Here is a 52,263-nt window from a genome sequence, read left to right on the forward strand (position 1 = left end):
CCATCCAGGTTATCTCAGACCAATCAAAATGATTGTTTCATGTAAAGAAAATTTGTACTTAAATACACTGACATGTTTGGCGATCGGCTGCCTATATTTAAGTGCCCAAAATTGAAAACCTTATATGTCCCATTTTACCTGCCTTCAATACTCCTTTTTCATTGTTTAGGTTTTTCTGTGCCACGCCTCCCAAAACAGGGTGGGTATAACACTGACAAGTTAGATTTTCTGTTGATACATTTGAGGGTTTCTGCAGATGGCACTCCTTTCTTGGCTAGCTATCAAAACTCAATGTAATTTAAACATTTCCTCTTTTCATCTGCTGCCAGAAACGCAAGACACACCACATCTTACATTCATGGCTTTCATGTCTACAAAAAAAAAAAAAACATTCATAAAAAGGCTACGGCAATAAGCATTCAGAAAATTAGAAAACATGTTTTTCTGTCCCTCTTTTGCTTTCATCCTGTTCCTGTTTAACAAAAAAGGTTTCATTCTTTTTCCACTCAATGTCAAACCCCAGCTGTTGCACTTAACTTGTTTAACTTCATTTTCTGCAGTCATTCTTGTGCACAAGAGCATAATTAGTCAGAGTCCTCAAGTGCTTCTATTGCATCATTTCATCCCTGAACTGTTACAATTTTGTATTTTTATTTTTTTGCACAGTATGTGATGCTTGTGTTCTGTTGTTGTTTGTTTCTGTAAGTTCTGTGTTTTTAAGTTATTTAAGTTGTTCTTCAGAATTTGAGGTAGTTTCAGGGATAGTTTGCTGTTTTGGGAAATACATTTTCTGGCTCTCTTGCTGAAAGGTAGATGAGAATATTGATACCACTGTCATGATAGTTTGGTAAGTGTGAGTCCATCAGCTGGTTAGCATAGCTTAGCATTAAATCTTGAAACAGGGAAAACTGCTTGTCTGTCGCAGTCCAAAGGTAACAATATCAGCTCGCCACGACGTTGATGACAAGACTCCAGAAAGTCACTGTGGCTTGGCTAAAAATAGTCAAGAGTAGTTTGCATTAATTTACAGCTGACGGAGTGAAAGGCCTGTGTTTATACAATGCCACACCCATCTTTACAGGCATATCAGCTCTGGGGCTGAGTCAACAAACAACTCTCCTATCGAGGCTTTCCATTAGCAAATAATTGATAACTGAAAAATAAACACTTTACTGAAGCTTCAACAATTATCCAACATACAAGTGTTTGTTGTTATCAGTCTTATAACCTGATTGGCCAACATTATGACGACCTCAGGACGTCAGGTTCTTTGTTTGTCCCATGTGCTCGGTGGTTCGATGTCACCATGGGATTCTTTTGTGGGGTCACAAGGAGACAGTTAGTTAGGACAGGCACGAGGTAATGAAGAGGACATTGTTAAGGCTTGTCATGCAGCAGATAATTCTCTGCATTTTCCAGGCGGCCTTGGCATGGGACTGCCAATCCAAGGGAAACATGGAAATCCATCCATCCAGTCTGATGGAAACAGTCTGACATCACATCTTAAGTTCATCTTTGCTTGTGCTTACATTTGCCTAATTATATTCTTGGCATAAACCTGATTTGTAGTGTGTATAGTCTACTTACTGCAACCAAAATTAAAATAATTTAATACGGGACACATTTACTATGGGTGTGAGAGCTGCTGATGACTCAGTGGGTGTTGAAAAAACATCCACAAAAAGTAGGTGTCACGTCTTGTGGGAACCAGTGCTAACGTTAAAAATTTAACTAGGGCTGGGCGATATAGCCTAAAAATAAAATTTCAGATTTTTTTCAAATTTTGCATTCATTTTAATTAATAAAGGCAAACTGAAAAATGTAGAGGGATTCATGTCAGTATTATATATAGAGAGAGTGGCATCGGTTCGCGCCCCCCCCCCCCCCCACCAGTGCTAAAACTGTCCTGTCCATTAAAGGTGATAAAAGCCCCAAAATATAATCTTAAAAAAAAAAAAAAAATTACCAATTCTGAAATTATACAACCCGTCACTCATTATTAGTTTCATGTTGACAAATAATGTTATTCACTGTGTTCAAATTACTGGACCACAGGTCTGTTGCAGTTCTCCGCATTAATCTGTCAGTCAATTGGCAATGGGCAATATATATATATTGCTTTACTCTCCCTTCATTGGCTGGATTTTCTAAAGCCTAAAACCAGAGCCAAAGCGATGCAGTTTTGGTGAAATTTTTCCTTGTGGCACCAAAATTAAATTGCCTATAGCCAAGCTTTAAATTTAAAAAATAACCAAAAAAGGACACTACACCAAAGCTTATGTCCATAAAAGATTAAAAAGTGCCTGTGACTCTTGACTTTTCAGTGATTGGCATACATATTTCACAATTAATCTCCAAAGTTGCATGCAAAATTAACCCTTAAGGCTTTTTAAGAAAAAATCCATCAGTTACTATGATACTGCTTGACTCCTCCATGTGTTCTTATAGCAGACAACAGAAAAAAGGGCTATTATGATTCTTAAAGAAAGCCTGAAGACGCCCCGCTCGTGTTGCCGTGTGAGAATAGCAGGTTACCATGGACAAAAATTCCCGTTAGACCACAAATTACTCTCAGAGTGTTTGCACACATTCACGTTTACACAGTGTGTGTGTGCGCACTCATTCACATTCAGAGTTATCACGTAACATACATGGAGTGTGCAGGCAGGAGAGGAATGGCTGGAATCTGAATGTTGATGATGCCTCATTGTACCACCGATTACGATGAACTCTCACCCTTTTTCGCTCTCTGTTTTTTCTTCATCAGATTCCTTGGCAGAAGACAAGCATGCACACAAAGTCATACATCTCTTGCAATTTTTGTCTCTCTTCCACATGTTTTTATATGAGGAGTCTTTATTCTGAAAGGTCATACCTCAAAATTTCAAAAACATTTTAATGAGATCCTGGATTTTTAAGAGCAAAGCAGTCTTTTGCAGATTAGCATCATAAAACTAGACATCCCTGTCTTTTCATTTTGTCTGTCACCTGTGTGTCACCCTTCTTGTTGTTCATTTCAACACCACATCGCTGCACACAACAGTGATCACACGTACAAAACAGGCCGACAGCGAGCGCCTGTTTAAACAACAAAGCAATCCATCCAATCCTCCGGCGACTGACCCTGTGTATCACTGCTCTCATCCAAACACACTTTATACACAGGGACACACACACAGGAGTGGTGGGAACAGGTTTAACCTCTCTGCCAGGTGTCAGGTGTCCAGCACACAGGTATACACATACAAACAGAGGAGACCCACTCACACTGTACGTCACTGTAGACACGCATCAGTTACCTGCTATTGTTATAGACCTATAGATGGACACAATGTGGTATACACAACTCCACCCATAATAAGGTCTTTTAGTCAGTGCAATATCTCACCTGGGGCAGAAATAGATCATTCTGCTATTCATCACCTTTAAGAGAATTTGCAAATATAATGCATTTATCATTATAGAATCTCTGGTCATGTATTATTTTAAATATGTCCTGTTGTGGGAAGGTTTTTCTAAACAAAAACTGCATATACATTTTTTTGATAAAAACAAAAAACAATCATTCAATTAACAAACTTAGTTTCAGAACCAAGTCAGGGCCAGCCCACATTGTGAAAAATGGTCTTCGTTCATGCATTAGTCATTGAACTTTTACAGTTCCTCCTGCAGTGACATCCTGTGCAGTGCAGCAGTTCAGCAAGCATGTATAAATCTGACTGGTGCATAGTGGGGAAACTGTCTGTCACTTATAAATATATTTGTAATGTGCACATTTAAGGCAATTAAGACATCAAACTTATTCAGAGCTTCCAAAGTTTTAAAGCAATGCATTTTCACAAAAGTCTGTTGTGGCCCCTGTGTGACCATTAAAACTCAGAATCCCTCAGTCTCTCCTTCCCCTGCACTTCTACCACCTGGACACATGCCAGTCCCACACACACACACACACACACACACACACACACACACACACACACACATATGCTGTGAGAAACAGGAACAGGGGAGGTGGGGGGTTGCTTCCTGTCTGGCTGAAGATCTCTGTGTGTTTTCTTGTGTGTGTGTGTGTGTGTGTGTGTGTGTGTGTGTGTGTGTGTGTGTGTGTGTGTGTGTGTGTGTGTTTCCAAGCTCACTCTGCAGAGGCCCGCTACTGTAGGCAATCAGCAGGAGGCAGATTGAACCGTGCAGGAAAAAAAAAACACAAAACGACATGAGATAGAAGATAGTGGAGGATAAAAGCAATATTACTGGAGAGGAAAAAATATACAGAAAATTATACAGAGAGAAAGAAACGGCGATAGTGACTGAGGCTGAAAGATGTGACTGTGGAACAATGTTGGCGGTCAAACTGTTTTCTACACCAATCTCCTCATTCCTCCTGCCAGACGAGAGGAAGGGAGGGAGGAAAGAGGTGTAGAAAAGACAGCGTTCACACTGATGCAGATAAATGTGAAAACACACTTTACATTTTGGGAACTTTTTCTAAATGTTTTCCATTCACACTGCAAGGTTTAACATGCTGATTTTCTGCTGCTATCCAGACATTTTGGACAAAAAAAATGTGAAAAAGAGGCATCATCACAGCAGCATATGTTCTGTAGATGTCTAGATGTTTTCTGTAGATCATAAAAGATCACGTTTTGGTGGCACAGTCCCCTCTTGAAACACAGCAATGTCTTGTTAAAAACTGACGCTTGTCTCCGCAAAAAATGCAGCATTGGCGCCGCAAAAACTGCCACTTTTCTTGGCATTGTCATGGCTTTTACTGCAGTGATATCTCTGTAAAAAAACTATCACCATCATGGCTTGAAATGCAGCAATTACTCAGTGAAAAACAATTGTTTTTTGTGACCTAAAAAGCCCCTTGCCAAAAATAAAAATACAACAACCATATACAGTCCTGTAAGAATGTTTCAAAAACTGCAATTTTCCCTGCACATTACAACACCAGACACACCGTCAAATCTTATCTGGTGGTCAAAGCTACTGTCAAAGTGTGGCTTCTTGGCTAAAAACAGGCTGAAAAGAAGAAGACATGCTCTAAAAATGGTGTACATTACAGTGAAAACAGTCTGGGAAAAACAAAGAGAAAAAGCATTTAGGTGATACTTGTCTTATTTAACTAAATGAGGAAGCTGACATTCGTGTTTGTATCAACAGCCCGGGGGAGACGCCACACTGACAGGAGCAAACATGAAGAAGTAGAAAATTCAGCTGCTGCACACCTCTTACCAATTTTACTTCCACCTTTGCTTTTGCCTCCTCTCTTCAACCCCCAAACCTGGTCAAACGGGTGTGTGTGTACCAAGATCAGTGTGGTAAAGATAAAAGATCAACCACAAACACATGCTACTTTCCATTGCATTTGCATCCTCAGATTTTCATCCATTTGCCTAAGCAGCCAGCCACACGAGATGATGCTGGACAGAGAAAGAGCCACTGGAAGCACACTGGAATTCAACTGAAAATTTCAAATGGAAATAGAAATGAAATTGGGAGTGGACTGGAAGATTTAGGTCAGAAGCCTGGCAATATCAGGGTTTGTCCCTTGGAAACACACACGCATACAAAAGGGCCGAGCCACCCAAACCCTGCAAATCAACAAGGAAATGATCACTGGAACAAGTATTACACTGATAAGAAGGCCGCCATTAAGGGTCTGTAATTTACACGCTGTTAGCGTTTTATCAGCACTCTCTCTCTCAGCTGATGAACTAAATCAAATATTTTATGATGAAGATAAGATTTGTAACTGTATGTGTGTGTGTGTGTGTGTGTGTGTGTGTGTGTGTGTGAAAATTCTTTCCATACGTATCTATATATATATCAACATATTATCAGCATTTTTATTTACATAAAAAAACATAAATTCATCAATTTTATGGTAAGACAATAAATACATTTAAAAATGAATAAATAAATAAACAAGATAAAAATAGAGCAACAGAATATTGGTGAATCTAATGTTTATAATAAGAAAAACTGACAGTAAAATCATATTTACCATGCTTGCTAAAACAGTTATATACAGTATATGGAAGCCCTGAGAGGTAAGTGAGGTTTTTTTTTCTGGTGATATTTTATTTTTGTGTTTAGTCCCAAATTTTTTCACCTGGTTGCCAAAAATGTGTTGATAGATAGCACTGAAAATGCATTTGTAAACTAGATTATTGACACGACACGTGATTGTGTCCTTTGACCATTCAAAAGTGATTTCGGACAACTAAAATTAATATTGTTATTCCAGTTCCAGAGTTGCACAGCTTAATCCAAGTGCTCAAAGTCTGAACAGTCTCCACTTGATGGCTAAATAACTCCACATTTTACTGATTTGAAGTCTGTGAACACTGTGAAGTCACATCTGCCAAATGTCTACAGCTAAAAATGGAAAATTGAAAAATTACATTAAGAATAAATAGCCTCTCTTTTCTGTTTGTGATCATCTGTTTCTTGATGTCAGAGTTACTGCTCAATCACAAACAACATTTTTTTTCCTCTACATTGCAGAGGAAACACTTGTATCTAACACTGCATGACAGAAATAGACGGCTAGCTTTGCTAATCTTCCTTCCTTGACATAAACACTCTGACGGTCGAGGACACGCACAACTGGCTTCCCTTCCTTGGAACAAAGATGTTTTCATTGTCAGTACAACTGCCCCTCCAACTGTCAATTCACACACACACAAATACAAACACACAAACACACAAACACACACACACACACACCCAGACTGAGAGATAACGACGGTTATTTTGGGGTTATTCTGTTCAGGCAGCAAGTGAGGACAGCTGAAAGGAGAGCTAGGGACGACGCCCGCACTCCCATCAGCCAACACCCAAACTCACCTCTCTCCTGACCCTGGACCTCTCCAGACTGCGCGTGTGTTAGCAGAACACACGCTCTCATGCCTTCAGCTCTGTGATGGAGGCTGTTTAAAGTGTAAAGATTTTGGTAGGTTAAAGGTCAGGTGAGAATACTGTTACCACACAAACACACCACCATCTCACACTCACACACACCAACATCACGCTGTCCCCGACTTCAAAACATCGCACTCATCAACCTCGGCACATTCTGAGGTTGAGTTGAGTTTTTTTTGGGTAAAGGGAGGGGGCTGGGGGGCTGTTTGATGCGTTCGGTCCAGGGGAGCAGGGTGAGGTGCGGTCAGTGGTTGGAGTTGCTGGAGCTGGTGAGGTAGAAGTTGGGGGCTGGAGGTATGAAGATGGACGTGATGTCTGGGATTCCTTTGGCTGCAGCTCGACCAGAATAACTGCGAGAAATATCTAAAATTCCACTTGGACTGCATGTGTTTGCACATATGGTATTGCACAATATCTTGAGAGATACTGCATTTAGCTGTTAAACACAAACGATTTTCCATTTTATTGACAATGAACTTAAATCATTTATATTTTCAAAAAAGAACAAAAACAAATAAATTGATAAAACAAGATTACTGCCAAAGAGAGTGTCAGCTTCTCCTTGCATTAATATTTCTCTTACCTTTTACTATTGTCGTTGTTGTTTTACCATTACTCACTCTTGTTGAAGAAATAGTTTGACATTTGATTAGATATTCTTGTTCGCTTTCTTTTCCAGCAATAAGAAGATAGATACCACTCATGTATCAGTCTGACTCTCAACAAGAAAGCAAATTATTCCCAAAATATTGAACTTTTCCTTTAAAACTTCCCACAGGAAACTCTTCACACATCAGAGGAAGCCTGTTACTGTCCAATGTGTTGTCTACACCTTCCAACAGAGGGAGTTAGCATGCAGGGGATTAAGTGGTTTTTGCAATTACATTTTTTTTTCAATATTATTTGTTTTCTGTGCATTTTATCATCTGTGATCAAACTGAGAGGACACTATTGTGACACAACTTTTAGCTGATCGTAGCCTCGAGTGCCTAATATATGACTTTCATATCCAGAAATCTATCACTTCTCTGTCTGTGTGCATTTTCAGGACTTTGAGTCTCTAATCCCTTTTTTTGTTTTGAAAAATAAGCACAAAGCAAACGCTAAAGCTTGATGTGGATCGGTGACTAATACAGATTTGCATTATCACTCAGGCAGCGTCCACACACAAAATCCTGAACAAAGATGCACAAACACACATGTGCACAATGCGCTCCTTATGATGTGAGCAACTATTTTGCATAGTCTATGCTTACTGGGTTACTTTGCATTATCGTTGGGTGTGGACTGTGTAACAAACATTCCTGTTTCTATGGGGAAAAGGGAACCTTATTGTCAAGCACAAATGTCAAGATCTTTGTCGCTCTCTACAGACACACACATATTGTGCAATCACACACCGGACTGTAGGCCAATGAGGTGCAGTTAAAACAGCTAAAATAGTCTCCGAGGGGATGACCTGAAGTGACTGGAGCAGCTGAGAATTTCATGAGAGAGGGAGGAAAGAGGAGGATGGGATCAGAGGCAGAAGAAAGATGGAGAAGAAAACCCAAACCACACAGAAGTGGTTGTTAAAGGAACTGAACCTGTGACGGTTTGTCATGCTGCTTCTGGAGCCGTGTCTCTGACCACCAGACCACCCTGACTTTCAGTACACAGCAGGAGGCTGCTATAGACATCTCGGCCAAAAAAACTTCCTTTACATCAAAAAAAAAAATGCTGAGTTTGTGATTCCTGTCCAAAATGACAATACAACATTTTGACATCATGTTGGCATCATTTTTCTATTTCAATTATGATCTTACAACACTAAGATTGATGTTTGGTCAGATTAAGATACGGAAATAACTTGATTAGGGCCAAGAGAAAGACTGCGGTATGGATTAAATTAAACCATTGAAACCTGGATCGTCATCACTTTTCTTGAGCCGGAATCACAGGCCTTTCAAACGTTTTTAAACCTGTGAACCCTGAAAAAAATTGGTTTGACAGCCCTAAAAAACCCACATGTTTCATCCTGAAAAAAAGTTAACATTTGTTCAACTTTTACTGCAACGCAAATATGTCAAACTGCACATTCAAGTTACTTCACACACACCCACATAAGCTGAAACATTTTTCACATGTGCAGGACATCTGAGGGATGAAGCCTGTGGAACGTGATGAACAGAGATGCTGTATCAGTAAAACTAAATGAAATCCACTTTGTTTCTTTCAGTATTTATTTTTGTCTGGCGCAGCTCGTTGACAGCACCCTGTCCAGATGACACCCATCATTTTTCCATTAACGACTCACTTCCTCTTTCCTCTTCTGTTGTGTCACATATCTGCCCAGCCACACACTTTCTCCCAAACACACACACATACACAGACTTCCTCTGTTAATCCTAATAGAAAAAGTGTGAGTTATGTTAAGGCTAGTGTGTGTGTGTGTGTGTGTGTGTGTGTGTGTCTGTGGCATTGTTCCCAGTGTGATGACTGCTTGTGCAGCCAAGGCTTAACTTTTGTGCTGAGTAACTCTGTGGCCAAAATCTGACCTGAGTCTATTAGTGTGTGAGTGAGTGAGTGTGTGTGTGTGTGTGTGTGTGTGTGTGTGTGTGTGTGTGTGTGTGTGTGTGTGTGTGTGTAGACCACTTGCTGAATGGACAGAATGTGCCTGACTTCATGATGGACTATCTAGTCCATAGTGTGTGTGTGTGTGTGTGTGTGTGTGTGTGTGACAGCTTGACAGATGATGTCATTGCTCTAATGAACTGTGTGTACTTGCACAAAACTAGCAAAATGTTTGAAATGTCTGCATCAGTTAAGGTTGATAGTACGCAATGCTTTTGCAAATTGTGCACTTTTGCACACTTTCTGTCTGACAGCCCTGAAATGTATCAAATAGAAACACTTCATATGTTTTTAATTCTCTGTGTGCGTATCCTCTCTTGCTAAACTTTGTCCCTGACTGCACCAGAGAAAAAGATGAACACTTGTTTAAGGTACAGATCAATCCTTCCAAATCAGGGTTAATAATATGGCCTCTTGTTTTATTACATTTATATTTATTACAAACAAGGACTAGTGAGAAATCAAAACAAATACACAACTAAGCTTACAAAAAATGATATAACTAACAATAAAAGAATACAGTATATGCAAATTTGGAAATTTTGGGCACCTATGTTCCTGTCAGATCACTGGTGCTAATAAGCAAATGTTAGCATGTGATTTTGGATATATCATGTTAGTTTTATGGTAGTTTTAGAGGTATCTATGAGGGGATTTTGTTACAGGGGCTTTTCAGGATCCTACCAGTTCATTTTCAGCATCTAATGAACTTGTATGCACTAATGTGCGCCTTTTCTGCATCAATTTAAGGAGGACATGTCTTTATCATCAATCAAATAAAAGTTCTCTGCTGCTTCTATAGAATCTTTAGGGGGGTTGGGATAGGTGCTAATAAGAAAATGTTTTTGTATTAATTAAATAAACAGGATATAATATGTTTAGTGCAAGCTTTAAGCCCCTTTCCCATTGCACATAAACAACCGCTAACATCTGGCTTTTATATGTAATGGGAAAAGTTACAATTGAAAACACAGTAAAAGCGAATGCACCAATTTTCAGATACAATGCCGTGTTAACAAAAAATATCAGACATTTCTACCAAAGCAGCCCTTGAACATCAAAAAGAGACCAAAGGATATATAAAAAAATAAGTAACCACTGTAGCATTTTCATTGGCCTACATCGTGCTTTCTACTGTTTAATAACTAGTTTTGCAGCAACAAAACAGAAAGACATCCTCATCTGCTGCAGAGCTTTGTACACGGCTCTGGTCTACTAGCAAAGGGAAGGGTTTTTAGCAGGTTTACCCTGCATTCAGGTTGTGCACATTTCAACACAAAGTTCTGAAGAAAAAAATGTTTACTTTACATCCAGAGTCGTGTTTTCAATGTGTGCTCATTTCTTTACTTTCTACCTGTATTCTAGCAGAGCATTGTACACAGGGTGATCTCAGCTTTGAGTGTCTTTTCTCTCCATTCAAAGAGCTAATTGAGCCTTTTTAGCATTTCCATTAAAGGGTGTGGAGAGGGATGGGAGGGGTAGCAAGGGAGAAAGAGGAAGGACATTATAGCCATTTCACAAACTACTCCTCCAAACTAAAGTCTCCGGCTGCACTGTTGTTTTTCTCTGCTTAGACTTTCATGTAGCCTTGAGGGACCAATTACACACCTAATGACACCCCTGTCTTTGCTCTCCTGCTCTTTGTGCTGCACCCCTCTCTTTATGTCTTTGTATATGTCTCTCAATGTCTATCCCAGGCTCTCTTTTTGAAGTCTATTTTTATCTATTTTAACATTTTCTCCGATGTGCCACTCAAAGAATTTTGATCAATAACATCTCCATCTCAATGTCCATCTATAACAGCATCATCTGCATCTACAAGTCCGAGACAAGTTCATAGCGCCATCACACACCAGACATGTGATTTTTTAATCTATTATATATTTCCTTTTGTTCTGAATGCCTTTTTACAATCTTTGAAATCCTCTTTGATGTCATATTTATTTTCCTTTTTTTCTTTTGGACAATATTTATCCTCAAATCAGTGCCCAGACAACACTGCAAGAAAGTGAAGTTTTAATACACGGGCCAACTGTTGGTTAACAGCCTACCGTGTACCAGAAAGCAGTGATGAACAGCAGTGAATAAAGCTTTTTAAAGGTTTGTGTGAATACGTTTGTCAGTTAATGACGGATGGGCCAACACAAAGAAAATATCACGTTTCACAGTCTCGACAGGGCAAACAATTGGGGGAAGGGTAACACACACACACACACACACAATTCTCCTAGTTCTTCGATTGCAGATGCCGACAAATGATACTCTTTCAACCAATCAGCTTTTCCCGTAATGACCGTGAGCCAATAAAACAACTTGGTCACAAAGTTTAAATTTATTCAAATAGAAACAAACTGTGGGTGAGAAAGACCCACAAAACAATATATGCAACACATTTCCTCTCTTCTTTCTTTGTAAAAGAAGGATGTTGGGACCCATTGAATTTAAGGCCCCCCTGAATCTCTGAACTAGCAGAGCGAGGGTTTATGAAACAGCTTAAACTACTACCAAGGTGTCTCCAGCAATGCTGTAGAATTTAACAACTTCATTGCAAGACCAGTGCATTTCAGCATTTGGCCTTCACCGGGGTCCGGTGAAATACTCACCTTTATTTTGTGTTACACGCAAATTATGGTAACATATCAGATAGAATGTGCTTGATTACAAAATACTTTTTTTCAGCAAACCTTGCAGTCAATAGAATGTGCATTTAATGAAACCGAACGTCAGAAATGAACTCAGATCTATTTATTCAAGCAGCTTTGATTAAAAGTTATAGGAAACTTGAATACAAGCCATAACTCCCTGCAGCTCTCTTTCTCTGTCTCCCTCTTTTCCTGTGTGTGTGTGAGTGAGTGTGTGTGTGTGTGTGTGTGTGTGTGTGTGTGTGTGTGTGTGTGTGTGTGTATGTGTATATATAACTAACATTAACTTTTGCTGTTATTACTCAACAGTACCACCTAGTGGACACAGCCAGTCACCAGAGCTTAAATACATTAATGAAGACATTAATTAACTTAAGCTGCTAATTCGGGTTGATTTTTATTTACTATTATTTTTATTTGTGCTAAAGACAATACTGAGAAATACTGACGCTCAGTTAATGCTAAATATTGTTTAATGATCAGAAACAGTAAATACTTTTCAAACTTAATGACACCCAAAAAGTTGGGAAGAATTTTAGATATCAACATTTAGATATAATGTAGCAACATTTTGGTTCAATATAAATCAGTTTTGCAGTGACCTTGTTTGGTACTCTTCTTTAAATAAGGCAGCTAAGGTTTGAATGAGTCTTATGAAACTTTGTAGATTAAAAAAAATACTCGTTTATGTAATAGATGGTTCGTGTTCAGATATTTTGTAGACTAACTGTAAACTTCCACAACCACAGCCCGGTGGATATATAATAATATCAAGTAATGTGCTGTTTATGTTGCAGTTTGATGGATATTACCCAGGATACACGATATAAAAACAGTATCAAAATCATTTGAGATACTTGTCTTAGGAATTAGAGGAATTTTTTTTCCTCTTTCCCGTCCACGAAAAGTGCGTCACAAAATCACAAAAAAATAGCAACCATACATACACATCACACAATAATTATTATTATATTTTTATTTTCGTAAAAATTTGGGGGGAGGGGCATCTTGGCAGGAACCTTTATACCAGAGCCCTTTAAAAGATATGTTCATTATTATTTTGTTTATTCTAGTGCACTACTTTATCCAAGCTACTGCGCGGTCGAGGTTGTGTTGTGCGTATCCGGAACCTTGGAAGGGGGAAGACTTAGAGGTGAGGACACTCGTGTAAAGATGTCAGACGTACCGGATAACGCTAATGAGCGTAAGTTTTTAAAATATCCCAAATATTTTGGGACATTAAGACAATATAGCCGATTCTGTATTCGCAATATTGACTTTGCTAAAAGGTTGTGGTCGGTTTTAAACAAACGTGTCACTGTTGCTGTTGGCAGCACTGCGCTTGAAATGTTCCTGTTAGCTTGTTTTCAGAGTTTTTACATCCTAGCGGGGAATCAGTTAGCTAAACTATCATTAAACGTGCACATGGAGTGGTACTTTTGACATGTTTTCAGATAAATGTGGACAGAAATCGTCTGTGAAGGTCAGTGACGCCGTTACTGAGGAGGTTAGTAAGCTGACAGTCTTTAGATAAATGGCAGCGGATTTATGTCAAAGCAGAAGTTGATCAATTTTTGCTCGAATACATATAAATAAATACAAAGGTGCTACTTAAACAGGACTAAAATGGTTGTTTTATGAAATGCCACACCGCTTAAATATTGCTGAGTCATTGTGACACAGGTTTGAGCCTCTAGAATCAGTGTGAAAAATGACAGCAGTTACTATCTGCTATTTACTGTTAACATACTTCACTTAGCCAAATTGTTCTGCAGTATTGCATGAATATAATTATAAAATTCTTCACCTTAAAATTACATTTAAACTCACAAACGTCCAGTTTTAGTTTAATTCTCTGTTTAATCATCTTTAATGTTGTTAAAATCATCTTATTCATGTCTTTATTGAAGCTGTAGGATATTTAAAGTGAGTTAAATATCCAAACCTAGGAATTTGAGGGTTTTTTTTATGGTTGCGCCACTCCAACAAAAGGAAATATTAAAGATGCCTCATGTGACATTTTATAACCAAAAAAATTAACCTTGATATATTTGGTATATTTGTAAATGTTTTGCATCTCTACTAGAATCTAAAAGAAAGACTTGCAAAAAAAACCATTAAACCATTAAACCATGTCGAGGTTAATTTCAGCAACCAGAAGCAGAACACGTATTGAGCTCTGAGTAGCTTGAGAAGGTCTAATAAAAGCCACACATAAGAAAATATCAAGCATGTGATTACTGAGATATTATTATTTTGTTTTGCAATCCTCTAAAGATTCTCAAAAACACTATTGATTTTTTAAAAATTGTTTACACTTTTTTATTTCTTTACTTTGTTCATGCAGAGAATCCTACAAGCATTTTTTTTTTTTTTACTGATAAAGGCAAATATTATTTGCTTTGCTCAGATTGCATGAAAAATAGCACTGTTTTGTTTAAGATTACCCGGACCGTGATAAATACAAATGCAAATTCCAGTGTTCTGATTGCACAAAAAGTAAACCTTTTCATGCATATGTTGTTATGCTCTTTATACTGTGACAGTTTTCCTAAAATTGAATTTTAGATAATCACAATAAATTGCCTTCCTTACAGTGTCACTATATAGTACAACATACTGAATCACAACCCAGTGTAGGACTGCACAAAAAGTTGTTATTATATAGGATGTTACAAGGATTGCAAAAAATAAAAATGCAAATCCTACTGTTCTGATAGCATAAAAAGTTAAAATAAATAAATATAGTAAACATTTTATGCATATTGTAGTGTGTTATATCTCCTCAATATATCTCCTTGCAGTATTCCTTACAGTATTGCAATATATCACCATATATGGAATTGCTTGAACATGACACGTGTCATATCACCAAATTTTTGCTAATACACTGCCCTATTAACTAATCTGTGTTTAATCTTTTCAGACTGCCCAGGCACACAAAGTGAGCAAGCAGGAAAGACGTCGTCATGTCAGGGCTGTCCCAACCAGAAACTCTGTGCCTCCGGAGCCACCAAGGCCCCCGACCCTGGTGAGACTGATGTTATTATTATTATTATAATACAGTTAAGCAAATACATGAAGGATTATTGGAATGATTCAAATTGTACCAGACGTTGGTAGCTGTGAAAGGTAAGGTAACTTTATTTATACCCGTAGGTAGATTTAGTAAACAGTTAGTGAGTCGGCCTCCTTTTTACACACACAATCAACAGCTTAACATGATAAAGTGACAACAGTGCTCAGTACTAAAAAGGCATTAAACGAGATATATAAAAGCCAGATGAAAATAAGAGTATACCATCAATCAGTAAAAACAAGAGAAATGAACCATCAGTAAAAACAAAATTTAAAAGTGCAAAGATCAATAAATACTCAATAAATAATACTGAATTTTGCTTTTACATCATCAGAACTGTATAACTGCTATGACTCGCTGATGTCAATGATGGCTGTGGGGACAAATCAACACATATATTTCAGTTTTGCCCCATTTGAGAGTCTTCATCTCCTCTCACTGTTTCATCTGCAGCCATAGCGCAGATCGGAGAGAAGCTGTCGACGGTCAAACACAAGATCCTCGTGCTGTCCGGTAAAGGAGGAGTGGGGAAGAGCACTTTCAGCGCTCACCTGGCTCACGCTCTGGCCAGTGACAGCGCCACAGAGGTAATATTTTCAATTTCATTTTGATTTTCAGGGCACAAACCACAGAGACACTAACTGTTTGTTCAAAAGTAAAACCTTTGAGACGACCAAACTATCTGATTAAACTCAGACATATTACCTCTGAGTTGATGTTTTTTTCAGGGGTACTGCATGACGGTTTTGCCTTTCATGGTTTGAAATGTGTTTAAGCTTGTTTTGTGTGGAACAAAATAATTTGGTCTCTTGCTGTTTGCTCTGCGGCTGTGGTCTAGTCTAAATTGTCTAAATTCACCTTCTGTTTCTTGTGGAAATCAACTAAACACCGCTATAGATCACTGCAGACATGAGTTCATGAAGAGGTCATAAAGTTCACTTTAATGACAGACTTTAACTGCTCAAATCATCGCACTAGTTCACAAGTCACCACGTTCCAGTCTTTCACTACTTCATCTTCTAAAGGTAGCACTATTTCAATGATCAGACTAACACAGTTGTGTATTTTGTTTTTATTTGTCAGTAGTTTAGCTGTTTTCTAAATATAAGAAATGTTGTTTTGATTTTTCTCGATGTTTACATTATTTATGTTGGTTTTAGAGTGATAGTGTTTTATTTTGCTATTTATTATTTTAGTTTTATTATTATTATTTTGTTTAGCATATGTAGTTTCCACATAAAAATATATATATTTTTTTATTTTTTGTGGTAGTAATTTGGAAAATATGAGGCACCAATGTTTATAAAGATAGGTAGGCAGATAGGACCAGCATGCACCTGGGTGGGCAAAATGGTTTGTTATTTTTAACAGAGCAAGAGAGTCATCGGGGGTCATAATTCGTTTGTTTGCTTACTTGTATTTGGATATTTAAGACAACCGCAACAACAGCTTTGAATGTACACTGGATTTCTTTTGCCTGTGCTGCATCAGTGGCCCTTTGATTGTTTGGTTTAAGTTTGATTTAGATTTTTGCTTACAAACAGCCGCTACATACAGGATTACAAAACCGAGTCTACATTTCTGATCAGGTCAGGCGGTCACTGTTTTCCTTCTCTCTCTCTGTTTTTAGGTCGCCCTGCTGGATGTGGATATCTGTGGTCCATCGATCCCTCGGATCATGGGTTTAGAGGGAGAACAAGTGAGTTTTTGGCAGAAATGTCAACAGCAATAAACAAACACACTATGAAGGAAACAGTTAGTTTTGCTTTGGCATTAATCATGCTGATGTTTTACTTCTGTAGATCTGTAATCTCTCGTCTTTGCACAGGTTCACCAGAGCGGCTCAGGCTGGTCTCCTGTGGTGAGTCAGTTCAAACGATGCTGCTCTAATTTTTTATTGTTTTATCTTTTAAAAAGTTGGACGTATCATAAATGTGTCTATGTATTTATTTTGCAGTATGTGGATGACAACCTGGCAGTCATGTCTATCGGCTTCCTGCTCAGTAGCCCCGATGATGCTGTGATCTGGAGAGGACCCAAGAAGAATGGTATTTTGTGTGTGTGTGTGTGTGTGTGTGTGTGTGTGTGTGTGTGTAAAACTTTCCCAAATGTCAGACCACTACAACCTGTGTTGCATTTTTCTAAAATCAGGAATGATTAAGCAGTTTCTGAGGGATGTTGACTGGGGGGAACTGGATTACCTCATCGTGGACACGCCCCCTGGCACCTCTGATGAACACCTGTCGATCATCCAGTACCTGAGCTCCACGCACGTGGATGGAGCTGTCATCATCACCACACCACAGGTAGCACACAGACGCACGCACACATACACACACAGCAGGGTTCCCCGCAGATCCTTAATGTCTTCTTGAATGAATTAATCTAAAAATAAGGTCTTAAATGGTATTAAAATGACATAAAGTAATATTTCAAAAGTCTTAAAAATGCTCACACATGGGAAGTAAGATTTTATGATTTTTTTTTCTGACCTTGCATTGTAAAGTCTCAAAATAATTGGTAACATCTTTTTAAAATTTTTTTTTTGCTAAATAGTTTAATGAATTTTTTTTCTTAAACATTCTTAAACTGATGGGAATCCAAGAGGTGGAATCTTACATGCAGATTGAAAAACACAAAATCGCACAGAAAACCGTCCAGAACTGCCAGATATTTCCCACTTCTATTGGTAAATTTAATAGATACCTTTATACTAACTTTCCCAAGTTTGGTTATTAGGAAATTGGCACGCATGCACACAAATGCTCACACATATAACCTGTACATAAATGGCTTTTACAGCAACTTTAAAGGGAAATTCCGCCCTCAAATGTCACCTCTGTGTTCATTTTCACTCCACCTGATTTGACTACTTGTTCATCAGTTCTTACATTTCCCAGAATGAACTTGAACCACCTGGAGTTGTTTGTTCAGCCCGTCATTTATCTGTAACTCTAATTAGTAATAACGATAGTGACAGTCACACTAAAAGCTGCAACACTGTTAACAGACAGAAAATGAGAGAATAGCACCCTTTACTCAAAACGCAACATAGATGCAGCTGCTTTGCATTATACAGTGCTGTTAGTGCTGCTGGGGGAAACTGGTGTCTCCTCCTCCCTTTGAGAAATATACTGGGATAGTGCTAGCACGGTTACAATGCTATTATTCTCGACAATGTATTCTTTGCAGTCAACATTAGGTTTTGTTCTGATGTTCCTAAAGACAGAACTTGTGTCTACAGTATTCAACAATCAGAAGAGAGAGAGAGAGTTCACAAGAGTCCATCATGCAAAGTACTTCAGCGTGTTTTTAAGGAGTGGAATCTCATTTTATCTCAACTGGAAAACCCCCCACTTTGATTACGGCTGTGACCATCACCGCTCGTCTCTCCACCTACATGCTAACAGCCAAATACAGCACCACCGCCCACTGTGGGGGGGGTTTATGGAAAGTCGTGGGGGGAAATGTTGTAGTTAAGAGACAGTTGCTACACAGAGACAGAAGAATTCTCTCAGCCTAAAACTTCACCACACTGTATTTACTGTGTCAGTATTGTAGAGATAACCCAAAAAATGTTGGAGCAGTAAACATGTTGCAGATACGAAAGTTCTTTCTGGGATATTGAAGACAGTGTATGCAGTGGGCGTGATGTTCCCTCTAGATTTGTTTTCTAACTGCACAACAGTCGTATAATCAAAGGAGAACTATCGGCAGTAAAGTAATCCCGGTGCATCATAGTCACAGCTGTCGTGTCCCTCTCACTTTTTTACAGTGATATTAAAAGACAAATGCTGCAGAATGCTACTACTACACGGTAACCAACAGAGGATGCTATATTATCATAAACACATAAAAAGCAAATGATACGATGTGATTACACAAGCTGTCACAGCACCATATAAAATTGTAATCCAGTGACTTTAGAGGTTATTTGTTTATACAAAACACAACAGAAGCAGCAAAATGTGAGCAAGACCATTCGTGAACTACAGAACAGTTGTGAGAAAAACAAAAATGCACCCAATATATTTATATTCAGCGTCCTCTTATAAGGTGCACATTATGTAATATCTATTGATGGTATTAAAACTGTGCATTGATTTGAAAGACTAACACTTAAACAAAGCAATGCTAGGAAGTTAATTTCTTACTTCACATTCTTTCACACCTGATAAGATAATGCCACCTTAGCCTATTATAATATATGCACACATATTGTAAACTAACCCATATGATCTAACATACAGACAATATAAAGACAGAGCTGACTGTGTGTTGCAACAGATTGTCATTTCTTTTACCTCTGTACAATATTTGTAACAATGAACTTTTGTTTCTAGGTTATATTTCCCTGTATCCATCAAGTTTTTGTGTCTTTGATTGAAGACTTGATCTCAGCAAATACTTCCTGATACTTAAAATAGGCCGGGGCCTGTGAGGTCAGACAGCAGTGGAATCACTTCCTCATTCCTTCTGCTCTCACTTAACCAAAACTAACCACACACAAGGTGGAAATTTCTCAAACAAAGCAGCAAGTCTGCTTTAATATCAAGTGTAAAGCTGCTGATCTTTTGAAATTAAAGAAAAGATTTGTTTTTTAAAACACTCGAATGTTTCAACACATTTTTCATGTTAGAGCTGCTTTTTTTAAGAGAATCACTTCTGAAGAAGGAAGGGAAAACGATAAAATACATTAAAACCTGACGAAGGCGCAAACTGATATGCATTGGTGTATTTTTAATGTTTCTAGCCCGTTGAAATAAAGTCCTTTTATATTCTTCAAACCATCTTGAGAGCCTGGAGCTGGATTAGTTATGCTCCATTCCTCTTGGCAATATATTTTATTCCCCTTTTTTGAAGCAAAAACATTTGCTCATTTCACCTTTATTGTGGCTTCCTCCCTGCCTCTCTCTCTTCCTCTCATCTTGCTTTCTCTTTCTCTCTTTCTATTTCTGTTTCTCACTATCTAGGAGGTGTCACTGCAGGATGTGCGAAAGGAGATCCGGTTTTGTCAGAAGGTCAAGCTGCCGATCATCGGAGTGGTGGAGAACATGAGTGGCTTCGTTTGCCCTTCATGCAAGGTGATTGACAGATGCACACGCCCATACACTGAAGAAAACACGACCCGACCACAGAGCTGTCACTTCATCTGTTATAGCAAAAGAAATACAGTCTGCAGTCTGAATTAGATCAAAACACAAGCTGACGTGTGACACACAGACTGTGAGTCACAGAAAGAGCATGCAGCTCAACCCGTTAACCCATTAATTAACCAAGATCTGTGTGTTTCTTTGATTCATCATGTTGAATTTTTCTGGTATTCTTGGTGGGTGGCTTCTGGATCAGCCTCTTCCCTGCAGAACACGTAATATATTAGATGATTGGAGTTTGAAAATATTAATAAATTATAGAAACTGAAGTTTGTTGGATGTGACAGGACTGATTTTCCATCCCGTGGTGACATCATCACAGTAATCTCCGATTTAGCTTGGATGCAGAAATCTTACAACAGAAAGCCTGCGCTCCAAGCTCGGGATGTGGCGTTTGAAAGATGCCATTATGTTGCATTATGGGAAATGCAGTGTTGTTGGAGTTGGACTCACACTAGGGACTAAAAATCTGATATTTCAGCCTCGCCATTATGATTTTGACCACCAATTTCTTAATGTGTCTCTCATGAGTAACCCAACTTCAGTGCTAAATTGCTGCTTTAAGCATGTGTGCATCTTAATTTTGGCACCTAATGTAGTTTTAAGCTTAATCTGATAAAAATATATAGGCCTTTAGGTTTTAGTCAAAGTTTAGTCACTTTATTTTTGTTGATTTATTTCATGGGTCCACAACAGAGGGTCCTGTTGATCCCTGTGTCTTCCAAATTAATTTTTAACATTAAAAAAAAAAGAACTGAAGAAGCCTGTTGGATTAGACGTGAACCATCCTCAAGAAACTATTTTGTCGTAGTAAAATTAATACTGATTTTGCATCTTGGAAAAAAGCCTTTCTTAGTAACAAACCGCTTCAGTTGGTGACCTAAAAATAGCTGAGAACGCTATACGCTGTGTCCTGTGATTCCCACAGTATCGGATATAAACTAGATGTTTAAAAGTCAGACTTTTAAACAGAAGTAACGTGATGTGTCACTGTTTTCTCAATGAAACCATCCACACACCGTGATTTCATTGATTTCTGTCATATTAAAATGGTATTGATGAAACTGAGTACAATGAAACAAATTATGGATTTTTTTAAGTTATTTTAGGATGCCTATTACGATGAAAACTTGCTCCCCAGCTAACTCATGTGCATTTACATTATTTTAAATGTGGATTAATGTACATTGTCCCTTCTTGAATAAATAAATTACAAATTTCAATAGAGGTCAGTTTTCCACTCTTCCATTCCTGAACTCAGCATGTACAGAGTAGCACAGATTATAAAATCTGAAAGTCCACACACTGATTTTTCTTTGTCCTCTCTCTTTTAGAACATCTCACAGATCTTCCCTCCCACCACCGGGGGCGCCGAGCGAATGTGTGCAGATCTAGATCTACCCCTGTTAGGAAAGATACCTCTGGACCCGCGGATAGCACGAAGCTGCGACGAGGGCAGGTCCTTCCTGAATGTAGTACCTGACTCTCCTGCTGCTAAGGCCTACCAGAATATTGTGCAGAGTGAGTGTTTTACAGGAATACAAAACAACACGCATGCACGATCATCTTTGATGTCTCAGATGTTTCGCCACCTCACATCATATTGTAGATTTCATTACATTCCAGAGAAAGGGAAGTCAGACAGACATGGCTTCCAGTGAAGTCCCTCGTTGTTTTTGATGACTAGATTTTTTGCTTGACGTCCCAATTCCCGATTAAATGTAATGAAAGAAGAAGTGATCACTTTGTAAATGGGAAGCAGTCGACCAAAGCGGAAGAAGAAGAGATCGAAATTCAATCTCCGTACTTAACACAAGAGATTAAAGTATTGAGGAATCAAATGTGGTTTACATGATTCACAGTCATTTGAAGGCAGATAACAAAAAGCAAACGCGCGCGCACACACACACACACACGCACACACACAGATCTTCAATTACAAATGTTATCCTTTGTGTCCTTTAAAATCCTCATCATCGATATCTGGTTTTGCTCTCTCCTCCGTTAGGTATTAAAGACTATTGTTCCAACCGGGTGACGGAGGAGCAGAGCGCCGCCTGAGCTCACTGTGACGTGGGCTATAATGGACGAGAGCACTGAGAGAGACCACACGATGAGAGAGTGGTAGAAATAATTAACTACTGAAAAAGAAACACACATACAAAAGCTAATGTCATTAATAATGCAACATTCACAAGAACCTGCCAGAATTATCTCAACACTTTGGTGAGGTGCTCGAAGTATTGAGGAGTCAAAAAAATCTGAAATATTGGGTGGACTTATCCAAATAATCTCAAACCACCACTCTGGGGATATTCTATATATAACATTTTTATACTTGACATGAGATAAATACAATTTTGAATTTCTGAGGGATAATCAGTGATTGATGTAAGGCTATTTAAAATGTTTAGCTTAAAGGATAAAGCTGATAATATTCTTGTTGATGTTATTGTCTTACAAATCCCACGTTACAACCAAAATCCAACAATGTGTTGTACTGTTTCTTAACAATGTCAGCAATACACAGCTTCACTGTAAGAGGTTTAAAGAGACAGAGATGCCTACAACAGCTTGGCCCTGTAGGGTTTTTTTTTAGACATTGGTCAAACAAGAGTGAATATTGCATTTATTTTGGGACTAATTTTAGTTGTGGATTTATACACATTTGGGGCCCTATCTCACACCCAGCACAATGTGGCGAACAGCATAGCTGTCATTGCTAGTTCCAGACTGACACAGTTATCACTTTCACGGCCAGCGCCCATGTTGTAAAAGTAGCAAATATGCTTATGCCAATCGGTGTGTCCATGCCTGTCTTAAAATGAGGTGTGGTTAGGCGCATTGTTGGCACATGCTATTTTGAGGTGACAGAAAGTGACTGCGTCATTGACCAACAAAAACCTGGTCTAATTTCACCTAAATGCACTTCAGACCGTGCATTATGGGTGATGGTATGATTTATAATGTAAATAGGGCCCTTGGTGGTCATAGCAGCAGGATGGGACTGCATTAAGCATTGGATTAAGCAAACCCCTGTTCATTACAACAAAGGCACATATCTTTCAGTGCAGCAGTGTCTCAAATATGTTTTTACTGGAGCTTATTCTTTCATGCTGAATTACAGTAGGAAACCTAAGCAGTACCAGAGCCTCAGAATGGTAGGGCCCCACATGTCATGAAGACATGTTATATTATGTATTATACACACATATTGTCTCCTGTGGATGTCGTGGTGCATCCAAAGATACCAAATATAGCCAGTTAGTTCCTTTAGTAAATGAAAAGAGGTAGAGATTGTGCTGTAGTAAGGGAGACACTATTTGGGGAAGTTAAATCTGATCATCTAGTAAATCAAGCAGTAGTGTCAGACTTTTAACCATTTCCTACAAGGACATCTTGCGGCCCCAAATAGTGTTTGTGGATCTATAGACCTTAATAGTCTCTGGTTAAAGTGAATATGTTGTAAGTGGGGACAGAAAGTCTAATGATCGTACCGTCTTTGGGATTTAAACCCAATCAGTCAGTCATTGTATTCATTCCACATTTGAAATAATGAGATGCAATATGTTAACCTTTCAAAGGATGCTTGAATCTTGGGGATCTACATAGATAGCTTTGATCTAAAAAACGCAAACTGTGCATATGAGAAAATTTTATGTTCTTATTTAGAGCTCGGTGCAACTGACCAAATAGTGCAGGCCTCAAAAAAGGTTTTCAAACATTAAAACTTAAGGCTAAATGTACCAGCATTTAATCTTCTTCACTGACTAGATCTACAGCTCAGATGTAGTTGCTGGTTGAACAACTCAGTTGTTCAACCAGCATGAATATAAGTTTTGATTAAAGTTAATTTGTCATACACACTTGTTTTAGAAAACACATTGGTTTGTGTGATGTATTTGTTTTTTCTCAGATTTTTGAAATAAATGACCAAACATGAAATAAGCTTTAATTATTATTCTGTCAAAGTTACAAAACTATTGCAGGATACTTTTGATTTGCGATAACCTTGTCTCATATATATATATAGAAAATTATTTTTTGGCTTTCTGCCTTTATTATATAGGACAGTTTAAGCGTGAAAGTTGGAGAGAGAGGTTGGGATGACATGCAGCAAAGGGCTGCAGGTCGGAGTTGAACCCACAGCCGCTGTGGCGAGGACCGCAGCTTCTGTACATGGGGTGCCCACTCTACCAGGTGAGCTACTGGGCACCCTCACCTTGTCTTTAATATTAAAATCCATGCTTCAAGGATTTTGCCAACATTTATAACTTCAAATGATGTTATCATCACATGTACTAACACTGTCCACAAAGCTAATACAATGTCACCAGATCTTTACTGCCCCAGTCTTGCCACCGTGTTATTTGTGTAAGTGTCTACAAGCGTTCTCGTGTGTATTTTGCCATACATGGTCGTAGTTCCTCCAGGTTTCACCAAAAAACACATGTGAAACTGGATCTGCATCCTGCTAACATACAAAACAACAGCAGCCACAGCCAAACAGACACTGTGTTTCCCACACATAGCTCTACTTTGATTTTATGATCTCATTTGTTGCAGCCTGCTGAATTATGATTTCAATCACTGAAATATTATCCTTGATTTATTACACCTAAAGGATTCAAAACACACAGAAAACCTTAGACAGAGGACCCAAACTGAGTTTTTCATTAGGAAAAAACATTGAATGCAATGCACTGAACTGGTTTAATACTGAAGATTAATATGAATTTTTTTTTAGCCTCCTTAAATTAACGTTTCTTAAAACCTATGAGCACCAACAAATTTTAAAGTCTTGAAACTCAATCCCTTCAACTAATTTCCTTTCCATCACTAAAGGGACAGTTCACCCCAAAATCCAAAACACATGTTTTTCCTCTTACCCGTAGAGCTGTCGGTCACTCTGGATTGTTTTGGTGTGATCTGCCAAGCGTTGGAGATATCGGCAGTAAAGATGACTGTCTTCTCTCAATATAATGAAACTTTATAGTTCTTAGCTTGTGGTGTTCAAAGAGCCAAAAAAACATATTTGGAAAACTCAACAGCAATGCTTCACTAGGTAGGTTTCCATTATAGATTTGTGTGTAATTTAAGCAACATTAGGCGTATTTTAAATTTGTAATTTCAGTTTGCTCAATTTGAAGATTAATCGAAACCCACCTATTATCTCTTTCAAGAAATCATGATCCTGTTACTCAAAATTGTCCACACACACCTTGTTGTAAGCAGTCCAATGTAGGAACTATTTTCTTTCAACTAAACTACAAATCGAGTGCCATCTATTTCCATGATATTCAAGAGAAGGCAAACATTTCTTTGGCCGTTATCTCCAATTGATAAATAGCACTACGGGTAAGAAGAAAAATGTATTTGATTTGCAGTTGAACTATCCCTTTAACTTTACAGAGCTACACTCAACTGGTGCGGAAGGTGTGGTCCGAATGATACAAAGGAAATAAAGCATGGTGAATACAAGTCCAGGCAGTTAGGTGTTCATTGTTTAGCCAAACCCCTTCCAGTCCTTAAAATAGACAACAGAGTGGACACATTTAAAAGTTCTGGTGATGCACTTTTGCACAGGTCATGTCTCTGACTGCAACCAATAAGTGTGTGAAAGCATCAAATCTCTTATCATGGAATGGGGAAGGGAACTTTGATTAGAACAATCAAACAAATGTATTTCCTTCTTTGTTATATTCTTTCACATGAAGAAAAAGTCCCTAAATCAGTGACAACAATGACTCACCAAACCGGATTTCTTTCAGAAAAGTAGTGATCCTGTGAAACCTTTATTGTAGACATTGTTTAGAATTATAAAACATCTGTGAAAAGTATTATAAGCAATGGAATAATTAAGTATTTATACACAAATGGCTATATGTCTCATGTAACTGTGTTGAAAATAGTTTTTTGTGTTATAGAAGTGTCAGCATATGATGCTGCACTGATAATTAAAAGTGTAAGCAAAAAAAGCATTATGTTTATGCTGTAGATTATTTTTTTAAAAAAGTAGAACATTAGTTACCATTAAACATAATAGATGCTTATTAATTATACTTATTAAATATCAGGGGTGGTTTTGTAGAAAGATTGATGACAGTATTCAGTATGTTAGTGGAAAAAAATGCTCCTCTTGTGTAAACAGAATCTAACCTCACTTCCTAATAATGAAATCTCTGCCTACAAGCCATTAAAGTCTCTCACACGCAGAAAACTGAAACAATACTTCAAACTGACCCCACCTCCAAATGCTAAAACACCTCCTTCTTTTAATAAAAACACCTCCTGAATAAAATCATTGTGTCCTTTAAAAAACACAATCTAAACATCAAATATCTCTACCAGCAGCTGTCAGTGCCCCGGGAGTGGACGCCGTCAGCATGGCCCAGTTCGAGGAGGTTCTGGACGGAGTGCGACTGGCTCTGACTTGGGCCTCTCCTGCTGAGATCCGAGCTCTGCTGGAAAATTTGGTGGAGGAGCAGATCATCTCGGAGGCCTACGGCGAGAGCTTGAGTCGGCACCGACTTACTGCAGCATGTAAACCGGGATCTGTTGTGACAGGATTGACCACTTACGGGCACCTCAACCAAGATCAAGTCAGCCAGGTGAGGAAATCATCAAAGACTAGAGAGGCCGACTATAACCAGATTAGATCTCAGTTTGTGTCATCAGCGGATGAACATGAGAGCTCAAAGTCCTGGCCAGAACATCACAAAAATAATCTGAAACTAAGTCAAGAATTGAGGGGGGGACCAGCGATGGACTCCTTGAATCTCTTCTCTGCCCCAGTGGTACTTGACTTTCACTGCAGTCTTAGTTTAGATGATGAAACAACAGATTTGCTGAGAAGTGCAGATTTAATGCAGAAGCCAGTTAGTGATAGTGAAAGAATGAATGAGGGGAATTTGGAGGATGTGAAGGAGTGGTTAGAGCAGGTAGAGGAGGCGGCTAGAAGGATAGCTGTCCCTTTGTGGCAGCACTGGGACAGAGGACAGAGGATGTTGCTGCCTCTGGTTCATGCTGGCATGACTCCTGCTGGCGGTACAACAAGTGAAATTACAGTGAGAAAAGGTGAAGCAGAATGCCCTGTTTCAAATATGGAAGAGGAAACAGAGCTTGCAATGGCTTGCAGGACTTTAGATATGTACGCCGACACCTTCAAGTGGACAGAAATGGACATTACAGACCCGGGCTTCACACTGAATGCTGATGGAGCAGCAAAAGGCCTCTGCTGCTCCAATTTTGACAGTGTGACAACAACTGGATCAAATCATTTGAATATCGCTGGAGCAAGAATGAATGCCTCACCTGTTGAAGCCGATCCAGCAACAGACACAAACTTGACAGACAGGCTAGAGGGCGATCTGGATGCCTGCTGGGGAGCTGACAGGACAACAGACGACCTGTTTCAGTTGATGAGAGAAGTACAGTTTGGCACAGATGCAGGATTTGCATCACATATTGCACATTTGTTTTCTCCCTGTGCACCAACTGATACTCAAACTGATGCACAAGATCACTTTTTTAACTCCAGCACAGATCACAGCATGACATTAGACAGTGCAGAAAATGTTTTCAAGGCTGCTTATAGTGCAAAAGTATGCACTGATGACATAACAGGCTTCCCAAAGAGTACAGAGGACGAGGAAAGGGTCGATTCACAAGGGGGTGAGTTTGCACTTAATTATTTTATCATGTCTCCTCCTAATGTGTGTTTCTGTCTTTTCTTATTTACACAATGTGAAATACTATCACCATAACACTGGAAGAAAATTATTTTCTGTTCAAGATTTTCAGGTACTTTCCTTGTTTCCTTTAACGCTTCGTCTCTTAGAATTAAGTTCAGCACCTGCATGGCAGGCAAACGCTTGTTTGTTTTAGGTGAATGCCTGGACAGGGTTTGGTTGTTCAAGCTGGTACATACTTTCAGTTTCACTTTGAGTGATCGTCAGGAGGCAAAACTATCAAGGACATGGGAACAAAAGCGTGGAAAACCACCCAAGCTACCACACCAAAAAAAGGCTTTGTTGTTTCTTATGACAGAGTGATAGTTGGCAGTGCTGGAAGAAGTATGCAGATCCTTTACTCAAGTGAAAATAACACCACACTGTAAAAATCCTGCATGAAAATGCTACTCAAGTAAAAGTATTCAAGCACAATCATGAAAATGTATGTAAGCATTTAAAGTAAATGTTTATTTTTTATTTTTGCACACGAATATCCATCCATCCATCCATCCATCCATCCATTTTCTTCCGCTTATCCGGGGTCGGGTCGCGGGGGCAGCAGCCTAAGCACACGAATAACACTGCATAAAATCCAGATAGTAAAAAAGGAGAAAAGTTAAAAAAAACAAACAACTAAACTATAAATTAAAAAATGAAGAAAATATAAATGACAATAAAAAGCGCACTGAGCTGAAAATTTAACCAGTAAGTTAACAACAATCCAATAAAAAATAAATGTACTCACTGCAGAAAAAGTGATAAATTTAATCATTCAAATAATTAAAATAATTAAAAGGAGAAGAACAATTCCTTATGTTTGAGAAGCTGACATGTAATCGCTCAAAACTTGGCTTTAAATATTATCAAAATAGTTACCATGAAATGTTCTAACCAATCACCTAAATGTTTCAGCTTTTACTTGCATATTTTCATATGGCGTGGTAGCCAAAATCTTTATTTGTAACATAACTAAACAGACAATTTAGTTTCATTTGCTATTTACGACATCTATTGCTTGTCTGTCCGTCCTGGAAGAGGGATCCCTCACTATCCTCTACCGCTCTTCCTGAGGTTTCTTCCTCTTTTTTTCCCCGTTACAGGGGTTCTTTTGGGGGAGTTTTTCCGTGGGTGATGTGAGGGTCTAAGGGCAGAGGGATGTCGTACACTGTAAAGCCCTCTGAGGCAAACCATGTTTTGTGATAATGGGCTCTATAAATAAAACTGACTTGACTTGACAATTGTAATGGCATAAAAAGTACAATATTTCCCTCTGAAGTGTAATGAAGTGGAAGAGGAATGTATCATGAGTTTAGATACTCAAATGAAGTATAAGTACCTCAAATTTGAACTTAAAGGGACAGTTTGTAACTTTTTGGCCTGTATGAGGTACTTCTCTGTAGCCAGTGTATTACATGGTCATTTGTCAGTCGGCAGGCCCAAGTTTGGAGAAGCAAGCAGGAGTCCAACATGGAAGCTAAACAATGTACTGCTGTGGATGGGGGCCAGCAACAAAAACTGTTTAAGCTACCTAAAAAAATTCCAACTAAAAAATCAATATCCGTTTATGTGTATGCTATATTGAGAATATTTTCACTGCGTTACCTTTCTGTCCCGAAAGAGAAGCTTTTAATGGCTTCGGTTCCTCATCTATGCTCTCGTCAAAGTTACCAGACTCCATTGAGAAAAACAGTGATTTAAGCTTGTTACACACAGGAGCTGCTGGTCTACCACTGCTTAAATCAGAAAGAGAGTTTGTGTTGTTGTGTGACTTTGGTGAATCCAAACTAACCATTTTAAACACCGAAGTCACACAATGTCACAAACTAATTAACGGATGGTAGACCAGCAGCTCCTGTGGTCAAATTATTAAATCACAGTTTTTCTCAGTGGAGTTTGGCCTTGAAGTGAGTGATTTAACGACTTCATTTTCCAGCGGGAAATCAGTGTCTGACATTAAGGTAAAGCGATGAAAGTGTTCTTAATACAGCGTACACTTAAACTGTTAATGTTTTTTTTCTATGGATAAATACACCATACAACCCCATTTCAAAATATTTGAACCTTCCGTTTAAATACAGTTACTTGAGTCAATGTACTTAATTATATTCCAACATATATAAATGGTAATAAAATACAGAGCAATTTTAGTGAAACTGTAGCTTTAGATAATAAAATTAGTGATATTTGTTCAATATTCTAAAAATTGATGTCAATCTCACATCTCTGCTGCCTTGAATATAACAGTTTGAGCTTGTTGAAGCTTCAGTAATCCATTGGAGGTATTAGACAGAGAAATTAAAGGGGACATAGAGTATGATATAGAGATATTTGTTATGCAAGTTGAGGTGGACACTGAGCAGCCACAGATGGCCATGAGAAACCTGCTGCCAGTGGGCATAACACAAAGTTTAGGCAGAGGACAAGAATGTTAGGCAATTTTAGGCTCTGTGGAAACAGAACCATAACATGACTCAATTTTAAGGGCGTAGCCTGACCTTCATACATACGGGTGTGACCTATTGTGATCTCCTGCGGTCAAAGATAATTATCGGAATTTATCTACTAGCATTTAGTTAACAGTTGTTGCATTATCCCCCAAGTTTCGATGATCAAGCTTCAGAATCACATCAGTCCACATTTGTGATTTTGTTAAAAAGAGAAAAAAAAAACATCTCTGAGTCAGCTTCAAAAGAGTAGACACCCATCATAAAGACTTCCCCTCTCTTTGTCTTTGCTTCCTCCCATCTTTGGCCATCTCGCTCTCCCTGTCCAGACTCTTCTTTTTTCTTTACTCTTTCAGGATAGATAGAGTACCATATTTCTCAGTGCTGACTGTGTGTGTTTGTGTGTGCATGACAATACTGTAAATCCACGCACAGTCATTGTTTATAAAGAAAATAGTTTGTTGGTATCGGGTATTAATTGTGTTATGTCACATGTGTGGCACTCTGGCACATAATAAGTGGTTTATCTAATCAGCACTGAGAAGCAGGTGGAGCAGGTACTTCCCACGTATAACCAAAACTCCCTGTGTTTCCTTGTCCGTGGTGAGAGGTATAAAGTGCAAGGTGTTTGTTTTTCACCTTTTGTGTAGCAGTCACAGGGACGCAGGCTCATGGGTAGATTTTAAGAATAGTAGTATTTTGAATAATACATGGATGGCTGAAAGTACCTTTGCTGGGAAAAAAATGCTCAAAAATAAAATGGTTAATGTAGAGCCAGAGCCAGACGACAGCTCAGGTCAAGCCTATGGAGGCATTGGAGGGACATAGTCCCCTGGAGAGACTGTGGCCTCATTTATGGCACCTTTGTGCTCCATTTTTAAAGCTGTTTGACATAATAGAATGGCCTAAAAATGTGTGCATCAAGGAAAAAAATCATCCTGTAGAGCCTACAAACTATTTAATTGTTCTCTTTTTTTCATCATTCTGAGACCAGAACACAGCAAATGTTGAGGATGATTGATTTTCACCTAAAAAAGGCAAAGTTTGTCTGCTTTAATATTTTCTAGTTAGAAAACAAACAGCTTTGCTAGGTTTAAACCTATTTTTCTTACAAGTTGAATGTTGAATGACAAATCTGCTGCATTTATCCATGCTATAATAGTCTGGGCTGCATAAATTGCAAATCAAAGATCACCCACAATGCCTAGTAAGTGGGATCTTTAATACTATGTCCCTGGCTAAAGAGGAACCTTAGAGATGGAGGGACATGATAGAAATGAGAGGAATGAGTGCACAGACCACCTAATAACACTAACACAGTGATGATAATTAGACGATAAATATGATACATACTTTGGGGACATATCCCCAATATTCAAATATGCTTTGAAAAGTTTCCCCAATATATTGATAAGAAATACAAAGAACAAACTGCAATGACAGGCAACCATGCAGTGCTATCTGAAATGATCTGCAGCAAATATGCATGTAATGATAATCATAATTAAACAAAATTGCCATTAATATAAAAAAAAATTCTAATATTATGTTGTACTGCAGTTCTGTATTGCAGCACCCCAATGGAAGCTGATGCTTAATAGCTGTTTGCACAATCAATGTCAAACACTGTATTGTCTCTATTTCATCGATGTCAAACGTGTTAGAAAGTGGAAAACTAGAATGTAATAAGAGTGTTGCATCAGCTATATCACCGGCAATCGTGATAGATTTTGTAAAGTGTTAGCATGTAATAACTACTGTAATGAAAAGCTCACAATATGACCAAGTCATATGCTGGCTTCCTAATATAGCACTCAGTCATCATAACTTTAAGAATCCCTGATTTAAAACAAAATGCTGTAAAATGGTCTGTTCAGTTTCTAAAAAAGTTCTCCTGGGGGAAATTCATTATGGCCCTGGATGACGATGATGATGATGATACCAATATCCTTAGATAACTGGGACTTCATTTAGTCCATGCCAGGAATATACCTTTAAAGATGACTTTGGAGTCAGATGCCGGCTGTCTTCACATAAATGAAGATTATTTTCAGAGCCACAGAAATGTGTTAATACTGGCCTGTGTAGTGGAGTCCGGGGTCTGCTGAGACATATTTTGGTAGCAAATCTGCAAGACAGTCCTGGATAAGTCCATTAATAGATGTATAATGAAGTACAGAGAAATTTCTAGAAACTGGATCATTAATACCAGCAGCAGAATTCTGTAAATACTGGTTGAATAATCTTTTTCACCTGATTTCTTTTTAGTAATAACCAGCAACACCTGCGGTTGTGATTAATTTCAGCTTTGACTGCGCTCTGTCATATCAGTAACAGCCTCTGCGCCAAACTGATCATTTCAGGAGTGTTGATTTTAAAACTTTTTCTCTAAGCCGTTACACAAAGACCCAACCCAAAACTGCACCTTGTTGCGCAAACAAACTACTGCCCCTCTAATTTCGGAAACCTGCCTGCCACAGCTTGGCGTCTCTGGATGTGCAGCAACGCAAAGTGAAAGTAAAATAAGGGGTTTTTGTTAGACCGAGTGGGTTGCGCGCACTGGCTACAGCTTCTGTATGTGTCATTGGCGCATGTATGCAGCAGTTTGATGTAAACACAGCGACTGGAAGTTAACGCACAGATACCACGCAGCAGGAGGTCAGCATCATCCAGTGACGCCAGGCAGGTAAATGTTATCCAGCTTGTGATGGGGCGACTTGGGCGCGTTTATCCAAAGTGCGCATGCATTGGCAGGAAAGCATGTCGTGTCGGAGGTTCCACTTTTATCTTTATACCTTTATCTTTTTTGTACATTAGTGCCGTTATGTAGTGATTTTAAGTTGTTTTAATGAATGATGTACAGAGATAAAAGTTTTATCAGCGATTTGCATCTTTAATTAAACATCATAAAGAAAATAACGTTTCTAAAAACATTTTTTTCTATATGACATTGTTAAATAAGCTTATTTATACCACAAAAATGTAAATGAGCTCAATTGTTTACAGACATATATTAAGATATATTAAGATATATTTTATGACTTTGTGCTCCGAACTGGCGAGTAAACTCCATTACGCATATGTAAACTGCTCGACAGCCCCCCATATGCAAAATGGAGCGCGAGCAGATGAGTTGTTGGCAGAGGAAGTTTGTGAAAAGAGGTGATTTGGGGGGACTTTCAGGAATGAAAAGAAAGTGATTTCATTTCATTCAGTAGTGTGTGCAGGAGTAAATGCGTGAACAGGCACAGGGAATTTCACTCATGTATGATTAACATTTAGCAACATTTAAGACTTTTCTCTGCCTCTCTAGATTTTCACACTCTGGCCATGTGTTGTGCAGCATGTAGTTGTGTGTGTGTGTGTGCGCGCGCGCGCGTGTGTGTGTGTGTGTGTGTGTGTGTGTGTGTGTGTGTGTGTGTGTGTGTTTTCTTTATGAACTTGCTTTGGCACAGCATGCCGTATGGTGCTTTACCTGCTGTATTTAAGTTGACAGGTTCCTCATTCTGTAACTGAAGGCTTTTGTTTTGTTTGTTATTATCAGGCAACAAATAATTCCCAACCACCTGCTATGTCTTTTAATATCTTCACCTTTAAAGGGACAGTTCACCCCCAAATTAAAAATCCACATTGGTGTAAATTGCTGAGTGTTTGAGGTGTTGGCTGTATGTCTGTCTTTTCGGCTTGTGGTGCTCAAAGTACCAAAAAAAAGTACTTACAAACACTCATCCGAAATGTTTGTTTCCAGAAATCACTGAAGGTAATCTAAAGACTTCGCTGCGATAATTTCGTGTAGGAACTTTTTTCTGTCTACCAAACCACACCTGTAACTGACCTAAAGGACTTGGTGCCCTGGGCAAACTGCCCCGCCCCCTCCAAAACCAAGAACAAGAGCTAGTGAGAAATCAGCCCGAATCAACAACTAGTTAACTAGTTAACCAATAGTAATTGTAAATAACAAACAATAAAAGAACACATATCTGTGTTTGATAATATGGAAAACATTCATTCAGTCAATTAATCAGTCAATCATCAACCAATCAGACTTTATTTGTATCGCATTTTTCATACAAATTGACTTTAAAACAAAGTGCTTCATACAATAAAACCGAAATCGCCCTCGCCCACAAACACATGCACACATACATGCACACCAGCATGTGAATAAAAAACACAAAAAAACAAAAAAGACCGTAACAGTACTAATTAAAATCAGGAACTGAAGAAACACCACCACCAGAGGCAGGATAAGACCTATACATATAAAAATAAAAATAAATACATAAATCAAATGATAATACCAATGATAAAATAAATAAATACATAAATAAAATACTCAAACTGTAAATAATAGGTAAAAGATACCAGCACTAAGTAAAATAATAAATAAATATGTTGTTAAAATAATAAAATATGGAAAGTAGTAAAACTGTGAAACAGACTGAAATACATGAATAAACAATCAGCAGATAAAACGAAATTAAAATTAAAAGACAAACTAAAAAGGTAGGTCTTGAGTTTGCTTTAAAAGGAAATCAACCAATCAAAGGTTGTGAGTCAGAGTTATGCTGAGTTTGTGTGTGTGGCAGGAATTTGGTCCATCTATTAAACAACACACCTGGCAGGAAGTGTTCTTCTGCCATCTGGTCCCCAAGTCTGTCTTAAACTGTGGCAATTTTTAAAAAAATGTTTTCGACTGGTGGGAGTTTGATGCTGCAAACAGAGTCCTTCAGACAGACAGAAAAGTTGGCAGTAAAATCAAGGTGCACTCAATTTAGTGCTTGTTTAACCCCTCAAATGTCACATGACAGGGACCAGATCAGAGCAGCATTTTTTGGGTCATCTGTTTCTTCGATGGCTCGGCTCAAAAAAACGAAACTGTGTGCTAAGTTACGTGACAGGAACCTCCTAACATCCTTTGTGGTGTCTAAGACAGCATTTGCTGTTGTTTTGTACACTTCATCTGAAGTGGGTCATTAGAAAATGTTTCATTATACTGAAAGTAATAAGTTATCAAGACAAGCATTTGCACGTTGGTGCCAGCACTGATAATGTCTCCTCTCCTGCCCAAGTTTTAAAGTTCATTGTTTACAGTTTGAGCCTTATTATAGTAAAACAATGATGTCTTTTAGAGCTGTGTCAGGACTTAACTGAAAACAAATCAAAACGTAGGGTGCTAAGGGAGGAGTCTCTGACCAAAATCATCAAAGTCACGACACAGCAAAAGTGAACGTGCTAGCTCAGCCTAGAAGAGAAAGATGAGAGAAATAACTTCCAGGTATGCATTTTTGTATTGCTAAGCTAACAGAATTTGTGCAAGATGAAGCTGACAAACTAAAATCTGATGGAACTCGGTGATCTAAGTCTAGGAGGCAGGTCAGGACCAGTCTCTGAAATAATCCTTTCATTACAACCATAGCGGCCACATATGTCCACCACCCACTGTACAAAGCTGCACACCGTATTATGTAATGTGACCCGGTCTTAGATTATTATCAGCACATGATATCATGCTTGAGTTTTCAAGTTTATACTTAAAGAATGTTTTCTCTGGTTGGTAATATGACATCTAATCTCTCTCACACTTTATTTGAAAGATAGCAGCTCTTGCTGTTTCACAGAAGAGCTACAGTCCCACAGGCTCAGTTGAACAGGTTGAGGAACTCTTTTGTTTTTCAGTCTGTCAATTAGGATTGCAACGGTATGAGATTTTTAAGGTGTATTTAATCGGACAAACTTTATATAAACTGAAACATTTTTATGGTAGTACATGTAAAAAGGCAGTCGAGGGGGTAAGGAGGTGCACATGGGCGAGAGAGATTCTCCATTGATTGCATTTTTTTAAAAAATAGTGTATATAAGTAAATGTACACGATACGGTATCTGTCAACTCTCACACCACAGTATAGTGGTACTAGGTTTGAGCACTGAATGTGAAAGGAATGACTCGTTTTCTGCACTGCATCCACCAAGATACACCATGTCCTACATTCATTAAAACACATTTTTAACTTGTTTACAACTCAATCATTTTCCAAACACACAAAAAGTATTGCAATAATGGATTTCTACTCTAAATGCACTCATAAATCATTAGAAAAAAAACTCTGATAAGGATTCTTCACTATGTGTTTTTTTGTGTGTCCATTCCAAAGGTCAAAGAATCTCAACACAAAAATTACTTCATAGTAAAAATGACAATAAATGGCCATAATATAGGTTTTTTTGGAAAAAAAAAAACTCTGAGATTCATGCATTGATATCTTGGCAACATTTTTAATTTTATTAATGTGATTGTGTGTTCTCAGGTGCCAAGATGCAGGAGGTGGAGCAGGACCCGCTTTTGAGTTCTTATTTGGGAGATCTACCAGGTTTGTATTGTTCGAGTTTGTTACCTGTTAGACTGTAGAGAGGTCGATCTAAAATAGAAAGTAGACAGTGCTATAGCCTACTGAAGGAAAAGTGAAAGTACACTGCAAGTGCTATGATGATATAGCATTAAAGGAAATATTGTAAGGCAGTCTCCAGGATTTCGCTGGCCTTTTTGGGGATTATTGCTTCTTAAAATGCCAGATTTCACATTGACAATGTTCAATTCTTTGAGCACTTTCAGTAGATTTGGATGCAATAGCTTCTGTCTGGGTCATTTTTCTTGTCTGCTGTGAGTGCATTTTAGCCAGGGTGTTTTTCAGTAGGAAAGTTTACTCAGTGTCAATACTTTATCTCCACTTTCACACAGAAATATAAGAAACTGTTTTGCGCAGTCTTTAGAAGTCATTTTTGTCTATAAATAGATGTTGGTGTCACACATGTCTGTGTCTTCTTAACCAAAAACAAAAGTGAGTTTGGTGATTGGGGGAAATTCAATGACTGGTGGAATTTACGTAAAAGTCACGGTGACTGGATACATTCACAAGGACTGGTTGTTTTTGCGTTAATTGTTGTGATCGCTGCGCTGCAACGTCCTGGAGAGGCAGGCAAGTCTGACGTTAACTGCAACAAGATTGTCAGCGAGTCACACCCGCATTATATGCAGCAACAGAGATGTTTATTGATGAAATATTCTCACCTAATGCGCAAATTCAACAAGACCAGATTAAGGAAAGCCACAGAAGAACTGAAAAGAGATGAACAGATGAACATCCAATGAACTGGAAATTTTATTTGCCATTAGCAAATATGAGCAAAGGTAGGAAAGCAAACTGTTGCAAATGTTTGTTTGTTTGACAATGCTTTTTGTTTGTATTTTAGATGATTTAGAGGACTACCTCAATGATGATTTCCTAGGGAAGTATCTTGGTAAGTTGCAACCAAACTTCTGCATACATGTTCATTCATGTACAGTGGATCAAGTGACTTAAACATAAACACACATATTAAAGTATGAATGCAATGGTGATCTTATGTCTAATTTCCCTCTTCACGTAGACAAAGGTGTGCTCTTTGACGAACCGTTGTTCAGTTGTGAGATAGAAGAACTCAGTACCTGCTGTAAGTAGCTCTTCTTTTCATTGTGCATTTGCTGACACAAACAGGCTACACATGATAGTAAAGGAGGGGAAAGAATTATTAAAAAAAACATGTTCATACATGGTGGACAAATAGACAGATACACTGAAACGTACAGATTAAAAAAATATTTATGAAGTGTCAAAATCAGGGGCAGTTTAATAGACAATTAATCTGTGTGTTTTTGCAGTCATTTTTTGTTTCTTTGTAGTAGTTTTGTGTCTCTTTGAGGTTGTGTTATGTCTATTTGTAGTTGTTTCGTGTGTCTTTGTGGTTGTTTTATCTTTTGCACTAGTTTGTGTCTATTTGAGGTTTTGTCTTTGTCTCTTTGTGGTTATTTTGTGTTTATTATGAGTTGTTTTGTCTCTTTGAGATAGTTTTGTGTCTCCGTGTGATAATTTTGTGTCATTTTGTTGTAGTTTTAGATCTATTTGAGGTGATTTTGTGTCTCCTCTATAGTTTTTTTGTGTCTACTTGTGATTGTTTTGCGTCTCTTTGAGATAATATGGTGTCTTTTAGGTTGTTTTGTCTTTTTGTGGCTATTTTCCTCCTTTTTGATGCTATTTTGTTCTACATATTAATTAATTCACACTCCATATAACATATTTTCTTATTTTTTTAATAACACGGCTGTATGGCCACTCTTTGTATTTTTGTCACCTTTAGTAAATGTGCAAGCCCAGTTTGTGGCAGAGAAGAGTTATCAAATCAAATCTGTTCTACATATTGTATTTTAACAAGGTCAGTAGAAAACAAAAATATATATATATTTATTTATTTATATATAAAATTCAAGACATTTGTCAGTAATGTCCATAAGACCCCAATCGCCAAGGAAATAAATCTCCCCAAAACAAGGTACAAGATAGATTTAATGGTAATTTTTATAACAAAGTTTAAAAAAATAAAATAAAAAATTGTCCTGCAACATCATTTGGAGGTGAAACACAAGGATTAAAAATCATTTTCTTTGTTGCCCCGAGTTTTACCCTGTCTACCATTTCCTGTTTCGAATCTTGAAGATGAGAAATGTTCCACTGCTGTGATTTTCGGTTCACTACCGAAATGCATGAGAGCCATTTCTGGTTACTGTGTCTGTTAGCTGCTTCACTGACTCTGCATCTTCCTCTTTCATGCACTTTAGGTGAGCTTCCCATGCCGATTGAGCTGCCTGGCCCAGACAGCCAGCAGCAGACACCAGAGGACAACCTAACAACCAAAACAAATAACAGGAGAAAAAGATCCAGAGGTATATAACCAGCCGTTAACTATGAAAACTGTTCTGATCAGCCCTTTGTCATATAAAGCTTAATTTAGGCTGCAGTCAAAACATTCTGTAAGCCTGAACTACTATATCAGTTTTACTTGCTGACTTTTTTCCACGTTATATTTGTATTTCTCATCTCCAGCTTCCCGATCACAACAGTGCACTGATGAGGACACACCATCGAGGCCGAAAAGACAAAGAGCAGCAGGTGACAGACTGTTTGGTTTCTGTCCGTTACCTATTGATGGCATGGCTGGGAAATCTATAACCTGCACAGTGTCATGTCAGCCTCCAGCCAAACTCATGGCCATGGTTTTATTTTCCTACAAACCATGCTGGCATGTTCTTTGTTGACACTTGTATTGTTTACCATTCCAGACAATCATTGGTTTCATTCTTATCAGTATGTTTGGAAAGTCATTTATCAGACATTTGAAACTTGCTTTAGGTTTTTCAGTCAGTGAACATTAATCAGCAGCAAGGATTTTTAAAGCTATGTTACTTTGAGGAGTTGCAGTGCAGATTTTCATTTCCATGCAACAAAAGCGTAACAATGAAATAAATTTTCTTTAACTGCTTGTAAGGGCAGTGGGAGGGCTGGTGGCTTTCCCAGCTGGGTTAAGCCTGAACGGGTTGGCAGAGTATCAGAGGGCAGGCACTTAGAGACAGACATTTTTTCACACTCACATTCACACAGGCAATGTCAAGTCAACAATTAACTTAACTTGGATGTTTTTGGACTGTGGGGAAATCCCAGAAAAAAGCCCACGACACGGAAAGAAAATGCAAACTGCACACAAAAGTGCCTGAGCCAATGAGCAGGTCCAAACCTAAAATACTTTTGTGGAGTCGACAGTGATAACCACTGCACCACTTTGCATGTAAACTGTACATGATGTGTCCATATGGCAAGCTGAAATGCTAAGATGCTAGCATAATTTGTAGTCAAAGGGATAGTTCACCCCAAACTTATGTTAGGGGTGAACATGCACTAATGTTTTAATCTTGCGCTGTAAAGGAGACCCCAGGTTGGTGGGTGCAGTTCATTAGAAAGAAAATTATTCCTACATGAAACCGCTCACACCCAGTGCTGTGGATTATCCTGTATAACCTGGGTCATAATTTCTGTAAAGAGACGTTTCCGTTCAGTTTTTCAAACGTATATTTTAGTGTTTTGAGCATCATGAGCCGAGTGCCATCACATTTTCTTATATTAAATAGAAGGCACACATATCTATAGCCAATCTCTTCATCACTTGTCAACCTCACACCAAAACAATCTAGACTAATAGACTGCGCTACAGGTAAGATTCATGTATAATTTTGGTTTTGGCGTAAACTTTACCTTTAAAGAGCTAAAACTTGCTAACACAATTATATATTCCAGGCAATTCTGGTTGTTCAAGCCATCTTTTAAGGTTGCCCTCATAAAAGGTTATCTAAGAATTGTTCTGTAATGTTGGTCCTTTGCTAACTCTTGCAGGTCGAACAAAAACCAAAGAGGTACAGGCTGAGCCAACTGTCACCCAAGGTTAGTTTCTAATCTGCTCTAAACTGATTCTGTTCTTAGGGGAACAGTAAGACACTGTATGTTGTTTCAAACTTTTAAAGGGGCAACAAGAAAAAACATAGTAATTCAAGCTAATGTCAGTAAAGGGTTAGCTGATGTATTAATGTATTAATCACATAAACATCAACTAAACAGCTATGACAATGCCCAGTAAAATGCTAATGTAATATGACCAAACCATTTGAGCAATAAGCACCGGAGAGTTTACTACATTAATAAAATGGCATTTTACCAATGAGGCAAACCACGAGGCTACAGGTGTAACGTTAGACTTATGGGTTAAAGGGATGTTGGCTGTTTATGCTTGACTTGATGCCTTAGTGGCACTGGCATGCAGATGAAGAAACAGGAAGTTTAATTTTGAAGTCGCCATTTAAGAGGTCACCAATGAACCAAAAGAAGAACTCTCTCCTCCCTCGACTTCCTCCAGATCAGTTTGGTGCATTTCAGAGTTTGTTCGTGATGAATGCTCTTGGCATGCCAGATGAGTTGGTGATTGTTACCTGCTGTATACTTTTGGAAGCCAAGTGCAGTCATTTCCAAAACTTTCAAGTCTGCTAAAAGTAAAAGTCTCAGTTGTGACACAATACCTCTGGAACTAAATCCCTTGTTATTTCCTTGCAGGCTAAACTATGTGCATGTTTTTCCTTCTCCAAACTTTATTTTAGATTCTCTCAAGGTTATCAAAACCTGCTGGCAAAGACAGATAAGGAGTGTTTTCTCTGTTTCTCTTGCAGACATTGACACAGCAACAGAACCGAGTTCAGCAGAGATGGTTGTCGTCCCAACCACTCCACCAAAAATCCTTCATCTCCATCCCTCCATTCAATTCATCACCATCCCAGACACTCCAGCATATCAGGTTGTCCAGACAGTGAGGCTCCCTCCCTCGGTCATTGGACTTCCACTCCCCAATACAGCTGCCACACCTACTTACATATTAGGTGAGTAAAGTTATCATCATCAAACCATTGTTTATTCAGGAAAAACTGACTGAGCATCAAGCTCTTTTACAGCATTGCCTTGAATTCACATTGAGTAAGCTAAAAGGATATATAACGTGATAGCAATAAATTCAATAAAAACAAATAACTAGCAGCAATGGCTGTCAAAAGTTATAAATAGCAATAAAAATAGAAAAAAGACTAAATAACAAGCAATCTACAACTAGTGAAAAAATGCATAACACAAAAGAAGAAAAAAACAGTAAAGATGATGACAATAAAAACAGAAAAAAACAATAAATAACGATCATGAATTAACCAAAGCAGGAGCACTGTGCAGGAACTGTTTTTATTCATTTAAAATGATCTATAGATACATACCAATCTAATTTTAATACCTCTTGTAACTGGTTCCATTTATTTGGTGCACATAGGTTAAAAAATACTGTGAATGTGTGTGATGAGAGGAGGATTTATTCAAAGTATTCACAAACATTGAGTAATAACCATTTTCAGAGCAATAGTTTTAAAAAACAACCTGTTTGTGAATACTGTAGTGCTCAGTTTTTGTTGTGTCAGAGTTAATCTTGTAGAGGAAATGAAGGCTCTCTTGGTATGCAGTTTAAATGCACTGAAAACAGGATCATCAAGCTTCTAAGAGGTGGAGCCTAAAAAGAGCTGTAATAAGCAAACACCGACTTAAACCAAATATTCTGGTTGAATATAAATTACACCTGTAATTTTTATATTTACATACTTTCCTGCCAAGATTTCAGCCCTAGCCCACCAAATGGAGATCTTATGGTTACCCTTTGATAAAGGGATGAAGGAGCTCATTGAAAGATAAACAAGCCAGTAGTTCCTCATTGTTGTAATTGTTTCTAGCACATGCATGCATTTCCCACACCCTGCGTTTTACATGTCCACACAGATAAAAGTAACTTAAGTTTTGAAAAATCATCTTAGAAGACTTTTTTAAATCCATGTTATCCTGTTTAAGTTTCTGTATGTGACATCCAGAGCATTACTACAGCAGCAAACCACTATTTGCTATCTAAAGATAAACTGTAGTGGAGTAAAGGTGCCTTGAGCAGAGAATAAAGTCATGTTACCTCTTTACCGTCGAGCTTCTTTGTGGTTTGTTGTGGTAAGCCAGTCTGGCCATGTGTACATGTTAGTGCATGTGTGTATCCTATGGCTTAGCTCATTGGTGCCGCTCTGCACTGTGTTCATGCAGCAGTTACCGCTTTATATTGGGGCGGTGGAGGCACAGAAGCTTCTGTTCCCCCTTGGTTAACACTTTTAGCTCTGTCAGCATTGTTGCTGTTGTTTACTGCTATTTATGGAGTTAACACTGGATTATTACCATGTGCAGACAACTCATATGCTTTGAATTTTGCACAGAGCCCCTATAAATGTATGCTATATTATCTTTTACTACCTAATGTATTCTATCCCCTGTGTAAAGCACTTTGTATGAACTGTGTAAAACACATTAACTTGCCTTGTCCCCACATGCATGTCTGTTTATTACACTAATACTGTATCAGCAGTACATATTCTAACACCTTTTTCTAATGTAGTTCCTGCTACATCGCCACCCTTCAACCGCCAAATGCCACCTCTCTCTCCAAGTGAGTAAAAAACTTTTATCTTCTATTTGTATGTGTATGTTTATGTCTGTCTCTACTGTGTGTGCAGGTATGCAGAGATCTCAATCTGGCAGGGTTGTGTAGTTTATAGTTCCACATGTTCAGTTTTAGTTCTGCCTTTTAAGCAGCAAAATGGAAACCACTCTCTGCCCATTGCTGTATGTGTGAATGCAGGCTCACTTGTTCTCCTTTTGTGTTTGTAGTTGACGGTGCAGTAGCACCAGTCCAGATGAGTTCATCCCCATTAGGATCTCAGTCAGAAACTGCTAACAAAGCCATGTCTCCCACTTGTGACTCACCCTTGTCCCCAAGCAATGGTGAGTATCAGCATCTTTCGGATTTTTATCTTTTTGAGTTAAATCACCTTGAGGAGTTATTGCCATGTTACAGTTCTTCTGACATGTTGCATTTTTAGAGATGTCTACATGTAAGGAATCACCTCTTCCTCAGTCTCCCACTGCCCTCGATATTCCCCGTAAGTTACTGCATGCTTTTATTCCTTTGTTCTGCTGTTCTGTAAAATTTCTTGAAAAATCATGTCTGTGGAAAAGCAGGTTCGAAATCAGTTGTTTTCATTTTCCAGAAGTTGTAAAGGACTACATCCAGGGAGCCAAAGTCCACATTAGTCAAACCTGCCAGGATATGGAGGCAGGCCTTAGCCTGACCTCTCATTATGTGGATGTGCCAATGAGCCAGAGAGAGATGTGCTCTGGAAAAAGCACAAACAAAGTCCTGGACAAGGAGCTAATCATCATGGGAGACACAGATCGGCAGAAGAGCTTGTTGGGACGTAGTCAGGTAATATTATTGGATAGAAAAAAAGTTATCATCTAGTGCTTTTTAGAAATAGCTTATACAACGATTCGCATGTTATCCTACAAATTTGCGCCCCACAAAAGACGTTATGTGCTTAATTTCAAGTTACATACTTAACGTTAAGTCACATAGGTATGACTTAGGTTAGTAAAGTTATTGTGGTTAGGTTTAGAAAAATAAACATGGTGATAGTGTACCTAAAAATGACTCAAAGTTCACATGGTTAAACGTCACCTTCTAGGGGAAAGTCCCTTGTATTGTTACCCATCCACCACCCTAACCTGCCGCCTTATGAGACCGTGTCCTTCTCTAGTCCCATCAATGCATTGCTCACATGATCGCAGCCTACCAAAAAAATGGTTTATATATGAATTAGTGGCTTTACTGGATTATGTGGGATACAAACTTTGGTGCATTACTTTTTGTAGTAGAACGTACAAACAGTGCTTGAGAAGGGACTGAACTGCTCAAAATGTTGCATAAATCACTGGCTATAACTCACTGGTACCTATTTGTTTGTCTTTTCCATTTAGATATTCGAAGGCCAAAATGGGGACAAACCCAAACGCTACATATTGTTACTCGGCAGTGCTGGGATGGGAAAAACCAGCCTGATCAGGAAGCTGTTACTTGACTGGTCCAAAGACTGCTTCCCACAGTTTGACTTTGTCTTCCTCTTAGACAGAAAATCCCTGTCTTTAACAGAGGCAGCCTTTAGCCTTCAGACCCTTCTATTAAACCTCTCCTCCTTCACTCCTTCCTGCATGGACCCTGAGGCAGTGTACACTCAAATCCTTGCAGCCCCTAAACGCGTGCTTATCATTTTTGATGGCTTTGGTGAGTTGCGGGACTATGAAATTCTTCTCCAGACTCAGGAAAAAGACTTGATAGCATCATTGCAGAAAGACAGTAGAGCACAGAACTTCACAGTAAGACAGTTATACTCTGCCATCCTTCAGAGGGTGGTCCTTCCAGGCTGCACTCTTCTTCTTTCGACTCAACCAAGAGGCACTGCCACCCAGCTACTTCGGCGGACGGACAGCCTCTTGGAGGTGTGTGGCTTCACCCCCACAGATGTAGAGGTGTATTTGTCCCAGTACTTCACTGATCCTGACCTCAGAGCTTCTGCATTGGACTGCTTAAAAAAATGCAACTATCTACATCTCCTCTGCTGGAACCCTGGACTGTGTCGGTTGGTCTGCTATGTTTTAGAACAGTGCAAAACTTTGGAGGTCCTACCGAGAACTTTGACCGGGCTTTGTCATCAAGTACTTCGTCTGAAAATGGAAGACAGTAGGAGCAGGCACTCACAGGCTGAAAATCAATCAGAAACACCTGTGCAGTCAGTAGAAGAAACCCAGACCAGCAGTTCTCAAGTGAAGAGGCATCACAGAAGCACTCGAACAAACTCCAGAGCACAGGTTCGCCCTCACTCACAACGAGCAAGGAGGGCAAAAACACAAAACCAAGAGGAGAACGACAGTGATGGAGAGGAGATGAAGAGTGCTGGCGTAGACAGAAAAGAGGAGAGAGAGTTGCTGTCCCAGTTGAGTTCTTTGGCCTGGGAGTCGGTCAAAGCAAACTCCTCCATCCTCCCAACAGGACGGACAATATCTGACAAACTCAAGGCGTTCGGCCACAGGACAGGGCTCTTCTCTTCTCACCACGTGAGGATGAGGCAGGTCGTCTCAAGTGGTGAGACAGAGGGAGGAGGAAGAGAACAAACGGTAACAAGGGAGAATGGTGCACAGAGGGGAAGCAAAGGGATGGACACTGAACATGCTGCTGCTGGTGATGACCACATCCTGTTGTGGGCCAACCCATTCCTCCAGAGTTACCTGGCAGGAGTCCATTTGTCTCTGTCAAGGTAAAAGTTTCTTATATCATTGAAAAAAAAAGTCCTTTTTATGTTTTCATTAGAATTATATGGGTAAAACGATATTATGAGACATGATTGATTGAGTTTTAAGCCCTTAAAGGAATATTTCACCAATTTTCAACCAGCTTTGCATCAAAACAATGTAGGTAATGTGTGTAGATGAACTGTGGTAAACCTCTGTCCATGTAACCTGTGCCCAGACATCCCTCTTTCTCCCCAGCGAAACACCTCCAGATTATGTAAATTGCATCATTTGGAGGTTTTCACAGGCTCTTGCAGCGCTGATCAAATATCAACCAAGATTTTGTAACTGCTCATGTCCCTTGACTGAAAATGAAAGAGAATATCTCTCTCCACTCCCAGCCTCCTTTCTGTTTCCCTTTCATTGCTCTGCCCTTTCGTCCTCTGACTCTCTCCAAATTTCTATTGCCAGGACTGTAACAGACCGTGCCTTCTTCCCGACACTCCCTTTCCAGTCAAGCCAGAGGGGACGCAGGCGACCCCAAAGGGAGGAGCTCGAGCTCACTCAGCGATTTGCAGTTGGGCTCCTGTTCAGCAACAGAGCAGAGCTCCAGAGGCTTCACTCATACACAGAGACAATCTTTAGAGATATGGTGGCTGCCAAGCAGGCTTTAGTAACAAAGCACCTTGAGGGTCTTTCCTACAGTGACCTGAGCCCCGCGCAGGTCCTAGAGGCTTGTCATTATGTTTATGAGTTGAGTTCCACATGTGGTGATGGCAGCAGAGACACTAACAGCGCACGATTAGTCACTCACCTGGCAGTGAATCTTCCAGAAGTCCTGACGTTTCATGGAGTGCCACTCAAGCCATCGGATGTGTTTGCTGTCCAGAAAGTTCTCGAAAGGGGGGGAACTGAAGGTAGAAGATTCTGTTTGGATCTGGAGGATTCTGGGATACAGATTTCGGGACTCAGAGCTCTTGTTGGGCTCAACAACATCAACACATACAGGTACAACTGATTCTGTAAAACCCCCTCCACAAACTTGAATTTGAATTTCTTTGGATAGCAAAGGAATGACCTGCCCTACTCTGCCTCTGATTGGTTTACACTGATTTTTATTTTTACTCTAACCTTAACTTATCCCACCACTCTTGCCTCAACACAAGTAACCCAACTAACAGAGGCAATGAGTAGTAGCCAATCAGAGGGAAAGTAGGGCTGGTCATTCCTTTGCTATCTTAGGATACTCATATTTGTGCACCAAACAGTGAATGTCCAGTTATAGCTTAGCAACCCCAATAAAGGGCCCCAGGGATGACATTTTTCCTGTAGGCAAACCCGGAAGCTAACGTCGCCCTGGTTCCCTCGTGAAAAAGCCTATGGGATTTTTCCATCGGATTCTGGATCACTGCAGAAAAAAAGCTGTGTGGGACATAAATGTTTGTGATACTTGCTTGTTTTGTTCAGTAAGATAATCCTCACAAAAGAACACAATTTTCATTAGTTTTGAAACCTAAATACAATCGTCCGAAGTAAAAAGCTAATGTTAAGCTATAACAAACATGTTGCCACTGCTACAACGCTATAAAGCCATGTATTGCGCGGTTCAGCATAGTAACCTTCTTCAGTGTAATTTAAGCACTTGTTAGCAATCACTTTTTTTAAGACATATAAATGCTTTGAAGTTCAAGATTGGGGTACTTACTAACGTATTTTATGTTGTTGAACAAAATAAGAAAGTGTCTTCAGCTTGTGTAAACCACAGACCTTATTTAAGGCCTCTAACCAAAAACCCATTCAAAAACCATTGACTTTTCTGGGTTTTAGGACTCATTACAGGGGTTCTCTATGATGGTGTGTCTGTTAAGCTTAAGCGGTCCAAAGCGGTAGGCATGGGGCTGCAGTAAGAGTGATACGCAGCATTTCAAAAGTTAAAAATTGTGTGGTTTTGTCATTTTTTATGTCTGGCTTACTAGTAAACATGTTAATTTTAAGGCCAAGGGACACATAATTTAATTATGTTTATGTTAAGTGAGCTCTGTGGTGAAATGCCATTCCATACTAATGTCAACTTTTTGGTGTCTTAGGGCATGCATTGCTGATGTCATCACCTTATGGGAGCAGTTAGAGCAGAGTGGTGAAGAGGAGCTCCTACAAGGGACAGTGTCCAAATTCACAATCCACCCTCTGAAAGCCACACAGGTGTTTCACATAGAGCACCTGGCAAAGCTGGTGAATATACATGTGCACAAGAGGCTGTCTGACAGGTAACGCGCCACACATACATACACAAACACACACGCACACAGTTATGTTTTGCAACATACGAATGTTGTGTGCCTGGCCTCTGAAGTGTGTCGTGTTTGCTTGTAGTTCCAGCCAGTCAGATTCGATCCTGGCCGAGGGAATACCAGCCGTCAGAGAGCTACACAAGCTGGAGTTTGAGTGAGTAGCTCTGACATTTGACATTTGAACTGATGATGACGATGACAACCATAAAGATGATGTCAATAATGACTTTATCTTCTCTCTAGACTTGGTCCAGAGAAAGGTCCCCTGGCTCTTCCACAGCTGTGGGAGCTCCTGCCAGGTCTACAAAATCTACAGCACTTAGAGTAAATATATACACCTTTACTTTGAGTTTTCTCTCAGTGAATCTCTCTCTCTTTGTTAATTCAGGAGAACTGCATGTAAAAACACAGTTTTTTTTCTAGCACTAGTCCATTTTAATTTTGGGCTATATTGCTTCTATAATATGTCTCTGACAAATGGAAAGAAAACATCCCAAAAACACATTTAGGTGTAATGGAAATCTCTTCTGGAAAACTATGCAAAAAGTGCATATTTAATTAAATAGTTCCTCATTTGCATATCAAAGCATAACCTTTCTGAAAACTGAATAAGTGTCATGTTCATTATCTGTCAGTTAAAATCTTTACCCTACCCACCTGTTTTGTATTATTTTTGGTCTGAAAATGTATTAATTTTTACAATCTTTAAAGGCAGTTTTCTCAAAATGGTTTTTTTTCATACTCTGAGCCAGGCACTTTCAAACTTTTCAGTTTTATCCTTTTCTGTTTTCTGTTTTTACAGAGGGGTTTGTTCATATCGCCTTCATAGCCCGATTTATAGAACATTTTATTTTATTTCTATAGAGTGAGTTAAAAAAAGAGATATCCAAAATTCCCTCGGTTAACACCTTTGACCCTAACGTGTCCACAAAGTAAAACAATAACGTTTTACCCGGCTTTATCCGATGTTAGATTTCTATTCTGGAAATGTATGTTAATAACCACATATTTAATTAGATATTGCCTCATTTACATATTTAAACATAATTTTTTTTTAAAAAATTGTTGTAATGCAAGTATTCAACTATGGAAATTTCATGATTATTTGTATATCTATTAGTTAAAAAATATACCCTTTTCACCTATTCTCCTACAGTCTAGAGAACTGTAAGATCGGGGACAAAGGAGCAGAGAAACTGGCTGATGCTTTGGTCTCACTCAGTTCCCTGGAGATACTCAAGTAAGTGCAACATGCAACATTTTTCAGGTGTTTTAAACTCCTCACATTAGTAAGATCTTTATGTGTCTGTGTTGGGCCAATAACTGTGAGCGCTCTTCTTCTGGGTTATAGTCTGTCACAGAACTGTATCGGAGACCAGGGGGTGAAGAAACTGGCAGCCACGCTCAGGGATCTGCCCAAACTGCACTGTTTAAGGTATGTAATGTGACGCACATACATCTACACACCAACACCCACCATGGCACTGACTGTAGACCCACATAATTTCACTTCCCTCTCCTCCCTCTGTTTGTTCCAGTCTCTACAGTAACGTGATTTCTGATGAAGGAGCAGAGAGTTTAGCAGCTGCCCTCCCACATGTGGCTTCGCTCACTGACCTGGAGTAAGACTTTATTTGTCACATTTTCATGAGACATTTTCGATTTCTGTGCTTGTATCCACTTCTTGTCCTCATATCTGATCGTTCCTAATTTAGTTACTAAGAAAATGTTCTGTGGTATCTTTATTTTCTACTGAACTTCACAGACAGAAATTTAAACTCACACACATATCAAAAGAGGAACCGGTGAAATTGATCAGCTGATCTATTCATGGGTGGATTATGAGACAGTGGGACCCAGAAAAGGCTGCAGCACTTCATAAGAGCAAGACATACACACTTTGCCATGGTGTTATGTCATTTTGTAGCCGTTATACATATTTTACATGGTTTTTGTAGTTTACTGAGGTGATTTTTTTTCTGTTGGAGGTAATTTTGTGACTTTTTTTGTTGTGTCACTTCGTAGTCATTCTGTATCTCTGTGTAGTTGTTTTATGTCTCTTTGTATCACCTTGTATTTCCATGGTGTTGGTTTGTGTGTTTTTGTAGTTGTTTGGTTTACTTTTATATAATTTTTTGTCTTATTGCAGTATTCTGCATTTTGTTTGTCTTTGAGGTAATTTTGTCTTTTTTGGTTGTCTTTTGTCACTATTTAGCATTCTGTGTCTCCTCTTTTTGGTTCTTTTGTCAATTTTTTAAGCTATTTTGTGTCTCTTTGTGGTTCCTTTGCATCTCTTTTTGTGTCTCTTGGTGGTAATTCCGAGTCTTTTCCTGATCAGTACGTGTTAATTTGGGTGGCATTTTACAGATGAAGGCCAGGGGTGCCCTCAGACTTTGGGCCCTTGGTCCTGTGCCCAGTAGGCCCTTTCAAGAATCCATCCATGGATCTCTTGTCTAATACGTTGATAAAATGATGTGTTTTGCATGGATTTGTCACTATTATAAAATACAGTGGCAAACATTGAAAAGACATTTAAAGTGTGAACTATTTTCTTTTCAACAGTGTGAAGTACAACAAGCTAACAGATGTTGGAGCACAGACCCTGGCAGCCAGTCTGAGAAACTGTAAAAAAATGAAAACTCTGAGGTACGAAAATGTGTGTGTGTGTCATTATCATCATGCCCCATCCCACTTTATTTTAGCCAAGATGTTTAATTGCTGCACAACCAAAACCAAAACTTAAGTACTGTTACCTAATTTCCTTCCCTTGCATGCCATTTTTCATCATATCTATTTCCAACTCATGCCATCACAGGATGTGGAACCAGTGTATTCCTTATGGAGTGTTTGAGAGGCTTCAGCAGCAGGACAACCGGATCCTTTGGCAGTAGAACGATATGAAACCTCTACGAAGGCTATGAACTTTTCATTTTGAAACTCAAACATGCAGGTTTTACACTACACAATACGTTCTCTAAAATGTGCATTTTTAAGAAATGGCAACAGGAACGGAATCAAAAATATGAAAGAGAAAGTGCACTAAAAGAAACCAAAAATTGCTGCTTTAGTCAACAATTCATCAAATTCCTTCCAAGATAAAAAAAAACAAACAAACAAAGGAATTATTCTTCCTTCGGCATTACACAGTACTGCATGTGTGTACTGAATGAGTGTGTGGTGATTTTTAGTACAATTTCAGTTAGCTCATTTGCACTATGTTTTTTGTTGGTTAGTTTTCATGTTACTCGGTAACAGTTATAAATCTGCTACCATGCTGCATTTGATGTTTGTTCTTTTACTGTGACATTAACAGTATTTTTGTTTGCACTCTGTCTGGGGCTGTAATTGATACATTGCTGAACAATCAGCTGACACCTTAATACAAATAAAAATGTTTCATTGTCTCAACAGTCACATTATTTTCTTTCCCTTTTCTTTTTACTTATCATCTGATCTGTTTACTGAATTCACCGGTTTATTAATAACTTCTTTTCACTTCTTTCCCTACAGGTTTCTGTTCTCTTTTTTGTACCAACCTGACCTTTACAGTGTTTTTGTGTCTATAACTCTTCGTGGTTGCTCATATTACTTTGTTTGCATTAAGCCATTATTTTTCTGCAAAAAAATTTGCTGACAGTACAGATATAGGGCAAACTTTCCTTTATTATGATATTGTGGTAAAAAGGGGAACAACTCAAATTTACTGAAAACATAAATACCTGGTTGTTACTTGCAATGTTCCTCAAAGGGAAATTTTGTTATTTATTAACTTAGACCCTATT

General features: G+C 38.7%; 2 protein-coding genes across 3 annotated transcripts; both read left to right on the top strand.

Annotated features, from left to right (window-relative positions):
• The first annotated feature begins 13,311 nt into the window (after positions 1–13,311).
• On the top strand, positions 13,312–22,984 carry nubp1 (nucleotide binding protein 1 (MinD homolog, E. coli)). The gene is made up of 10 exons (XM_042505704.1): positions 13,312–13,386; positions 15,109–15,213; positions 15,715–15,848; positions 16,892–16,960; positions 17,090–17,122; positions 17,219–17,309; positions 17,413–17,567; positions 20,235–20,345; positions 21,749–21,935; positions 22,423–22,984. The coding sequence occupies exons 1-10, from the start codon at positions 13,356–13,358 to the stop codon at positions 22,473–22,475; spliced, it is 969 nt and encodes a 322-aa protein (XP_042361638.1). The 5' UTR covers positions 13,312–13,355; the 3' UTR covers positions 22,476–22,984.
• A 3,751-nt stretch (positions 22,985–26,735) lies between these two features.
• On the top strand, positions 26,736–51,897 carry ciita (class II, major histocompatibility complex, transactivator). Of its 2 annotated transcripts, none has more exons than XM_042504978.1 (22): positions 26,736–28,088; positions 36,900–36,962; positions 37,843–37,890; positions 38,020–38,082; positions 39,245–39,349; positions 39,510–39,575; positions 40,851–40,898; positions 41,675–41,881; positions 43,465–43,515; positions 43,737–43,850; positions 43,949–44,008; positions 44,117–44,331; positions 44,883–46,216; positions 46,662–47,198; positions 48,278–48,457; positions 48,564–48,635; positions 48,725–48,805; positions 49,638–49,721; positions 49,833–49,916; positions 50,020–50,103; positions 51,044–51,127; positions 51,297–51,897. In XM_042504978.1, exons 1-22 carry the CDS (start codon positions 26,801–26,803, stop codon positions 51,370–51,372), a joined length of 4,944 nt encoding a protein of 1,647 aa, XP_042360912.1. In that variant the 5' UTR covers positions 26,736–26,800; the 3' UTR covers positions 51,373–51,897. The 2 variants fall into 2 exon arrangements, with proteins under 2 accessions (XP_042360912.1, XP_042360913.1); XM_042504979.1 differs by lacking the exon at positions 26,736–28,088 and adding an exon at positions 33,168–33,277.
• Positions 51,898–52,263: the final 366 nt, after the last annotated feature.

Source organism: Plectropomus leopardus, chromosome 17 (genome assembly GCF_008729295.1).
Source record: "Plectropomus leopardus isolate mb chromosome 17, YSFRI_Pleo_2.0, whole genome shotgun sequence".
In the NCBI taxonomy this organism is placed as follows: domain Eukaryota; kingdom Metazoa; phylum Chordata; class Actinopteri; order Perciformes; family Serranidae; genus Plectropomus; species Plectropomus leopardus.

What these genes read in the sequence shown, in the direction of transcription:
- nubp1 (XM_042505704.1), top strand. Translation starts at nt 13,356, where the DNA reads ATGTCAGACGTACCGGATAACGCTAATGAGC. An exon ending in TGGGTTTAGAGGGAGAACAA is followed by an intron (nt 16,961 to 17,089) that starts GTGAGTTTTTGG and finishes GTCTTTGCACAG; the next exon opens with GTTCACCAGAGCGGCTCAGG. An exon ending in GAGAGGACCCAAGAAGAATG is followed by an intron (nt 17,310 to 17,412) that starts GTATTTTGTGTG and finishes TTCTAAAATCAG; the next exon opens with GAATGATTAAGCAGTTTCTG.
- ciita (XM_042504978.1), top strand. Translation starts at nt 26,801, where the DNA reads ATGGCCCAGTTCGAGGAGGTTCTGGACGGAGTGCGACTGGCTCTGACT. An exon ending in TGAGCCAACTGTCACCCAAG is followed by an intron (nt 40,899 to 41,674) that starts GTTAGTTTCTAA and finishes TTTCTCTTGCAG; the next exon opens with ACATTGACACAGCAACAGAA. An exon ending in AGTTCCCTGGAGATACTCAA is followed by an intron (nt 49,722 to 49,832) that starts GTAAGTGCAACA and finishes TCTGGGTTATAG; the next exon opens with TCTGTCACAGAACTGTATCG.